The sequence below is a fragment of the Synchiropus splendidus genome, chromosome 15, assembly GCF_027744825.2.
Source record: "Synchiropus splendidus isolate RoL2022-P1 chromosome 15, RoL_Sspl_1.0, whole genome shotgun sequence".
NCBI classification, from domain to species: domain Eukaryota; kingdom Metazoa; phylum Chordata; class Actinopteri; order Syngnathiformes; family Callionymidae; genus Synchiropus; species Synchiropus splendidus.
In genome coordinates this window covers 786,040-856,109 of record NC_071348.1, presented here as the reverse complement: position 1 = coordinate 856,109, position 70,070 = coordinate 786,040, and the positions used below count along the sequence as shown (strand labels likewise).

General features: G+C 47.5%; 4 protein-coding genes across 9 annotated transcripts; 1 reads left to right on the top strand and 3 right to left on the bottom strand.

Moving 5' to 3' along the window:
• Positions 1-15,190: 15,190 nt before the first annotated feature.
• Positions 15,191-21,032, top strand: nrsn1 (neurensin 1). 2 transcript variants are annotated; one of them, XM_053844122.1, is made up of 6 exons: positions 15,191-15,319; positions 16,825-16,943; positions 17,033-17,125; positions 17,199-17,317; positions 18,325-18,512; positions 18,580-21,031. In XM_053844122.1, exons 2-6 carry the CDS (start codon positions 16,845-16,847, stop codon positions 18,675-18,677), a joined length of 597 nt encoding a protein of 198 aa, XP_053700097.1. In that variant the 5' UTR covers positions 15,191-15,319; positions 16,825-16,844; the 3' UTR covers positions 18,678-21,031. The 2 variants fall into 2 exon arrangements, with proteins under 2 accessions (XP_053700097.1, XP_053700098.1); XM_053844123.1 differs by having other exon boundaries at positions 15,236-15,319; positions 16,828-16,943; positions 18,580-21,032.
• LOC128746801 (doublecortin domain-containing protein 2-like) lies at positions 20,991-38,125 on the bottom strand. The gene is made up of 9 exons (XM_053844121.1): positions 37,839-38,125; positions 37,230-37,284; positions 35,872-35,948; positions 35,667-35,801; positions 35,455-35,604; positions 34,737-34,791; positions 34,490-34,667; positions 22,787-22,848; positions 20,991-22,187 (listed from the first exon to the last, which is right to left on the bottom strand). Exons 1-9 carry the CDS (start codon positions 38,123-38,125, stop codon positions 21,645-21,647), a joined length of 1,542 nt encoding a protein of 513 aa, XP_053700096.1. The 3' UTR covers positions 20,991-21,644.
• A 2,459-nt stretch (positions 38,126-40,584) lies between these two features.
• Positions 40,585-50,602, bottom strand: slc6a3 (solute carrier family 6 member 3). Of its 2 annotated transcripts, none has more exons than XM_053887412.1 (17): positions 49,402-50,602; positions 49,174-49,281; positions 48,462-48,577; positions 48,198-48,402; positions 47,526-47,657; positions 45,907-46,123; positions 45,014-45,152; positions 44,795-44,929; positions 44,265-44,368; positions 43,755-43,879; positions 43,564-43,676; positions 42,804-42,932; positions 42,639-42,738; positions 41,886-41,986; positions 41,653-41,820; positions 41,510-41,581; positions 40,585-41,440 (listed from the first exon to the last, which is right to left on the bottom strand). In XM_053887412.1, the coding sequence occupies exons 3-17, from the start codon at positions 48,516-48,518 to the stop codon at positions 41,417-41,419; spliced, it is 1,821 nt and encodes a 606-aa protein (XP_053743387.1). In that variant the 5' UTR covers positions 48,519-48,577; positions 49,174-49,281; positions 49,402-50,602; the 3' UTR covers positions 40,585-41,416. The 2 variants fall into 2 exon arrangements, with proteins under 2 accessions (XP_053743387.1, XP_053743388.1); XM_053887413.1 differs by having other exon boundaries at positions 50,485-50,575.
• A 311-nt stretch (positions 50,603-50,913) lies between these two features.
• LOC128771739 (lysophosphatidylcholine acyltransferase 1) lies at positions 50,914-66,907 on the bottom strand. 4 transcript variants are annotated; one of them, XR_008416674.1, is made up of 16 exons: positions 66,508-66,907; positions 61,188-61,327; positions 60,814-61,028; positions 59,368-59,480; positions 59,215-59,275; positions 58,502-58,560; positions 57,834-57,868; positions 57,548-57,602; positions 57,287-57,369; positions 56,049-56,174; positions 54,962-55,115; positions 54,775-54,873; positions 54,433-54,574; positions 52,805-54,339; positions 51,144-51,241; positions 50,914-51,052 (listed from the first exon to the last, which is right to left on the bottom strand). XR_008416674.1 is itself a non-coding variant. In XM_053887414.1 (14 exons), the coding sequence occupies exons 1-14, from the start codon at positions 66,628-66,630 to the stop codon at positions 54,116-54,118; spliced, it is 1,629 nt and encodes a 542-aa protein (XP_053743389.1). In that variant the 5' UTR covers positions 66,631-66,907; the 3' UTR covers positions 51,273-54,115. The 4 variants fall into 4 exon arrangements, 1 of the variants encoding a protein (XP_053743389.1); XR_008416676.1 differs by having other exon boundaries at positions 53,343-54,339; XR_008416675.1 differs by lacking the exons at positions 50,914-51,052; positions 51,144-51,241 and having other exon boundaries at positions 51,273-52,958; positions 53,343-54,339.
• Positions 66,908-70,070: the final 3,163 nt, after the last annotated feature.

Genomic DNA, 70,070 nt, shown 5'->3' with positions numbered 1-70,070 from the left:
TTGGCCTGACCTCTGAGCTCTTATTTACACCAGACAAAGGTTGTTTGACTGGAACTCCTTGCAACAAACCAATGAAACAAATATCAGGGTGAAGTTCAAGCTTTTTTTTTTTTTTTTTGCTGGACCACTTAGGAGATCATGTGTGGGTCAAGAGAGATCAGGGGCCCCCAGTTCAATCATGGTGATAAGATTATGTTCTGCTGGCCTTAAAGAAGCGGGATCCTTTGGTGGGATCAAGAGAAGTGTAGTACAAGTCGTATGTCGTATAATATGTGCACAGGAATATTGAAGGTGTTTGGTTTTAGGTGCACCTCAAAGTGTAGATTTACAGCGGTAACAAAGACCAGTTGAAACTATTGGCTGATGTACTTCATCCAAAATGCAGTTTGAAGTGGTCAAACGTGTGGGTCAGATGTTGAACAAAACCTCACTTAAGGGCCGGACAACTTGGTGGTCACGTCAGAAAACGAGCAGTCTTTAACCTTTTCACTGACCTGATAGTTGAGGATAGATATGTCAAGATTACATCTTCAGTACAGCTGTTTGATCTCAGAAAGAACAGCCAAATAACCAACTCACATTCCCCGGTCAGCGGTTACCTCTTCATTCACGCTCTACTGTGGATCTGGTCCCGTGTTTTATTTTTTTAAATCTGACTATTGTCCTGCGATGGGGTCTCGGTGCTCTCCGTTTGCGACAGCATAGGAACATACTGCCCCCTTCTGGTGAAACTGGGTATGTCGTTTGTAAGAAACTGGCTCAGTGTCTGTGACATCTGGTTGCAGACAGTACATGTAGCTCAGTCCCCAGAGACTCTCTGCTTTGACTCTCATCTTTGCACTTCTTCTGTCGAACACGCTGCTTCCATTTCCTCCCGTGTTCCACCGCGAGTGTAAGTGAAGCAGCAGGCTTGAGAGGAAGGAGGAGAAAAAGAAGGCGCCCGCACACCGGCGTGCTGAAGTCAGGGCTTCCACTTCGGATCCAAGGACGCCCTTCCAGGTCTTGGCTACTACACCTGATGCAGAACAAGTCCTCCTGGCGGTGGGCGGCGTGTAACGCTCAGTGTGAGCTCCCTAATGGCCGTAATGGAGGACAACTTCATTTGTTATTGCTGGGGAGGGGGGAGCCATGTATACGGCTACAATTAAGGAGAAAAACATCCCGGTGCTTGTAAAGGGCAGTAATGTGACTCGGGGAGTGATGAGTCTCGCAGGCCAGTGGGAGTATCTTATTATCTGGGGCAGGTGGGGATCAGTCATTGAGGTAAATTAAAGAATGGGGAGGGGTGTAATGATGGCAGGGAGGAGGTGGGGGGAGAGAACGAGGATGGAGATGCATTATAGAATTGGAGGGAAATCAGATGAGTGGTTTGCAATAGAGGATCGTGTCAGTGAGGGAAGGGATGGTCATTTATAGTCAGTTATTTCATATCACTCTGGACCCCAAACCCATAAAAACTAAAGCGCCATTTGCCCTCATGACATTTGTTTGCATGAGATATTATGCCAGGCTCTTCATGACAGGCAGTTGAGTCAAACAAATGCTGTGAATCAAACGCTGCTATTCATTTTTTTGTAGTTCATTTCATTTGTTGAATTCTTTTCCTGAGCCTGACCTGTTTTCTGTTTATGTAGAAATCAGTGATTCACTTTTCTTCATATTCAGTGTAGTCATTTTGTTGTGTTTTTGTGATTCAAACACATCATTTTGTTTATTAATATATATAGCATATATAGCAATAGCATGTTTGCCTTTCGTGGTTCTGTACTTGCCAATAACTATCTTCTTCAGTGCCAAATTTCATTTCCTTTCTCCTCCTTCAGTGAACTAGCAGTTGTGTCCCGTTTCCCTGTTTTTGAGGAAACCCAAACTGATCCGGCTCAGCAGAACTCAACAGCAATGCGCCTGGGTTTTTAGCTTTGACTTGCCAATAACTGGCAGCCTCATTCAGAGCTTCCTAGTCAAAGGTGTGGCAGAGTTGTTGTCCTAACCCTCACTAACAGCACAATTCTATCACGACTCTGCATGTTATTGTTGAGTGTTCAGTCTGATGTTCAGCTGCACTGTTTCACAATGTCAGCTGTCTGAGTGGTGAGTCACTGGGTCCAAAAACAGCCAACAAACACTCATGAGAGACATCACCAGATCCACTTAGGATTTGCAGCCGAGCAAATGGAGTTTTCCTCCTTCTGTGACGCAGCGCTACATCACCGCATGACATTTAAAAAGCAACCACGCTGCCATCAAACCTGGTATGTGATGCTCAGACTTGGACATCACATACCTGAGTGAATCTGGGTTGCAGCGGCCGTGTCCACAGCATCTATTGAAGTTCCATGGTCATCTTCTGGTTCCTCCACATGCAGAAATGTATCATTTTCATATCCAAATCCTAACAATATTGCCGGATGTGCAGCACTAAACTGAAACTGCACGTATTGTTTTCATAACCATCCATCTGAATGATTCAATCCAGCAGGGTCTGTCGGAGCTGGTTTCCTCCGGGGACTCTGTTTGGGCAGACGGTCCGGGTGGTCAGCGGAATGCTCATCTCAATTACCCTGACAGGTGATGGGAAAGTGAATAAATATTCATTGTGAGTAGAGAGAAAGGCCAGGTTTCCAACAACCACATGCATCAGTGTCCGGGCGCGTCACGCATGTGTCCCATTCAGAGATGAGCAAACATGCAGCCATCATTCTGGCGCAACAAATGCCAATGATCTTACTAAGAGCACCATTACGCGCTGATAAATGATGGCTGGAGACACGGAGATGTTTGTTTGGGAGCCATTTCTCCTGAGTCAATCTCGTAATTAGCTATGGATGCGACATTTTGAACCCTGATTGATTCAAATGGGACTTTTAGGTCCATGGATCGGTGTTATTTATGTGCCGAGGTGAAGCGATGAGGTGTGTAGATGGAGATGCTGATCAGAGAGTTCTTCCAGTGTGGCTGCTCGCTCATCTCAACTTGCTCATCGGATATGAAATAAATGCTGTCAGACTCGACTGCAGCGCCTCAAACCAGCCTCTGCGTTTTAGTGGACCAAGAAGGCCGAGCTTTTGGGCCGACAGCCGATGATGCAAGCAGTGGAAGTGGGTGAAAATGAATGAATCAATGTGCTGTGATAAATGTGTGTCCCCCTGAGAACCATTGCGATCCTCATCCTGAGCCATTCACACTCGCACATCAGACCTCCAATGCTGCCACACAAAAGCTAAAAACCCAGGCACATTTCTGTCGAGTCCTGCTGACCCGCTTTGGGTTGTTTGGCTGGACCCTCAGTTTGGGTTTCCTCAAAAACAATTCCCTCGGGACACCACTTCCAGTTCACTGAAGCAGGAGAAAGGAAATGAAATCTTCAACAGATGTTTTAAACAGGACGATATATCCACCTATTTCACGTACAGTGCGATGTATTGTGCTTCAGATTTGGTTGGAAGCGGAAGGATTTTTCTCCACAAGGAGTCTGGACTCTTCAGGAGCTTAAAAGTCAAACCTCTGTTGCTCCACATCGGGTGAAGCCATGTGAGGTGGTGTGGATGCTCCCCAGGCAGCTTCCAGGACGCCCTACAGCAGGTCATGCTTATGGTCTCGCAGTTCACCTCCTGTACCTTGAATTCCTCATGCACCATGACTCAACATCACGGTGATCCACTAGCCCATGTCATGCATTCTTAAGTCCAAATCCAGGTTTTCTGAAGGTCATTCAAGTTCAAATCCATTCAAGTATATAAAAACAAGCATAAGAAAAGAGTCAAACCCCTTGACTACAGACCACTTCCAGCACTCAAGGCACCACAAAGCTTTTTGTTGTGAGAAATTAAATACTGACCTTCATGACGTTTTGACACCTGAAGTAAATTATTGAGGAAGTATAAATGCAAGCTGAGTGACAGAAGAAAATGGCTGGCCATTTTGCCATAAGAATACTGAGCGATGGAATGATGATGAAAATGGAGACCACCATCTCTTCTCTGTTGAAGATGGCCTGGTTCCACAGGACGCAGGTCTGGAGGCTGTAATAATTGGAAAGCACCTAATACCACACCCTTATCTGTGTCAGCCGAAATACCCAAACAGAGAATGAAATGTCACCCGCATGCAGCCGTGACATTTTTGCAATACGCAGCGCAAACTTTGTTTATCTGCCTCTGTGTGTTTTGCGCTGGTGTGTTTGCAGATATGCATGTTTGTGGAGTTTTAGCTGCACATCTTGGTGTCACCTCGGTTGTCGACTTTCAAATCCTGCAGGAGCAGACCTTGATTTGCCGCGGCAGACGAACCATTTAAACGCAGAAAAATAGATAATCCCCAGCCTTGTGGTGGATTCACTGCGATAAGAAATGTATTGTCAAATTGATATCATTGTCATCTGCTACAAGCGGGGAGTGAATGGAATGATGAATTTGTGAGAGAAATGGAGAGATAGAGCGAAAAATAAAACACAATTTGTCATGAATTGAGGATAATAAGTCAGTGGATGGAGTGACTGGCGAAAACAGTCGGTCGGCGGGAACATGAGACGGAGAGGCAGATGGCAGACAGTAAGTCAAAATGAAGTAACCATCGTCTTTATCGCAGCCAGATATGCTAATCCAGCCAGCTTCTGCTGATATGTGTTCAGCAGCCGCGTGTGTCGGAGAGCTGCTCTGCTTCCCCAGCAGCAGAAAACACACTAATCTCATTGCAATGGAAAAGAGAGTGTGAATTAGCTCAAAGGCACAAAAGTGGGAGTCAATATAAGTATGAGCATCAAACTGTCTGCTGAACACAGGTAGTGAGTCAAAGAGCTAATGCTAAAACAACGTGAATACTGTCAAGACAGCTTCATGACTGGTCACTTTCAGTCCGCATTCTGAAAAACAATGCAGCGAGCCTCTTTCCTTCACCCATCTGAGGCCAAGTCGCAGGGGCAGCACCCTTCCGCCAGCTCTTCCAGTGAGAGCTACAGCAGAGAACACACATACTGCACTGAGGGCCAAGAAGGTCACAGCTTCAGATGAGAGGAGAAATCCAGGAGTGTTATGATCAGTGGAGAAAGAAGGACCAGCACTGCATTTTTTAGTCATCTCCAGTTATGGATGGTTCACTGGAGTGTCTTTCAACCCAACACAGTGTCAAGGCACGAGACGACTTTTTTTTACGTTTTGAGGAACACGAAAAACAATGAATGAGGCTCCAATTGCGTCTCATTCACATGCTATAACGTATTACTGCTGCAATTTATTTGAGCTTCTCCGACCCCTGTTACAACATTACAGCCACAGGAGTCGCTCATTTCAGTTTGACTTTCATTTTGGTTCAGACATGAGCAGATCACATGGATTCTGTCACTTTATTTCTATACATTACAGGTCTATGCTAACGCTAATCGTCTGTCACTTCACAGTGCTGCTCTTCCCACACACCAGCTTCAGAGCCAAGAAGCTGGTGAAAGGCCTAACTTCGACTTGTTTTTTTACACCTGATGCGCCTCTTACCTGAAGAATGATGGATTGTTAAAACTGTCAGCGCCGCAGAGCTAACGTGACGTCTCCCTTCCAAACTTTGAAACGCGCTCCAAAATGTGAGGAGAGAAAGAATCATTGTAATGAAGGAAGCTGAGGCAAAGAATGTTCGAGACATTGTGATAAAATCCAAACAGCTACTTAAAATAAATCAATCAATGTATTTTGACACACTGCCCTCCCCTTTCTGGAGACGTATTTAAACAAATACATTTTCTGTCCCTACTTTCTGCAAATAACGTGCCAAAATCAGTAGCTTTTCACAGAATGAACAGGGATTTTCCACAGGACTTTTGACTGAGCACAATTGTGGTCATTTTTTCAATGAATGAAGTGTGCGGTGGCTTGAAAAAGGCTGAAGAACACTGCACTGATGACATTTTGCCCCAGGGGAACTGGTGCACAGCAGCAGGCCACCACTGCCTCTAGAGGACACCAGAAGCAGTTGCTAACAGAAGAAGCCTTTTATGTCAAAGCTCCACTTTGCAACACGTTGAGCTTATCTTCCATTCTGGTGGCAAATCCAGTAACACATTTAGATGACAATCTCCCCTGATGTAAAGACATGTGTGAGCGGTGTGAGGAGTGTGACTGATCAGAAGCTGCCTTGCTTTTTTTAGGTGACGCCATGTGATTTTTGCCATTAGCCAGGCGCAGTCCATCATCGTGCCCGTCCAACTCCAGTACGGACCCGTGTCCGTGCCCACATGCTGTGAAATCCCAGACATATCCATGCAGATTCTCGCAGATTCTCTCACTCACACACACACACACACACACACACACACACACACACACACACACACACACACACACACACACACACACACACACACACACACACACACACACACACACACACACACACACACACACACACACACACACACACACACACACACACACACACACACACACACACACACACACACACACACACACACACACACAAGTTCAGAGGCCTTTGCTGGTAAAATGCCTATTTCAGGCCCTGATAGCTAAAGTGAATAAGGCTCCATTAACTTTATCTCTCCATTTTTCTTTCCACTTCAATGTTTATACCGTTCCGAAGGTTTCCCTCTGCCTTTTTTTTTCCCTTTTTCCCGGCCACCGCCTTCTATCCATCTCCTCAGCCCTCTCCTCTAATATCTCCCCTGCAGCCATTTTTGGGGGACTCTACAGGGAGGGAAGCAATCTTAGATTTATTTTACCTCCAATTTCCAATTTGAGACACCCCTGCCGCTGGAGGCGAATCATCCCAGGGCCTGATGTGAGTGGTCCCGTTAAATTAAAGTCTGTAGAAAAATGGCAAATATAGTGTTTTTAAAAAGAGGAACAAGAGCAGAGTCCTGTGCACAGCCATATTCATCACCTGCCGCGGCTTCTGAGGGAACCATTTAGGTGGAACTCTGGCATGCTGAACGCCGTGGTGAGTCTGAATGAGCCGGGAGCTGAAAAGCCATGAAACCCCTCACTCCAATTGCCACTATAACCCAATGACCTCCCAGTGACAAGCAGAATTCATGAAACAGGGATGTTGGCCGAGCAGTTCAGGAAGTGTCGTCTGCCATTTAGGAAGTACTTGAGAAGAGAAGAGGTCCAGCAGAACAAAATACTGCAAACGAAAAAGCGACAACACACTGACAATGTGCTGCACGGTCTGGTGTCTCTTCCAGTGGTTCACCATCTTCTTAAATGGTAACGAAGCTTCACTCCACTATTTTACAATGATTATTTTCAATCATTTTAAATGAGCACATTTTTAAATCAAGCATGTTCGACAACATTTATTGTATTTTGGTCATGTGACCTTGGCTCAGGCTGACTAGGATTTGTGATGTCTTCATCCTGGGTCTGCCCCAGGGCCTCCTCCCACTTCACAAATCATAACAGAAGGTCCTGTAGGCATCCAGGAGGAGATGCCACCTCAACTGACTTCTCACCCTGTGGAGGAGCAGTGGATCTACTCCAAGCGTGGCCCCTCAGCACAGCACGAGGTTGTTCCTGTCTGTCTTCAGTAGTGTTGGATGCCTGGGCTGATACTGTGGTGGTCAGTGTGGAATCCTCAGTGCTAAAGGGTGAAAGGTTTCACCGTCACTGCTTTCTTCACTGAGTGCAGCTCGGGACTGGGTTTCTCTCTCGCTCTTGTGTTACAGCTAATCCGACCCCCTGCAAACCAAAGGACCCCATCGCTCCCCAAAGTGTCCTTTGATTCTCCATTACTGCTCTGAAGAATACACCCTCTCCTGTAGCCTCCATATGTCGCGTCTCCAAGCCGTTTTTTGTTCTGGAGCCTCCAGTAACACAAACTGTGTCCTTCCCACCAAAGCCCACATCTCTCATCCACTTAGCGCCACATACAGGAGACAGTGGGCCGCACTGAGGCTCACGCGCTCCTCTGTTTGCAGTACAAAGCCGGGAGACAGGTGTTGGATTAGCTTTCTGGAAGAAAAGAGCTCAGGCTTCTTTGATAGAAGTTGAGCTGGCCTGGAGAGCAGGTGCAGCATGAGAGGAGAGGCGGGGAGCGAGCGTGTCGGAGGATGCAGCCCAGTCGTCCCAGCTATTGACAGAAGAAGGGAAAAAAAGATTGGGTTTTTGGCAGAGCCGGCTGCTGTAATTGGAGAGCTTGGCTCGGCCAGGAGTGAAGCTTGGGTGGTGGTTGCCACTTGGTGACAGTTGCTCGGCAGCCGACCCGTTTTCAGTCTCCTGATCTAGATTACAGGGCTCGCCATGTAAACGACTGCTATATTCCGAGGCGCGCAAAAGTAGATTTTACTCTCCAGGGAAGGAGAAAAGTCGTCATTTGTTCAATTTTCTTTTTTTCAAAAACACGCATGTACTTTAAAATTCAAGTCCAGTTTCCTCACGGACCAACTTTACTCTATCTGACAAAATAAAATTCAAATCATTTGAGTATTTTTTGAATTGGTCATGACAGTGAAGCGCCAGCTCCAAGCTCCAGTCAGCAGATCTTTATTATCTCATCCAATAAAACAAGAGAAATCATCAAGTCCATTCTACCAGAGCCATTTTTTCCTCCTCAAGGCACAAATTACAGAAAGGCACACACATGATGCCGCCCCGTCTCCATGGCAACAAATAGCTAGGAGGGCGTCTCCCTGAAGCTTTTGTTCATAAGGACGTCCCTCCGAGATTTGACCAGATAAACACACTAACCCGCACGTGGAGTCAAAGCAAGAGTGTGCGCAGCACTAATCCCCTCTGCCACGCATTTTCATTCAAATGACCAATTAGAGAGGGATTGGGAAACATCGAGGCGGAGGGGGGCTGGGGGGCAGGAGGGAGGGGGGACTGGCAGATGGAACTATACTTACAGCAGAAGAGCTGTCTGGACTGCCACAAAGCAGCTGGACCAAACTTTGTTCCACATCCGATGCAGAGCAGGTGGACGTTTGTTTATGACCACACAAAAGATTTAGTCGAACTGAGTCATTGTTGGGGATGACATTACAATACATACAATCGTGGCATACAGTATACGACCGGCGGGACCAAGACCAGCCTTTTATTCTCATTTGAAGCATCAAAAGTACTTTTGTTGCCGTCTTTCATCTACTTCTTATGGTTTTGTAGGTTTTTCTGAATATTCCGAACATGAAATATGACGAAGAGCAGCGACTCACATGATTCAAAATACTGAAAACCTTGAAGAGCCATGACAGCGCTGTGTTAGAAGCGCTAAGTCACCGACACCAAAAACTACTTCCAACTGGAGCCCATGCTCACATCCTTCTCCCACTCGCCCTAATGACTTGCGCGACATCATACGCAGCAGAGCGTGCGTGAGTGAGTGAGTGTGATTAATTGTTGATAAGTGAGTCTCTCATAAGCGATGTTGTGCCTGGAGAGCAAAGCAGCAACCATTACAGCTCAGACCCATTCGTCAGCCTCTTGGACCGCTGACTTACTCCCATGGATTTATCACAGAACCTAAACAAATCTGTGGCACTCGCCCACCTGAAATATGAGCAATGTCCTCCTCTGCACTTTTCATCAAGAGAGAGATCCTAGTTTACCAAGGAAAACACCATCAGCCAGAGGAATGACTGCTTTACTGTCTGAATCACCGTGTTCCTCCATCATGTTAACAAGCTGCCTGGATCACGACAACAACACCGACTTCAGGTTTTCAAAGACACAGCCCAAATACAACTGAACAAACTCTGGCTTGTCTCTTCTTCACCGTCCTTGTCAATTGTCACCAGTCATAAAAGGTCAGACTTCATTTCATTTGTGTTTTGGTCCCATGCAGCACTCCACTGTGCTCAGTCCGTCTTGTCAGTATTGACAGTTTGCTGAGCTCATGTCCGACGGACTCGTCAGTCTGAGCTGGTCTTTCATCAAAACCCTCGCAGTGTTGCGTCACTTGCTACTGAGATCTGTTGAGAACGACTCAGTCTCTTGAATCCGCTTCCTCTGATGAGCTGTAATGAGACGGTTTCCTGGTCACGCTCCAGGCCGTTAAGGTCACTGGGATTGACAGATTTCTATATTTTGCACACAATCAATGAGGTTCTGGAACCACTTGATGGGTTGGAGGCAGTGACAGGGCTCCCTCTGAACGACAGGCGTGGAGCTGCGTTTGTGTGCAGATTGATGTCCAGTTGTGCCATCACCCTCAGTGCAACTGAATCAATGATAGAAATCTGTTGTATCTGCGGGCTGCTGCTGCTGCTGCTGCTGCTGCTTTGCCTTAAGACTGCATGGGTTCATACCAGCAGAGCCGCAACTCTGACAGCTCTGCCCCACGTAGAGCGATCGCTTCCATCCAGGCGACACGTTTTACTCCTCCGGTCAATGACTTATGAAATGCAGCGCGGCCCAAGTGGAAAGTCCCAGCTTCCAGCTCAGATATGGCAGGATGACAAAGGAATCAATAGGATGAAGGATGGAGAACAGCGCTGAGGCCAAGGTTTTCTGAGATGGATAGATCAGACTCTCATTTGTCTTGAGGCAGGAGAGGGTGGAGGCCGGTGTCAGCCGCCCGCCCAAACAGTTTGATCAAGTTCTGGGCTTCCAAGTATAATTGGAAAAAGTTAGGATAAAGTATAGATCCAGTTTTAATTTCAAAGTTTCTCCTCAGTGCAATTCTCCACCGAGCACCGTCGGACGACATGAAAGCACCAAACTGGGAATCACTGAGCCCTTTTTATCTCGATGGAACATTCGTCATCCGAAAGCACAAAACCCGTTTTGTACCAGAGAATCAGAACAAGCTGCAGAACTTCACTCAACTGGGACTTCAACGCGTTCAGAGAATGACAGTTGCAGTACCCGAAAGACCCACGAGAGGTCAGCAGTGTCGGGAAACCAGCGGCTTTTATGAAGACAATAACTCGGTGCTCAGAGCTGATGTTTACAGCGGTACATAAAGAGCAAATTCAGTTGTTTTGCTGGTGTGATTTATCACTTCATCACATTTACTGCCACAATAAAAGGGTGACGAACCATAATATCCATGATCAGAAAACACACCAGGACGAGGAGAAGATACAGAGAAATAAGGACGCCTGCTTTTCAATTTTCTACCATTCATTTCCAGAGAATACCTCCTAAAATACTTTGGCCTGAATGGCAGTTTGAAAAACACAAATTTGCTTTGCCCAAAACTCATTTGAACCTCCTCCAGATGGAATGTGTGACCTTCAGTGGAGTGAATGCACAGCTACATTTTCAACAAGGAGGGAAGGCTGAAAAGAAGCTTTTGTCAGTGGCTGTCGCCATTTCAAACCAACTTTCCAACATGGACAATGGGAGGTTTCGACGCTTGTGTGGGAACACTTGGAAGTTTCTAACCAACTTGGTGGAGTGGCGACAGAACGCTTCCTTTTGATGGATTTATTTGTGCGAGAGACAGACTAAGCAAAAATACTTCAGCCACATTTTTCTATTGTCAGAGTCGCTGACGTATTCAGGGTGAGAGGAGGCCTCTTCTTGTCTGCCAGGTGAGGAGTCTCCAAAGACAATGATGTTTGCTGATGATGTAGTGATTTGTAGTTTATAGGAATACGTTCATTTAACAGAATTTCCTGTCCACCAAGATAAACAAATGAATCAAAAATATACAGAAAAAAATGTGTGACCAAAATATTCACCAGTGAAAAAGATTTTGGTTTTATCATTTTATATTGCAAAACCTCCGATATAACTATATACTGCTATATTATAATATACAACCCAATGATGTGTTTAACTACAAGTTTTTTTTTCCTTCGGTCACAGCAGTCGCGATATCTGTCTTCCCCAAGGACCAGTAGTTGCCCACCCTGGTTTAGCTTCAAGCTGGTTTAGAGAGCTAGAAGTGTGAGTGCGACACACAGTTCAATTCAGTGAACAATAAAGCACAGAAGTGAAAAAAAAAATGCAGTTTGTGAAAAATGCTGAAGTAAAAAGTATAATTTACGTGTTGAAAAGGATGGAAATGTGAGGATGAGCGCATTTAAAAATGTTCTCAATGCAGAAGCTCAGACGTAAATATTGTTCCTGCACAAGGTTCAAAACCCAAAAGTTCCCCCGGTCACCATCTCCTTCCGGCCAGACACCTTTGACCTTTGAGCACGGACCGACTCACTGACCACAACATGTACAGTGAACTCCTAAGAGCCAGAAGGGATCCACCATGAGAGTAAATGTCCCATTGTTTCATTCCTCAGCCACTCATAATCTCTGTCAGAGACACCCGCACCATTCCTCCCCTGCTCTCCCTCGCCGTCTCTAATGAGCTGTGGTCCGTTATCAGTCATTACGGGAAGCCTGATTATTCGACTGGCATTCTGCACACGCTCGCCGAGAACTTCCTGAAGGTGACCTTTCCACGTCGCCATAGAAACCGTCTCTCTTTGCTCCGAGATGCTCATGTTGTACACACGGCGAGGGAGATAAGGAGCGCTCTCTTCCAAACATTAGTATGCTGCGGCGCGACGGCTCAGACGTGTCGCTCTGGAAGTGACAGGCCTGATTATTTCTCCTCTTGAAGGTAGATCTGAACTCGCAGGTGAGTAAAACAGACAACAGACACCTGGATAACAAGACTACCAGATTAACAGCTGCAGATTACGCAGGTTAAGAGGAGAAGAGGGTGTTTATATATATATATATATATATATATATACACACACACACACATACATACATTTATGAGCACAATGTTATGAGCTGTTTTTTTGGAAGCAAAATATCCACATTGACATTCTTTACTGCAACCTATAGCCCACACTGTGTTATTGAAAAGACAATACACGCTGATGCAGCATATTTCATTCTCATATTTTCATGCATCATCGCTCTGCCTTCTTCTTTCCCCGACCAAATTTGTCAAAAGAAACTGAACGATTGGAGAACATTGTCATATTTCCATTGCCTGAATAATGGCACCGAATAATAGGAGTAATTCATAATCAAATACCTGGCAGAATAACACTGATGATAATGCCAACTTATTTGACTACTGAGGGTTTCCCCAGCCCATCACTTGAGGCACCAGACGCGATCCCTGGCATTTGATGAAAACACTTATTGCTCGAGCCCCGTGTCACTTTTCTGACCTCATCCGTCTTCAGCTTCTAGCTTGACCTCTGTATTATACTTGGTGCCAGCTAAGATGTAAACTCTTCATGACGCCTTCAGTGTGATGATAAAAGGGTCGAATGTTCGTCTTTCTGAGAAGAAATCACACCACAAGGAGGAAGTCAGGAAGCTGCTGCGGCGTCGTGAGGATCATATCAAGAGTCTCGCACTGCTGCACAGAGCCAATCCAGGAGGATTCCCAAAGAAGGTGTCCAACTCTATTGCTTCCCAAAATGAAAAAAAAAATCCCAAAGTATTTAGTCCAACAAAGGTGGCAGAAGTAGAGCAACAGCAGCACAAACTACTGAGGAACAATAGCAGCATGAAGATGGGAACTTTAAGCAAAAAGATACATGAATTGTTGCATATTTCTCGACATTTTACACAACAATAAGCTACATTTTGAGTAGGGAATTGAAGCAGAAATAAGAATGAACAAAGACATGAGTGTCCCAGTCAGCGAGGAAGACTTGGAAAATGGTGCGACTGTGCTAGCAAGTGTCACAGTTGAAGATAACCAGCAGCAAAGTCAGGTTGGCTTGGGCCAAAGCTAACAGGATTAACGTGTCACACAAACATGGTCAATCTGAGGCAATGATTGCCAGTACTAATCCAAGTCTTGTTTCTCAAGCCATGTTTTCCTGTTGCGCCACGTACCTAGCTTAGCCGCGCGGCACTCCAGACATCCCCGTCTTCTGATTTCCATTCCACACTTTCCTCCTCCATACTTCAAAAGGCGTTTGCTTCAGTGCCTTAGCGCTGCCACAGTTCAGAGTCAGATTCAGGTTTGGTGATGGTGAACTTTCCTTCTTGGCCACAAGTGGAGCCCTCAGGTGTTCGATTGCAGAAGTGGTGCGTGTGCTTGTCTAGTGACGACAACGGGGCTGGTCACGGCATGTGCTAAAAATAGACAGCCCTGGAATGTGACGGGAATCCTGAAAGAAAATGTCAGTGGCTGTGGATGACTCAGGCCTCCGTGTATTGTTCCCTCCACTGGTGCCGCATGCTCCAGGGAGGGAACCCGACAGCACTCGATCAATCCCTCTCTTCATCTGTCTGTCTGGACTGGGGGAGTTTGGCCCCTTTGTCTGATGTTTAGCTTTTATCTTGGTTTCAGAGTGTCTTCCTGTGTTCGCCCCTCCCTGACTCTGAGCTTCACAGCACACCTGGAACTCATCAGCTGTCTGGCTTCAGCTGAGGCTCATTATTTTCTTTCTATTTTCTCTGTAGATTACTATCCATGAGCTCATTCTCTCTGCCACATGCTTTGGGTCTCTCGCGCTGTTCAGCCGTGTGTGAGCGGGACCTTATTGTCTGTTTGGTTTATCGTGTTCATGTCCTGTCCGAGTCTCTCTGAGCTCCAGGGATCCACTTGCCTGGTTCCTCACACTGTGGAGGTCTATGATGTTGGCTATACAGTCTAATAAAGATGGGTCTTCAAAGGCGGTCATCAAGGTCATGCTCTGAGGTTCCCTGAGCTCCGGAACTCAAAATGGCTTCTGTCAAGTTTCAGCTTTGTTGGCCAATTGAAGTGGGTTAGAGAAAAGTGAGTGAGTGAGCAGTGGCAGGAGTGCTCTTTCTTCAGAACCTTTCAGCCCGCAGGTGACGCTGAGACAGCCGGTGATGAATGGCTCGCAAAGACAGCAGAAAAGAAAACAAAATAATAATAATAAAAAACAAAACAATTTTGGAGTTGAGTTGTGACCCAACTTTCTGCCGTACTGCAGTACCGGCCATTAAACTTGTTCGAGAAGCCCATTCTGAGTATACAAGACTCAATTCCAATTCCAAAATGGTCCGAATGAACCCTTGAAGAACAGTGAAAATCACGTTCCATTGTGTTTAATATAAATCCTAAATATGCTACTTCGTTCGTCGTGTTCCAGTTCTGTCCTGTGTTCATACGTTCGTGAATCCAAACAGCAAAACAGCAGAAACAACAGACGCCCCTGAAACGATACTCCCAAGGAAACCTGTCCTGTGAGTGTTGTGGCTGCAATCATCCATCATCATCATCATGTGTGAGGAAGCTTGAATGAACGTCTCCAGCGATACAAACCTCTCTGGTGGTTATTTATATTCGCCTCTGACTCCTATTGTCATGGGTGCGGCGCATGCGCCGCGCAGAGCGAGGCTGGAGCGGAGCGAGAGAGCGGAGAGTGATGGAACCGGCTGCAGGATCGGCAGCGAGCCTTGACTCTCCGAGCTGCTGAGGACAGGTAAACCCAGAGTCTGGGCTTCATTCCATCCTCGGGGGCACCGGCGACACTCTAGCGCCTGGTTCCGATGCTTCGCGTCACCTCGCACATCTGGAGGCAGCTCTCGCGCGCCCTGATCAGAATGTAACTTTCTCTCCTCCGAGTCGACGCTATCTGCCGGGTTTGGTCCGTTTTCCTCATCGGGCTCTCGGTCCCGATGCTGCTCTGATTCATCGTCTCATTGTTGGGGGTGAAATGGAAATGGAGTTTGGCGTCTATTTATGTCGGGTGGGGGCTGGGAGGACGCGCTTGGACGCTGTGTTTTCAGCTCAGCGTCAGTTATGACGTCTCTCTGTGTGTGTGTGCGTGTGTGTTTTCCTTCTGGGGGCCTGGAGGTCGCAATGGCGCTCCGCAACCATGGACAGCTCCTGCTCTCACTAGAGGTCTGCGCTCCATGTCTTGGTCTCCTCCTCCTCAGAAGGAGCTCCGTTTTGGGCTCATCTTGCCGTGTGTGCTGAGAGCATTGATCGGAGGGAGTTAACACTTGCTGGATTGTTTAAAGGTGGAACTCGGTCGTGCTTTGTATAAATGACCCAGACAAGGTCATCTGAGAGGTGCTGCGTATATATCCCTCAGTTGTCTGTCAGAAACTGGGTTGTAGAGAGGGTTTTTTTTTTTACCCGTCTGATTTAAAAATAAATAAATACAGGTGAGCATGTTTTCTCTGAAAAATTCTAAGTGATTTTCAATGAATGATTGCCAGTGACTGCTCTCAGGAGAAACACCTGTTTCAGCAGAAGCACTATCTCAGGGGTTTTGAATGACTAGAACTAGCTAACAATAAAATGAATAATGCTTTGAATCCAATATATATTTGTATAAGATATTACACACTTTGTAATCAACGCATGAAGATGAATAAACTGCCATAGTTTCATGGCTCCTCTGCAGAAGCCCTCTGTTCCTCACCATTTCCAACAATCCAGAGTTTACAGCTCCACGATGGACATAATCAACTGGAGGAGCTTTAACTAGAGCCGGGGATGTTCCTGCCCAACTGGTGGCCTGCGTTGGTTCCTCTAAATTGCCTCTAATTGTTCAGCTGCAACTGGAGCGTTGTTTGTCTGAGGTGGAGTCAAGCCCGTGACTCACTGCCGGTCTGGGCAGGGTTCTTCAGCACCCAGTGGAGAATCTGATGTGAAGAAACATGTTGCTAAGAGGTGCATCTTTAACATCCATATTTTCTCGTAAGAGTCAGTGTTGAGGAAGAGGAATATTTTGAGAGGTTTATTGCTCAGCAGCTGTGCACTATATCTGAACACTGTATTAACACAGTTCATGTCAGTACGGAATGGAAGCAGCCGAGCAGAGACGAGGAAGGCCCGGTTATTCTAATCCACTAAGACAAGCCAGCCTCTGCTGGGTTATATAACCACTCCAGCAAGCGTGTGCCGGGAGGAGATCTCAAGGTCGTCTGAGACGGTGGGGGCGTTCTATTAAAGCGCGTGTGTCTGTCTGACCTCAAGCAGGTAGACGGATGTGAAGGATGACTTCTTGCGCAGAGATTTGTGGCTCGGAGTACAGCGAGCAAGCACAAGCCGGGAGGAACTGCCAGCAGTATGGCGTCCGCTCCTACTTACACCAGGTAGAGCGAGCACACACTCACACACGCAGACACTGGTGGGAGAGGGAAGGGGTCCAGATCAACCTCCACATCATGCTTTCCAACCCTAGTTTTACGAGGAGTGCACCGCTTCCATCTGGGAGCGAGATGAAGACTTTCAGATTCAGAGATCGCCGAGTCGGTGGAGCTCTTTTCTCTGGAAGGTAAATGGAAATGGTCACCACAGTCTGTTGAAATGTCAGCGCCGTGACTGAGAGCAACTTTGCTGTATTTCAGGTCTGTCTCGCCTTCGGCACCCTGATCTTGTTCGCTGGCTTCATTGTCTTTCTGGTCGGTTACACGACTCCTACCAGGACCGAGGCGTTCGGTGAAGCAGATCTCCTTTTTGTCGACAGGTAGCTGAAGAAAAGCGTCTGAGTCGAACCGCACAAAACAGAAACAACGCAACACGGGGTCTTTAGTGTGTCTTGCTTCACCTACTGCAGCTTTATTGTCAGCATAGAGCAGCCCCTCTTTTTCCTCCTCAAATGAAGAATCCTCACCTTCATGACTTAACTCAACTCACACGCCACTGTCTCTGACCTTGGTCCAGACTTATCTGAAGCAAACCCGACAGATCAAGAGTGAGATCATCTACCCAGTCACTGACTTCCATGACCCCCATGTTAACATCCTTCTGCCGTGTGAAAACCCACAACATCCGCTCGTATCTGCAACTTTGTGCTTACTAGCTCAAAAAGCACTGACGGTATGAAAGGGAAGGGATCTAGGTCCATGATTCAATGATGCCAAGGCTTCAGATGCTGTCCAGACTCCCGGGGACTGGATCTCCTCCACAGAAGGCAGAACCTCTTTCCCAACCTGAAGTGGGCCATCGAACCTTTTGGGACTGAGAACCACACTCTCAAATCCGAATGCACTGATCCTCAACCCGACTGCTTGGAACGTGAAAGTCCTTCCAACCACGGTCTGCTCAAACTTCCCTGACCATGTCCCCTCCTAAACTGGCTCCATCGCCACAATCTATTACAAAGACCTCATCCACTCAATTATCCTTCCTTCTCGCCCCAACTCGCCACATTGGCTTCCATTCCTGCGTTTCTACATCCAACATAACTTCTGTCTCTCCACATTCACCAGCAGAGCCTGGCTCTGCAAAAAAAAAAAAAAAAAAAAGTCAATGTACTTGAGTTTGAGTCAATCCAAGACTCTTATCTTGGTTAACAGCAAAGGTCCAAGGATGGTCTCCTGTGCCACCCCACTACTGATTTCCCTCTTACAAAGCCCCCCAGGAACAGGCCCCTCCCAACTAGTCTGGGCATGTGTAGAAGGTCCAAGGGTGGCACCTTGAGGCACGCCATTTTGGGAAGTTTTGATTGACAGGAATGTCCTTCTTTGACAGTCACGCTGTAAGCTTCAACCAAGCCTTGGACGTGTGCAAGTTGACCGGTGCTGTGCTCTTCTGTGTGGGGGGGACCTCCATGGCGGTGGGTCTCCTGATGTCCGCCTTTGCCAAAAGCTACTCCAAAGAAGAGCTGTACCTGCAGCAGAAGTTTAAGGAGCGGTTGGCCGACCTGCACGCGACAGTCGGTGAGTCCACTGGCTCGGCAAATTATCGGCGCCTGCTGAGCACATGTGAATAACAGCTCTGTCGCAGGTACCCCCATCATGAGAGCACCCACACCCGGGGAGGGGAAGGTGCCGGTCACTCTATCCAAACTCCAGAACATCCAGCCAGCGAAGTCCGAGACTTGACACCAGCCTGATCCATGAAGCCAAGCGTGTTTGAGTGTGTGTGTGTGTGTGTGTGTGCAGAAGGGTGAACCAATACGCAAGTGTTTCTCCGCCTCTGAAGGTCAGCTTACATAAGTGATTGTTGGCGTCGCGTCGCTTGCTGTGTTGAATTACTGAGCTCGTGCGGCTGAAGATTCAGTTCAACAAAGCACACTAAGACAAGAATCACACAGACCACAGCCACCAAACAACGTTTTCACAGATCATTTTCCCCGGCGGCGCGTCCCAGGGACGACCGCTGCAGGGTGCAGAGGCGCGTTGTCATTCGTTGTTAGTGATGAGAAGCTTCCATTTCCGGCCCGGATCTAAGCGCCGAACACAACAGCCATTATCTTCGCTCACATGCAAGGAAGCTGCATCCTGACAACATAGAAACAACTGCCACTTTGAGTGACCTGCACCATTCACGGCCTCATCGTCTCCCGTCTCGGCTGCATTCTTTGGTCTTGCTTGGGCCGGCGGCACCGACCGGCGAGAGCAGACAGATCGAATGGTTCCAAAGTCTTGTAACACTTGTGGTGCTGCTCCAGTCAGGAGAGCGTGGCTGTGTTCGATATCTATTCTGCATTTGCTTCAGTCTGACATGCCAGAACTTTCCCACAGTCACACTAATAAGGTGAAGTGCGGTTCAATCTTCAACCAAAACATGTGTACATGCAGACATTTTTATGACACATCAATTCATGTGAGAGCCCATTAGAGTTTCACTGAGGCTGGAGTGTATTGCTGCTGTCTTCACGAAGCAACTCACGTGACTTCACAAGCCAAGAACTGTCCAATTTACTCCGAAAAATAGAGGTTTCTAAGTGTAAAATCATGTCATTTTCACAAACCTGTTTGGTATCTATTCTGTAACTTCAGCGCTGAAGTCACTGCAACCCAAATCAATGCGATACATTGCAATCGTACTGCGTATTGTTTTATAATAAGAACTGACCATGGAGTTTCCTCACTTGAGCTCTTCCGTCTGGAGGCGCGTCTGTGGTCGGAGTAGCTAACTGTTCTGAGTTGTAGTTTCATGCCGTGACCCCATCACTGGCCAGAGGTGTGTTGTGACATCAATAAAACCTTTCTCCCAGGTTCGACCTCTTCACTTATTCACACCCTTCTCACACTGTTGGACCTCAACCTTTGTGTGCATTGTGTGGCAAGAGGTTTCTCGCCACACCTGCATCACGAAGCTGGTTTGCACTTAACATTTCAACCATTCAGAACACGTCTTGCTTCAAATTCAGGCTTTAACAAAGAAAAGGAACAATACAACAAAGGTGAAAACACTGCCACCTAGTGGAAGGATGCCATTGTTATGCAGGTCACCTTATGGTTGATCAATTTTTGCTTCATATGAAGATTGAATCCACATATTTGTTTCAGGATAAAGGAGGGAAAAGAGAACAGTTTCAACACAGTATGTTCTGCACAGTTCTGCACAGTATGTTTGGCATCAGTAGCTTATGTGCTCCAACTGAGCAGCGAAGACTGGTGTTTTTAGGTCAAACTCTGCATCACAGGGCTCTTTACATGGCTGTTATAAATATCCATAGAAGCTCGGAGTGGTTTTAAACATATGAAGAGTCTGAATCCGTTACTGTTCTGTCCTTGCTCATTGAGGCTTCCAACATTCACCAGTTTGCCAGCGATACAGTGGAGGCTTTAACTGCCATCAGTCAGGAGGGCTGTTCATGAAGCAGCGGCACAGGAGGATATCGTGCCACTCAGACCCTCACCAACACGCCCACGACACACACACACACACACCTGAAGGGTCCGCTGGAGGAGATGAAAGAGAATTAATGGCAAGTCCAGAAATAGCTGTGAAAAGGACCATCGCCTCAACCAGTCAGCGACGGTGACTCATCGCTCGTCCCCGCCCCTGATCACGCATCACACGCTGCTTCTCATTCACCTCCTCGCCACCATGTCGTCACCTTCCTCAGGATCTGAGTGCCATTGCGAAAGAAAAGAGGACATTCATTGTAGCACGCTTACGAGGAGTAGTGCGGTTAGGGAAGGAAACGCCATCCGTGTTGAGGTCAGGAAGGGGAATAATCGGCGCTTTCTTCTCTCTGACCCCGGTGCCCTTCAATGTTTTAGGACCCTCATCTTACAGTGTGACTCTTTCTTAGCCCCATTGTGAGCAGCTCAGCCATCCAGGAGAGACTGACATTAGAGCTCTAGATGTTGATGCTGTTGAGACAGTGCCTGTCCGGGAGGAGGCCCTGGGGCCGACCCAGAGCAGGCTGTCTTTGTTTTGCAATTCAGTAAGACAGGGAGAAAGGCGGAGGAAAAATCATCAGAGGGTTGGCAGTTCCAATCCCACAGCCTTGGGGAAGCGTCTGTAGGAATGGTGGTCGCACACACTGGCTTCTGTCTGGTGTGAATGTGGAGGCAGTGAGCAACGGTTTCGTCGGTGCAAACGACAATGGGGAGGTTTGTACGCTGGTGTGGAGAGTGCAGAGAATCCAACACACTGGCGACCAACAGGAGAGTTAGCTGGGCAGTGAGGACGCTCTGGATGTTTAGTAACAGAAGTCCTTTATTAGGGAATTTAAACAATCACGTTTCACTGGCGTTTCGGCCTCAGGCGCGGCCTCTCTCTCTCGCTGACTCACGAGGCACGTTCACGAAGCGTCTCGCGGCTGCTGTTTCTGACATTAGCAAACACCTGGTTCTTCATTTGGACAGCGTACAGAAGGCTGCCCTGTCACTCCAGGGTGGTTTGGTGCATTGCTTGCTCCATCACCACAGCGGCTGCTTTGGTTACGCCCGGGACTATTCACCCTCACCTTCAAAGACCTTGATACAAAAACAAAGACGGCAATAGAAAACAATGGGAAAGCACATGATGGCTCTGCTACTGAAAATATCGGGACCAAGAATAAATATCTGCTAAAAAGACTCCTAAAATCTTTTGGTTTTGCTGACTGGTCATTCTTCTTCCCTCTCTGCCTCCGTGGCGGGCCCCCTCTCCTGGGCTTCACTCTCCTCTCTGCTGACCTCTCCCCTCTCTGGCCTCTCCTCTTGTGTTTCGCCCTCCTCCTGGATGCGACTGTCGCCGTCCTCATTAGCCGAGAGCATCTTCTCCGGCTGGTTTCCTCTCTCTTCCTCCCCCGTGTCTACATCATTAACTTTGGCGCCGCTCTCGCCGTCTAACGCTTGCTTTTCTTGCGCGGCACTTTTGTCTTGATCATCCTTTTCCAGCTCTGAGGATTCATGTGTCCCGTCATCCTCCTTCCCCTCGTCGCTAACCTCCTCCTTCACGTCTTCTTTCACCTCCTCCTTCTCTTCAAGCACAGCTGCTTCTTCTTCTTCTTCCTTTTCATTATTTAGCTGCTCCTCTTCCTCCTTTGCTGCTTCTTCTGTTTCATTTTGTGTCTCGCTCTCCTTTCTGCCCTCTGAAGTGTCGCCTCCTGGGGTGTTCTCAGCCGTGGCCTCCTCTTCCTCCGAGGGATCGCTGCCAGATGCAGGTTTCTGTTGCACAACAAGAGGACAGACTGCAGATCAGAGCAGCAGAGCTTCATGTTTCTCTGTGAAAGCCATTGCCTCCTCTCTGATGTACAGCTTCAGATTACGTTTGACCAAAGAACTTTGAGGTTGGGCATGTCTAATTTCAGACTCTGAAGGATTCACCACCAGATTCTGTCAGGAACAGGAGGACCAAACTGTGAACTGGTGTGGAGCCCTGGCTTGATGGCACTGAGGGCTGACGATGAAGTGACTACAGCCTGTGGCTTTGAGATGCCCCTGACTTGGACTCACTTGCAGTGACCACTCCTCATAAGTCACGATATCAACATGCTCTGACTTGAATTGTTCGCTAAGCCTCTAGAACCAATGTGGTTTTCTGTTCCAGATGCCTTGTAAAGACCAGACCTGGAGAGTCTCGGAGGCACCAGAGAGCGAGACCAACAGTCTGCAGTCCTGACTCCGCCACAAGTCAAAGGCAGAACTCCAGCAGTACACACTGTTTCAAATTACTAATGCTCCAAAGTTGCATCATCCATCACGGAAACATTTGGGTAAAGACAAATGAGTCGTACGTGTGTGTCATTCAGGACCGATCCAAATACCTCGTCTTCCGGGGAGGACTTTTCCTGGGTCTTCTCCTCCTCAACTTTCAGAGGAGGGTCGTCTGAAGAAGACAGAGAGAAAACTGCTCAGCAAACATGTGCGTCAACCATGATGCTTCAAGAGAAGTGCAGAAAGAAGGGTTCGACTCTGGAGTCTTTTCAGGCAAGGCGTTCAAAGCAGCAACCTCCAACTGAACAGAGTCAAGATTTCAAAACAGGCTCTTTGAAAAGACGCTTCGAATGGCTGAGTTGCTGGCTTGGATCCAAGGGGAGACGGTTTTGTTCCTCCTCTCCTCCAGCCAGCGACGTGTCCTTGAGCAAGGCTTAATGGCTCTTGGCGCGTCACATGGCAGCCGCCACCCATTTGGGCCTTGTTAAACTGTAGATTTCCGACACTCTTATTCCCATCGCACAAGTTTAATGACCTCATATTGTTTTAAAATGCAAATAACCTACGACAGAATCCCCCAAACACAGAGGGTTTAAACGCGTTAAATGTTGTGTTCATCCCTCACTAGTTGTTCGCGGCGTGTGTAGGAAGGTGGGGAGACACACACGGCGGAAGACTGACACCTGCTGGTGAAGAACAGGCAAGACCGTTTTTTCTTCAAGCTAAGTGGTAAAATAATGTCGCAAAACAGATGAAGCACTTCAGAAGTTTGCCAAAACAAAACGGCCATTCTGCATGGAGACACTTTGAAAAGGCTTTTGATCCTTGATGAGTCACCACCCACATGAGCGCTTTTTCATCTTAGGTCGCTGCTCGACGACAAGGTCAAGACTGCATTGATGTGACGACCCGAGTGCTCGCACCATCAAACAAAAGTGCGCTGGATTCAAAGGCAACGTTTCCTCCACACAGTCTTGATTCTCTTGATGGAGGAGAAACACGAGAGAGTGCCGGCACAAACAACATTCCAAACAACTCTGGAGAGCTTCTTAAAGCATCAGCACAGGGAGTTTGAGAGGACGCAGACAAGCCTTTGTCACCTGGAGATGGTTCCTTCATCTGCTACAAATCACAATCTCTTTGCAATAAAGCAACTGTAGCAGCAGTAGGTGTCTTTCTCTTCGGAATCATGATCTGTGAAACCCAAGGTCCAGCTGAGCACGAGGGCGGAGCCAGGCTGGTGCGGAGCATTTATGAACCAGCGACGCACATGTACAGCATCCGGTCATCACATCTGTCAATGACCCACTCAAAACCCCAACATGCTGATGTCAATTTCAGTTATGCTTGAGCTCAACTGCTCAAGCGTCGTGACTTGCGGTTTCTTGTTTCAGTTTACTGCCAGTTTCCGACTCAAAAAATGTCATGAAAACCAGTTCCAGCTGCACAACCGATGCACGGCTCCGATCTAGGTGCTCATAGTTTGAATGGAAGACCAGCAGTCTGCAGCCCTGACCCCGCCGCCAAATCCCTCCACACATTTTCTCACCTCCAACACAGGCCGTCTTCATCTTAACTGGCAACACGGAGAAGAGTTTGTTTGTTCTTCCTGAGCTTTCACAACATCCTCTGCACACTCAGGTTTCCTCCCTCAGCCCCAAAACATGGGTGCATTGATGACTCATGTTTGTCTGGGGCCGTGCTGTATGTGCTGTGTCTGAAAGGTGACCTGTCCTGGGTGTTCCTGGCCTTTCACCCTCACTAGCTGGGACAATAAAGGAAAAATATATTGACAAAGAACATTTTCATGAACATGTCATGTTTGGTTAAAGCTTCATAGCTCTTGAAGCCAAGTGAAAATGTTGACAACGGTGTGGCAAACGCTCCGAGGGAGGACGCGCGGCAGTCGGCTCCTCTCCGAAGGTTTGTCAGAGAGCAGCGTGAATGAGGGATTTTCACTCTTCCACGTGTGCATCAAAGGCCTCGGCGCAATTAACCCTAAACATCATAAGAGGAATTCCACACGCTCCGATAAACAACATAATTACACACTTGTTTGAGAACACTGGCTCACAGTGAAGTTTCCAATCAGAAGTGAGCGGCAAAAACTGAGCGAATAGAAAACACAACAGTCTAATTGATGTCTTTAATAGCAGCTTCCTCCACACTCGGAGAGAGAAATGACGGGGCAGAGATTAGAAGAGTTTAGGGAGACAGTTAATGCATTTCAAATGCAAAACTGATTGAAGTTTAGCTGTGGTGGAAGATGAAGCGCTATGGTAATAATTGTGGCGCTCTTTAAGAATATTTTATGGAAATGTGCTGCATTCATTAGGAGCCCTGAGCACGGAGCCTCAGCGCAGCAAGCAGTGGCTGAGCCCCAAACAACTCCTGGAAATCCTCAATCCAACCAAGAGACTGTTCAGAATCTCCTCTTCACTACTGATCTGGTTTTGTGTGTGGATGCCTGTACGTCAGTGGCTTCCTTCGGAATGGGCCGTGATCGGAGGAACGGGAGAATCTCATCCGTCAGGACAGATGGAGCAGGAAGTGGCGCAGTATTGGGTGAGGCTTCGGGTCCCTCTCTGGCTCACACAGAAAATCTTTCACGTGAAAATGTTCAAAAACATGTCTTATTTTCTGGTCATCGGTCCTGTCCCAGACATTCATATTGACTTTCTGAGACAAGTCTTCTGCACAGGTATATCACTCATATGACATAGAAAGGATTTTCCTGTATGTACAATAAACAAATAACAACTATGAACGCAGTTTTCAAAATGCTACTATATTGAGGGCAGGGCAGTATATGGATCCCCATACTCAACAATAACTGCTTCCATCAATGAGGCAGGGAGCTTGAGGTGTGTGTGTGTACTGCAACTCCGAACACATGCGAACCTCATCACCAATGGGAGACGGAGGGCCATGAGCGGGACTTGCTGCTCTCAGATAAACATTGTCCTGTTAGCTCCAAACATAAGCCAGAAACAAGCACCTTAAACCCTGAAAATCCCCTGCAAACGTCAGGATGACAGCAGCGTTGTTGTGGCGTCTCTTTGAAGAAGAGGGTGCAGGCGGGGTGGAGACGGCTGTCAGAGTAGCAGCTTTACAGGACACTGGTGGTCCCTAGTCATGATGTGAGTTCAGGGACTCAGGAGTCAGAGTCAGAGTCAGAGACGAAGATGCCACGGTTGTTATTGAGGGACACATGGAGAAGTCTGGGGACAAAGTGAGGACAGGTGGTCTGTGGAGAGGAGCCACAGAGTTGGAGCAAGAAGGTTGGAGGTGACGGAGACACAATGTGGTTCATGATGTCAGAGGGGGAAAGAAAGGTAAGATGGAGGAGATGCTGCTAAACTTGTCAGGCTCAATCGTTTGTCACTCCACAAACACACATCATGCCGGTGGACCACCATCTCCACCGACCTGCTCATCCACTCCAGACTCACATGGTGAACACATCTGGTGTTGTTCACCAGCTGTAGTCGGACGACACAAACGCAGTCTGTTAACACCGTGAAACACTCGGTGATTCCAGCTCCCTTCTTCTGACACCATTCACTCTATGGTTTCACGCAAGGGAGGTCGCGACCCCAAAGCCGCGGCCATGTGAGGCCGCCGCGTTGATCACTCTCCAGCCTCTTTACTGTTACGAGACGGCTTCCAATCAGAGCTCTGCTTCATAATGAAGGAGCCAGATGCGCCGAGCGATATTAAAAAGGTCACGGCTTCATGTTTGAATTATTCACAGGGTTGTTGAGTGAGCCGCCAACACGGAAGCGAAGGGGCCGACACAGGCAAAGGAGAGGGAGCCAGTCTGGAAGATGCTCTTTGTCATGGTGAGCAGGAGCACGCCAGCTCTGTGCCCTCCGCGCCGCAACGCCGTGACACTCTTCGGCAATTTTCCCTGCGAGTCAAGAGGTTTTTTGTTTTCATGAAAATTTGGGGTGGGATTCAATTCGATTCGATTCGAAGTTGATCTGGTTAATGAGAATTTGAAGAAGAATTTGTGATGAATTCATCTCAATGAATTGCAGTTTAATGGTATCAGAATATTTGCCACAAGAAGCCACAATTTACCACATTTTTCTATGTGAATGAATGTGGTATATTATTGAGTCCAATGATGGAGCCATGCCTACAATTAAACAAGTAAATATTGTTTATTTGGCCTCAGTTTAACAATAAATCACCATGGTGACTATATTCAAGTTTTTACATCACTTTATTGAAACTAAAGCTCTTTCAATGGCTTGAAAATATTTGTATCAGAACTTCAATTTTGTAAGAATCTCAAGTCCATTCAGTGTGGTGGAAACCCTGGACATTGTGGAGTGAAAAACCTCCCTGAAAAAAAACAAACAGCTGCTTTTGTTTGCTTTGGTTCAGGGAGGATTCCTCCATGTTTGTTGTTGTTGTTCTCATCCTCGCTGCTACGTGTCTGGTGCATCAGTGGGATCAGTGGAGCAGGAACTCCTGCACTGACAAAGGTTCCTGTTGTCTGGAGAGCACACTGTTCCATTCACCTTCACCTTCTTCTACCGCTTATCCGGGGTCAGGTCGCGGATTCTGTCCATAAACGTGATGAACAGAACCGGTGACAAAGGGCAGCCCTGGCGGAGGCCAACATGCACCGGGAACAGGTCTGATTTACTGCTGGCAATGCGAACCCTGCTCCTGCTCCGGTCATACAGGGACCGGACAGCCCCTAGCAGAAGGCCCCGTGCGGAGCACCCCCCACAGGACATCGCGAGGGACACGGTCGAACGCCTTCTCCAACTCCACAAAGCACATGTGGACTGGTAGGGCGAACTCCCATGAACCCTCGAGCACCCGATGGAGGGTATAGAGCTGGTCCAGTGTTCCACGACCGGGACGAAAACCACACTGTTCCTCCTGGATCTGAGGTTCGACTATTGGCCGAAGTCTCCTCTCTAGTACCCTGGAATAGACCTTTCCAGGGAGGCTGAGGAGTGTGATCCCCCTGTAGTTGGAACACACCCTCCGGTCCCCCTTCTTAAACAGGGGGACCACCACCCCGGTCTGCCAATCCAGAGGCACTGTCCTCGACTGCCACGCCATGTTGCAGAGACGTGTCAGCCACGACAGCCCTACAACATCCAGGGATTTCAGATACTCAGGACGGATCTCGTCCACCTCCTGTTACATTCAATTAAATTAAATTAAATTAAATTTTTGCAGTAATTAATTAATCATAATAATGTTGTAATTCATGAATCGTAAAACACAAGGCCTTGAACGTCTCACGTGAGGTGGCCAGCAAAAGTGCCAGCTGGGTTCTAATGAATGAGGTTACACATCCCTCTCCTGTTGGCTCCACATGAGACACATGAGACACAGCGTCTGGCCAGGTCGCTTGTCATGTCTCACCTCTGCTGCTCAGGTTGCCAGCCAAGAGCCCTTCCGCAGCTCACAGGAGCCTCACAGGAGCCTCACAGGAGCCACAGACAGGTCCAGGTGGCCCTGCCTTTGTGACGTGCCGTGGAAGGCCGGTGAAAGCATCAGCACAGCGGCATGCTCACACCTCTGACCTCAACCCACCCACTCAGTTCTGGACCAGCTGTGGTTCCCTTGAGTGGCCCCTGCTCTGAGATCCCCTCTGCCGTCCAGATAACACTCTCTCAGGTGCGTTCTCGTTGCCAGCCGCCTCCTTATAGCAGGTTGAGGGCTCGGAATGGGCTGATTCCTGTCAGCGCGCCGCCTCTGGTGTCATTGAAATGCTGCCTGTGGGAATTAGCCGTGTTAGCATGTGTATCTGCAACGGCTGTCACGGGCTTTGAAATGGCGTTGGAGGGCAGGAGACATGTGCACAAAGAAGAAGAGCTCAGACACGTCTCTTCCTGGAGACATCCTGTTCCTGTTTGGGCTGGTGAGCCACATTTCTGGCGCCGCAGTCTTCCTCACCAATCTGTCACTGGCTCTCTAATCACTCTTCTTCACTGCTGCATTCAAAGGAAAGATCCTCATGACCCTTTGATGCAGGCTTACTGGATTAAAGAGCAGCGTTGCCATGCTAATCTGCCACATTAATCTGTTAACAAGTGTTTCGGCTGTGACACACACACACAGTGTGGGTTAGTCTGACACCTTCTCAGAAATGTCAGACCCTCATAATCTGCCCTGCTTTTTAGTTCTGCTTTTGGGTGAAGTGCTTCTGCCTGTGCGTGATCGGAAACCTACTGGGTTTGGAAGCTTCACATGCCTTTTAAAGATCGGGAGGTGAAGAAGAGAGTGCAGGCAGGGTGGAAGAGTTCGACGACAGAGAGCTCATCATAGGAAGTGACTGGAGGTGAGTCGATCAGAGGGACAGTTTGGAGGTCAGATGGTTTGGACACGTGGAGAGGAGAGTTGGACAAAGAAGATGAAGGAGATGAGGAAGAGGGCACAGTGACCCACTGCACCTTAAGGTTGTATTCATAAATCCGAAGTAGAACTGCTGACCCACTGCAACCAAGCCAGGAGGAGGAGGGGGGGTGGGGGGGTGGGGGGGTGGGGGATGAGGATGATGATGATGGTGATGGTGATGATGGTGATGGTGATGGTGATGATGATGATGGTGATGACTGTTGCGTTCAGGGAGCGGATGACAAATGGCTTCACTTGAAAATGTGTATTTTGTTGAGTGACTGGCCATCATTTGGTGGAGTTCAAGGCAACAACAAACTGAGCGTGTGCCAGCAGGGCAGCGAGCCAGAGCCGGCTCACCACTGCTAAAACGTCCACTATTGAAGATGTTTTCATCAGCATTAATCGTCTTCAGCCGGGAAGCCAACCACCTTTACGCAGACAATAAACTAAACAGACAAAACGTGACCCAGCACGCTGCTGAAAGCTCGATACAAGCGCATGAAAGGAAGCGGCCGACCATTCAGCGGAGAAAAGAACGGCCTTGAAGTCTTAAAGCTCGGCTTTGTGTTTGAAAATCCCCAACAATATTTGAAAACAAATCTGCAGAAACATTCCATGAGCGATGGACGGAGGGTGAAAAGGTGGCGAGGACACAATACTCCAGAGAGACCAACATATCAGCCGTCCATGAGAGCCAGAACATGCGTGTGGGAGGTTGACAGTCTGCTGACTGGTGTTGGGAGCCACGTCCGGTCCACTCACTCATCCTCAAGTGTGGTGCGAGCGCCGACCATCAGCCACCACAGAAGGACTCGCACCCTTCTCCTCCGCACCTGCCTGTCTCTCCAGCCCAGCTCTTTTGTTGATTTGTAGAGCAGCAATTTGGTCTCAGCAAGGGCCAAGGCAAGTCACTTCTGCTGTGATGACTCTAAATGGAGAGATTATCCAAATGAAAGGCAATTATCCCAACCTTGCTTCTACCCTTCAGTACCGCCGCGCATTCCATTTAATCCTTTCAAAACTGCCTTCGCCATCTCAGGCTATTTGTCAGTGTCTGGCGTTTGATTCCGGGGATGTTTTTCTCCCCTCACGTCTGGGTGCATACCGCTTCTTTAACCTTTCGGTGAATGTCTTTAACTTGCCCTTTTATAAGCTGCCGTTCCTCGCATGCTGCGCCGCTGGACTGTCTTTAATTACTGCACCCAACTATTAATGCTGACACCAAATAGAGTCTGAGTTGATCCTGATCATGTTTGAGAGGTTTTCTCGCAAACTTCCTTTTGTCCCGGTTCCACACTGCAACCTTGTTTCAGAGAAACCTTCAGAACCGAACGTGAAAAAGATGAAAAGCCGGGTTGGTCTCAGCCACATGAGGGAGCAGAGAGAGTTTTGGTTCTGGCTGTTTGGTATCCACCATAAAAGGCTCCTGGGTGTTCCACTGTGAGAGAGCAGAAGGAGGCTTGCACACGACGGGGTCAAGGTCAAGGTCAGCTTTGCTTGGGCAGGTGGATCTAGTGGACGTCAGAAGCGCAGAAGGGCTGGGAGATTTAGATGTGGGACGCCGTGTCAACAGGGCTGAACAGGCGACTCAACAGTGCGACACCATCAGCATCCAGAAGAGGTTTCTGTAGGAGTGAAAAGTGCAGCGACAGGTGTCGCGGGGTTCTTGTCCACACTCCAAAAAAATAAATAAAAAATGATGGTGTAGTCAAAAAAAATTCTGAAAAGGTGCAGTTTATTGCGGTCTTCTCCCAAAAGTGCAGTGACCTCAGTGGCCATTTACAAAAATTGGAAAAATGCAGCAAATAGTCTATTTACAAAAGGTGCATGGAAAAACAACCAGGTCAGCTTGCCCCGTCCCCTGGACAAATCACAGGCCAAATCAAATTCCATTCCAATCTTTTCATTGAAGTTTGAAGCATACTATTTCCATGTATTTATTTTTATGAGGAAAGAAGGACGGACACCTCTCAGACACCAGAGCTCTGTTGTGTGTTGTGTGGAGCAGGTTTCTGGCTCAGTATGTAGGGTGTGGGGCCTGAGCAGACGTGTCTTTGGGTTTTGCACACGAGTGAGGGAAGGATGGCGCTAGAGAGAGAGCAACCAACAAATCAGACTTCAGTTCTAGACCGCAGCTGTCCTGCTGGTCTCAGAAGCAATAGGCACTGAAGTCATGCACTAGCACGATCCTGGCTTCAGTGTCTCAAACCATTGGCTGTGAGAATCAAGAACAAGAGTGAAATGTCCGTTTTGGACTCCGATTAAATGGATGTCCAAATTGACTTCCTCAAGCCTTCGTTGAAGAGGTTTTCACAGAGCCATCATGACTTCTTCCTCCGTCCTCGAAGGAAGATCAAAGTTGAGAGGATTTTCACCGCCTACTTGAAAGTCACATTATTTGCCTGGGTAACTTTGTTTAGAAAAGTCAAACGGACACTGCGCGGGAGAGTTCTGCGTCTCTGATAATGCCTTGCTGGTTTTAATGAGCGATCTCGGAAGCATCGTCTTCATTCACTGACTTTCCTTGGAGAACTTTCGACATGAGACACCTGCAGGAGAGTGAATTAAAGAGCACTAGGAGACCCTGAGCCACAGAGTCGGCCGCCGGTTCATCCACCTCTGGGCTGTAAATGGCTATAAGTACGGTTGGTATTTCACTAATGTGGGCTGAGTGACACGCAGGGACCCGCTCAGGTCCCAAACCCAACACTGGCATTTTGCATGGTGTAAAGATAAAGCCCGGTGAGTCTCATTGGTTAAAGCCGGACGTCTTTGTTATGTTGCAAGTTCAATTTCACTCCGTGACCTTTGCCGCATGAGTCGTCGCACCACCTCCCGCCCGCCTCGGCTGTCACTCAGCGCCGCGCTGCTTCTAATGAAGCAGAAAACTCTGTAATACGCCAGGCAGATTCATGTCGCCGCTCGCTGATGGACGACGAGTTTCGGGGTCCGACACACTGAGGACTGAGCCCTCCGTCACACCAGCAAGACGATCTCAGGGCCACTCACTTGTCCTATCCCTCATGTCTCCGTCATGCCTTCATCTGCATCGACACCATTGCTTCGCTGCCATCTTTGTTTCCCTTCCAGTGAGCCAGCGCAGCGCACGTCTCCTGCTGCCACAGCCACTGCCAGTTTGACAACTTTCTGGCGCCGCTCCTTCTGGCTCCACACTGAGGAGTGTTTACTTCTCGCACAGCCAAGGCAGGATTTCACCAAACACCAAAGCCTCTCGCTGAGACTGAACGCTATGTTCCTGCCGCCACGGACAAAAGCCATCACGACGCGCGCAGCTTTATTGGAAGCACTTATTTGTCTTTTGAAACGTGGAGTGAAGATAACACATCAAATGTTGAGGGCTGCCTGGAGGATAAAAGATGCTATTAATCCTGCGGATCATGAATTTTGGTCCTCTTTTGCTCACTCCTTGCGAAAGATCAGTTAGCTTCGATGAGATCTTCATTTCCTCGTTAAATAAAAATAAAGAAGTCTGCTCTAGTGGCAGACACCAGGGCGGGTCACAAGAGGCCGAGCGGAATCTTTATGCAGGTTATTTTCAGTCAAATTCAGCCCCCAGAACTCGTCTGGCCCATGTACATCCAGTGTTCGGGGAGAGTGTGATTTCAGCACCAGGGACAGCGACAGGAGCCTCAAACCTTGACGTCTGTGCGAGGACCATTGTAACCCATTTACATGGCGGCGTCTGCTGCCACATTCTGTTTCCTCCGAGCTGCTGTTCATCTGATCTGTGGTGGATGTCACCCAGGGGAGCCGTGAGGATGCAGCCGGGTCTCCGGCGCCTCCTTCGTGAGCGACAGTGGGGTGACTCACAAACTCTCCTCGCTCATATCTGCTCAGAAATGCCACTTCTCCTGAACCAAAGACACCATTCTCCACACTGCTCTGGGCTCCGGCTGCTGCAGGAAAACAAGCCACATCCGTCTCCGATGACGTAACCCGCCTGGCTCTGGAGCTGGAGTCTGCGTTACCTTCACCGAGACAGTCTCAGTTCAACATGAGCCACTTGCAGCCGATGAGCTGCTCAACTACCCCAAAGGAAAAAGGGATTCAGACCCTATTTTCCATCAATGAAGGATCACTGAAGGGCACCAGAAGGGGCTGGCAGTGAGTCTAAAGGATGACGTCATGTGTTTCTAGTAAAAATGGGTAATGTCATCATTCCATTCCAGACCTCGCCGTTACTGAAGAGCAACAGCGCCACTCTGTGGTTGGTCTGCGAATAGCGGCTTACGTAAGTTTACAAGGAGACTGTATTACGTCATTACCTGAGTGTGAAACCTGAGTGTTTCTGTCGCCAGTCTTTCTGCGATGATCGGGGGGGAGACATCTTCCTACATCACACGATGGATCAAGAGGTTTTTACTGACATGAAACCTTTCGTTTACCTTTATTTACCAGCTGGAACATTCTTCCTCAGGCAGTCTAGAATAACATCTCTTCCTCTCAGCAAGTCCTCCAACTTCACCTGTCTCTTCCATCCTCCAGTCACATCTTCATCATGACCCTCAATGTCGCCCTTCATCTTCTCCATCTCTGACACCCTTGCTCCAACCCTGTCTCTCCTCTCCACCGTCTGTCCTTCCTACCTCTGCATGTCATGTCATCATATCACTGAGGACCTCAAATGGGAGCCGACCATCAGGTCCCTCATCAGGAAGGCCCAGCAGAGAATGTTCTTCCTGAGGCAGCTACGAAAACCACGACTGCCGACGAAGTTGCTGGTGGAGTTCTACACGGCCATCATCCAGTCCATCCTCACCTCCTCTATCACTGTCTGGTACAACAGCGCCACCTCCAGGGACAAGAGCAGACTGCAGCGCAGCGTACGTTCTGCTGAGAAGGTGATGGGTTGCAGCCTGCCACCTCTTCAGGACCTGTATGTCTCCAGGAGCCAGAGACGTGCAGGTGGGATCAGAGGTGACCCTTCTCACCCTGGACATGGACTGTTTGTTCATCCTGGCCAGAACCTCCCGTCACAGGAACAGCTTCTTCCCCTCAGCCGTCAGACTGTTGAATTCGTGAACAGCCTTGTTGTTATTTTATTTTATTTATTTATTTACTTTATTATTATTGTTTTTTTAATTTTACTTTATTTTATTATTTATTTATTTTATGACTGCACGTTATTCCAGAACACTTTCCTAGTTAGTGGGCTCCCCACTGACCATGGCAATAAATTTGATTCTGATTCTGATGTCCCTCTGATGGGCCCATCTCTGACCGTGTCCTTAGTCACACACCCAGCCTGAGCACAGTCTCCATCACAGACATGAAAAACCTCTTTGTCTGCCCAGGTTTGTATCCAGCATGTTGCTGTTCATAGTACCATTTTCAGTAGGAGGGGTGGAAGTAATAGCCCCGGGGCCACACCTGCGCAGCTGAGCCCTGGCGCAGCAGGACGACTGTGGGGAGTGTGTTACCGTTGGCAGGGACGCCCAGACTCATGCTCGGCCCGCTCCTCTTCCTCCGGAGCGACAGGAGCCGGGCCTGGGAGATCTCGCGCACGATGGACGACAGGTGCTCCTTGCTGCTGTGACTCGGCGGACACACTTTCAACTCCTCCTCTCCACTGTGGCCGCTGCGCACCGTCGACTTGGACTGGGGAACAGACAAACATACAACAGTGGACGGGACGAACGATGAGAGGCGGACGGATGGCGCTCTTACGTTTCCGTTCTGCCGGGTGAATCTGTAGATGGGAGGGAGAGACGACGTCTTTATCCTGGAGAGACAGGATGAGAAAGGTCACACCTCGGTTCTGGCTGTGGAGCCGGGAGAGCTGAGGCAGTGTCGCCCCAGAGGAGCCATTAGAAAACACACAAAGTGCCCAGGTAGTCATGGTGTACTTGGTGTTGCCACAGCTTCATCACAACAGCAGGGGAGACACAGACTTCCGTCAGCGTCCAGGCATTTCAACAGCGACAGAGTTATTGGTTTGAGGATGAGCTCAGGGGTTTTTGATGCATTAAGAGCAAACTTCACTTTTAAAAAAACCCTCAAAACTTTGAGACAGAAATATCCACTCACTACACCAGATGATGAGAACATGGTCAAACTAGAACAGGTGTCCAGGTCCCCGGATGCGCCACACACGTGTGAAACAGCGTCATCTAGAGGCACGTTTGGAGATTACTAAGGATAAATTTACTGGAATTTCAATGGAGCAGTATTGAGAGGTCAGTGACTCCAGCAGTGCGTGCCTCAGGGGCTTCAGATGACCTAGTTCATTCCTTAAGCTCCGTGATCTCCACCCGCTGTGGAGCTTCTCTGGACCAGAATCAAGGAGCGACCGAAACCGCAGACAGAAAAAAAAAAAACGCTCTCACTCTACTGCCCCTGGTGGTGACCCTGGATATTGCATGTCTGTCAGCTGTGAGGCGCTCACCCGTTGACCCGGCGGGTCCCTCTGGGTTTAGTGAAGAGCAGGTCGCTGTAGGGCAGCTTCTTGAATCGCTCCCTCCCGACGGCGACGTAGAGCTGACCGCTCTCCAGCTGGTTCCCGTCGCTCACCTGGTGGCCTTCGTAGGTGTACAGGCTGGAGGACAGAGCACAGCTCTTCATCTCCGTCCCAGAGTCGTGGAGATCCTCCAAGCTTACCTCCTCACGCCCCCCAGCACCCTCAGACCCATCTTCTCCGTGATCATCTCCAGGATCCGCTCAAACTGTCCCAGCATCCTCTGGTGGATCAGCAGCCTCATGGCGGGGGTCAGAAGGTCACCGTTGGCCACCACACTGCGACAGCAGTCACACAGTCAGACCCGAGCCCAGACAGGAGGGGAACGCTGCCGTCGGACAAACCTACAATATGGGACAGGGCTCCTTGATGGGCTTCAGGAAGCGGGCCGACACCATGATCCGGTTGTGCGGCAGCGGCTTGGCCTGGTGAAGAACAAGCCCAGACTGAAGACGGGGCCACAACATAATACGTGAAGTGACTCGACACACCACAGATTCTGTGTATATGCATCCCAGTTATCAGGGAAATGCACGGTTAGCTTCTGAGTATTCAAATAAAGACACAAGAATGAATAAGGAAACAGACAGACAGATAAATGAAATGAGAATTGAGAGAGAGGAACCAAAGTCCTGAGACAAAACGAATTCACTTTTCCCATCGTGCTCTCCTCAAGCTCAAACACCACCTGGTGCAGCTCCTGCTGTGACCACTGAGCCCCGAGACACAGACCAGCAGGGGGCAGAAGACAGTTTGGAAAGTCTTCTGGGGTCTCAAAATCACCGCAGCAACGCCAGCATGGAGATGAAAACACAGAGCAGGATGTGTCTCCGGGGAGCTGTGTAATACGCAGGAGGGTGCCGCAACCAGCACTTTTCAAACGATGTTCCACATTTCATTGACTGGATGTTTGGGACGGGTTTGTTGAGAGCGTCCACCTCCACCCTCATCCTCATCATCATCTCCAGTGTTCCTCTGCCTCTCCTCTCCACCAGTCCCTCTGAGGTCTTCTCTGCATGTCCCCCTGACAGACTCACTCCTGTTGTTTCCAGTCTCCCCCAGTGACACTGCACCTGTTCCACCCAGCCTGCACCCTCATCTTCACCCCCCGTCCATCACTCTGTCCAGTTCTCATCAAATCTGAGAGCTGTTTTCTCTCTCATTCAGATATGTTTTCTCCTGCATGGACCTCCTCTAAAAATCAGGCCCGAGTGTGAGAGCAGCACTTGAGACTGACTCTGTTCATGTAATCACAACAGGAGCAGGAGCCGCAGGCTGATCTGTGATGAAGAGCAAATCTTGATGCCCTCCTCGTCTGACGAGGTCAAAGAGATGAGAGGTGAAAAGTAGTCATTCTGCGACGTAGCACCCCGGAGCAGAAGAGTTGTTTGGTCTGCAACACTACTGGTGATTAAAGATGCATTGAAATGAGGGACGATTATGATCTTAACATCTATAATTCATGGTCACTGAGACCACAGCCAAGTGATTCTGGCGGCTGGCGGCGATGCTCAACACAACACCTTGCGCTGAAGGAATCATTTGAATCGTTCTCTAAATCTATCTTACATCCGCTGATCCGGTCCTCGACACCTGAACTGAACACGTGGGCTGCTGCAGCCACATCACACAAGTGAAATGAGTTTGGAAAGTCCTCATGAAACATTTGAGATCCTGAGGGATTAAATATTAACGGATTATGTCACCTGCATCGGTGGAGTCTGCATCATCCTCTTCTTTCTGGAGCCAATCTGCAGGTAACTGCAGAGACGAGAGGAGTGGACTAAGATCAGTCGCTCATTTTCTTCATGTTCATATTATTATTTATTTACTTTGAAATGAAAATTTCCCAACTGATTGTAGGATTCTTTTTTTTATGTCTTGGAAAAAAATTAAGCAATAACTTTAAATATAAAACAAATATAACAAAACAAAAAATTCAGTCAACAGTTTTAACATATTTCGATAAACTCTATGACTTCCCTAATTGTTTCGCAATAACAATAATAATAATATACGAACTATTCATCAAGATGGTAATGAGTATTTTGAGTAAGTCAAAGTAATGAGGTCGTTATTTGAACTAAAAAGGACATTAAGGAAATAACGGTGAACTATGGCGCGAACTCGTGATGCAGTCGAGTGAAGTCGGACTCAGGATCGCAGTTCTCACCGGAGATAGCGACGCACGAGCGCGCACAGCTCGACTCTCGAAACGAGACTAAGTGACTCTGAACGACCTCCCGTTATCTGCTGCGCTCCTCGTGTTTTCAACCTTCTCGGTGACTCGGCGGGTTTCAGTGCGGTTGACTTACTCCATCTTCTTGAACCTCTCTCTCCCGGCGGCGACGTAGCGCTCCCCGCTGCGGAGAGCCTCCAGGCACTCCACCCGGTGGCCTCCTGTCGGGGTGTAGATGTTGCGCACCGCTCCGAAGGGCGCCTGGATCCCGCCGGTCACGTCCCTCAGCAGGGTCTCGAAGGTGCACACCCTCCTCTGGTTGATGACGATCCTGCGAGCCTCGTAGTAGGGGTCGCCGTTCCGGAACATGAAGACGCTCTTCACCACCGGCTGGGACAGAAAGTTGGGCTTGTCCGAGCTCATGGTGCCGCGTCGAAGCTGCGCGTCTAAACTTGGTCAAGCGACGGAGCCCAGCGCTGATCGGCCACCATCATGACGTGAAGTCCATCTGATCTGAACTGAACCGATCTGATCTGACCTGATGAGTCTCGTCCCGCAGCCTCACGTGGAGGGAGAAGAACCTGCGTGATCCAGCAGCGCTCCTCACGGGCGGGCCATCATGGGATCTGTTAGGAGGTCTCCATGGAAACTCCCTGATGACCAGCTCTTAATCATTGATCCAGAGAGCTGCAGTGGTCAGGAGGAGGTGGAGGGGGAGAATACGCTGCTTGCCTGCAGATTAAAAGCAGAGTTGAGGAGTGAGCAGCAGCAGCAGCAGCAGCAGCAGCAGCAGCAGCAGAACCCGGCTGAGAGCTTTAATTGGGCATCAGGAGACCAGAAACCTGGGTTGCCAAGGACCAAAACAACATGTTTGTCAGGGGAACTGCAGTTGTGTGAAGCTTCTGCACCGGAGGATTTGTTCGCCGTGTTCTGTACAAGATGTTTCCGTCGCAGGAGTTCAGAACTTTAGACAAGTGAGAGACAAACCAGGACCAGAAGCAAATTGGTCACAGGATGGTATTCACTCCACTGCATGACAAGAGTCAAACTCAAGAGTCAGGGGCCAAATCTGGGCCCCCAAGTCATTGCTGACGAGGTTTGCTTCAAGTCCAAACTTAAGCTCAGGTGGACAACGGGCCACCTCACAGAAAGAAGAGCTGAGCACCATGTGGTGCACATGCACACACATGCGCGCGCGCACACACACACACACACACACACACACACACACACACACACACACACACACACACACACACACACACACACACACACCGTTTCACTCCTGAAGGACACCAGTCATCGTGTACGCTCTTGCTTTTTTTGGTGACGTCGCACGTGGTCGCAGCCTCTCCACCCGGGACAGGCAGCTCCAGTTCCTGAATTTTATCACTGAAACATTTCAAAATGAGGGCGAAAAGTCATTAGGATACAACATTAATTGGATTTTAACTATGAGAACTAGGAAGGAATAAATATACACACACATATATATTTCTATTATTATTATGATGATTATTTCCATATCCAATAGGGAAATAGGGGGGAAAACGATAAGAAAGATATGATGAATTATATTAACATTTCAATAGTAATGAATGACGAGGGCCGTAGGTGGCCCCTGGGCCCCCGTACTTCACCCATCTGAGCTCTGAACTGACACTGTTTTAAAACCCAGTCGAAGCGTGTCAAAGCTCGAAGGGAAATGACCAGCCAGTTGCTGTAACTCCTGTGCGCCCTCAGCCCTCTGTGGTGCAACACAAACTCCTTCTAGCTCCGCTGCGGGTCTTGACCCCGGAACCGGATGAAATATTCCACGGAAACCGACTGACCGAGAGAATGGCCTGACAGCATGGGGCTGTAGTGCGGCCTTACAGCCACAAGGTGGCAGTGTAGTTCAGACTCAACGGCGGATCATCAGGACGCGTTTAACGTCGCACTGAGGCTTGGCATCTACGCTCTAAATATTCTTTAACCAAATGTCGGGACTTTTGAACACAAACGAGGTCAGAAAGAGACAAGGCAAAATATTGAAACAGATAAATGAATAGACAAAGAAATGCAATGAATATTGCTCGAACCAACCACAGCGGAGTGTTGAATGAAGAGCCAGCAGGGGGCAGCAGAGTGGCCCCGGGACATTCGACGATGGGGCACAACAAGACACGCACACGCGTCTGTTCCTGTTGTTTCCTCTGTGCACAGCAAAGGAGGTCATCCCCGCGCCTATGTTTAGGGCCTAACACCTACACTCTCGGCAGGACGGTCACAGCTGGCTGCGCTGGAGGGTGGAAGGTGACTTCCAGGACACCCTCAGATCCGTGCTGCAGAAGCGGGCTCCACCTGTTGTCGCTCAGCGTAAGTGACCGCGCGGATTCAGGGTCACGCAGAGCGCTCGATGGAGATATTGACTCCTGCCTGCCTCCATGAAACATCAACAGAGTCGAGTGACGGACAATCAATCGACATTGGCGTCCGAACACACACCGTTTATTTGGGAGGCCACATTTGTCACTTCAGCGGAAGGCAGCAGGCTGCAGAAATGGTTGGTGCTGCATCGTCAGAGCAAGAAGGTCGGAGATTGGACTCCAATCTCAGGGAAACTGCGAGAACTTTCTGACCTTCTCATGAATCGGTCGGCCCCCCGTCCAGGGTGCTGCCCGCCTCTCACCTTGAGGAGCTGGGACGCTGACTTGTGTCCGGCAGCTGGTGACTCGCCTGCTGTTAGAGGACAACAATCAACGCCCGCACTGGACAAAAACGCTAAATCGAAGGAGGATGGTGATTTACCTTCCAGGCGCCCCTGGTGGACAGCAAAGTCACAACATAGCGTGGCATGCGAGTCATGTGCCAAAGACAGGGACGAAAGCAGCTACCTGGTGGGTCTTTATTCGACGGTACAAAAACAAGGTTGTACAAACACCACGAGTCACAGGACAGCAAACACTTGGGACAAGAAGGAGCAATGACCTCACCACAAACTGTCACGTAGTCGGCTACGGATCAGTTTGGTTCATTCGATCTTACAGTGCGGTACAACACAAGCCCTCTACGGAACTGTTACACAGATAGAGATTTATATAGATCACACTACATCCATGTCTCAAAAAGCAGCGCTTCCCCAGAACTGTCTGTCGATGGTCAAGCTTTATGGTTTTATGGTTTTATGGTTAATGACAGCCTTCAGAATGGAGAACTGGGGCGGGTGAAGGTGGTGCAGCGAGTCTTTGGTTGCTGATACGGTGCGAAGGGAGTCCAACAAAATCTGGCTGATTCAAAGGTAAGAAAGCTGTTTTGCTAGTTGCCTTACATATACATTATTTTTCAGAGCCTTTCTGTGTTCTGACCGGTCTGAACACAGGTTTTCATAACAGTCAAGAAAGACAGCAGGGAATCATGATATCAAGAATCCATTTCAAATTATTCTCCATGCTATTCACTAAAGAACAATACTGAGCTTTCTTTCACATATTTTGAAAGTCTTCTCCTTACAGCATTTTTCACGACTAGTAGTTGCAGTTTGACGGTGCAGGGACTCACACGGACGCACCATCGTAAAGGAAAAGACACAACAATTCTACATGTGTTTTTGTCGGCACTTTTACACGACGTCCGCTGTCACCACTGGTATGAACTGAAATGGCTATGAATCTTTGCGGTTCTGCTTCTCACGCTCAAGAACCCAGCCTAGTTTTTTTCCCACCCGAGTTGCACTCAGACCACCAGCCAGTGATGCAGCTGTGAAGAGAGAAGGAGGTGTTGCAGTGACACGCTGGAGACCGGTGACGGGATGGGGAGAGCACTCACGGTAAACTGCCGGACTTCGCCGTTGTCCACCAGATGATGCTCCGTCTCCGGGGTGATGGCGTAGGCCAGTCTCTGTGGGAGTCAAACAGAGGTTAACTGGACTGACTAATGGCGGCCTGTGCGGAGGTGTGTGTCGGACTCACATCGCAGAACTTCCCGGGCAGCGAACACAGTTTGTAGATGGCGTAAAGAGGCACCATGGTCATTGAGGAAATGGCCAGGCACCATCCTACCATGTTGGCCCACGGAGGGAACTGGTACATGCCGTAATTGGGGGGGTTGAAGGTGGCAAAGCTAACCACCACCATGAACTGCAAGAGGCACGTGAGTTCAGCAATGAAGCGCTAACAACAGAGCCAGCAGCAGCCGGACTCACCAGGAGGAAGCAGGGACTGACAAACTTCCAGCACAGCCTCCAGTAGCAGCCGGGGCGGTGGCCGATCATCTCCTCGATGTCGTCGCTGAAGCGGTCCACTCCTGCGAAACACCAGCCAGTAAGTCGATCGGAAACAAGCCGCAGATTTTATTTTCAGTCCTGCTTCATCAGACCCACATGTTGGGAGGCAGAACGAAGGAGCTCTGTGACCCTGGGTCAGAGGCTTCTGTCAGCACTCATGAGGACGAGAAGGAAGCGCAGCTTTGATTTATCTGGCCTGCCAAGGTTAGGTCCCACCCAAGTGGGCCAATCCGCCGACCCCGTTGCCTCAGGCCCGGTTAGCGTTTGCCTTGTGTGGCTCCTTCTCTCTTTAGCAAGCGGACGTCTCAACCAGAAACTCAAGAGACAGAAGTTCACATCCCTGACCTTCAGATTGTTTTCCATTACATCTTGTGCCTGCAGGTGTTTTTCCGCGGCCGTCCACTGACGCAGAGGAGGGCACAAAGAGAGCCGTGCGACTCTGTGGCTCAGACTCCTTTCATCCCAGATCCGTTTTTATGGATCCAACCTGGACTGAAGTGGCAAAAGCCATTATCGGGAATCATCCTCCCTGCGCGGCACCCGGGTCTCTAATGGAGGAGCGACGGGCGGCGGCACATCTGCGCGCTCAGATTTCTCATCACACCCTAATGCGGCTTCCACATTGCTCTCCATGAAGACGTGCCTCAGACTGAAGGGCTCGACTTCTCTCACCGTAAAACCAAGCGATGCCGATGGCTTCAATCAGCACTCCGAAGAGAATGGAGGTCCCGGCCGCGTAGTGGTCCAGCAGCGTGAACACGTACATCCCGCCCTGAAGACACAGGGCTGCAGGCGGTCACAGGCTCTGGAGCCACACAAGCAACGTTTGCTACCTACGTTTGTGACACAGAACAGCGATATGAGGAAGGTGGAGCAGACGATGAAGAGGGTGAACACCTCCCGGTGCTTGTGGAGGAACTTGAACTCGTCGATCAGGCCCGTGATGACGGACTCCATCCCGCCCATCTGGGGTGAAACACAAGACATTTTGGGGCAGAGTTCAGGAGCAGTTTGATAGGGTTTTGTGAAAGGATGTGAAAACCTGTTCCAACTCAGTTTGAACTGGTTTGGCATCAACACGCTGTGTTCTGCAGCACCGGCATCTTCCATCAGTTTTGCTTTTTGACAAGCAGAATTCTTTATTCATTTGATGGCTCAAAGTGATGAAAAGAATTCCCACAATATTATTTACTCAACTCTTTGGAAAATGCCAGTCACAAGAGAAAAATCCATAAAAAGAAATGGGATTTTTCAATATTACTCTGATTTTATTTTTCATATTGAATTATAAATAATCATGTAGGATGTAAAGTAACAGGTTTATAATGTTGCAGGATCGAAATAAACATTCATTCATATTTTTCGCACAAAGTTTCACATAAGAACATCACATTATTCATTTGTAAAAAAACAAAACATACAAGAAAACCATTTTGACAGAACTATGTGATGAAAAAAGGAAAAAAAGAAATCTCAGTGAAAAGAAAACCATGTTATGATATTATTATTATTATTTACGTATTTATTTTGGAAGTAATGAAAAGCAGTTGTAATGTTTCCGATGGAGAAGACATGCAGAGAGTGCGCTTGTACTCACAGCACTGTCGATTCCCAGCGTTAGCAGCATGATGAAGAAAATCACGGCCCACACAGACGATCCGGGCAACGTCGCAATGGCTTCTGGGTAAATGACGAAAACCAGGCCGGCACCTGAGGAGGAGTTTTCTGGGCGTCAGTGCAGTGAAGACATGCATGTGGAGGATTTAGACCAGCAGCCGAAGGCCCGACCGTCTCTGGCGACCTTGTCCAGCTCCACGTTGTGCTTGTGGGACATGTACCCGAGGAAGGAGAAGACCACAAACCCAGAGAAGAAGCTGGTGAGGGAGTTGATGGAGCTGGTGATGATGGCGTCCCTGGAGCCACCGTTGGAGAAAGAAAAACAAACATGGAGGTTCATCTGGTCCGAGTCTTGTTCAGCGTCCTTCTATGCTCAAAGAGAGAGTGCGATGGTGGCAGTGAGCGAGCGGGAGGGGCCCAGAGAAGGATGTGTGTGTCTTGTTTATCTATACATGTGGCGACCTTTTCCAGGACCCCCACAAGGTTAAGCCTTGAAGTTGATAATAATAACAAGTTTTCAGTTTGGTTGAGAGTCCTGGTTCAGGTTAGCCATGTGCTTGCCACCATGGATGGTTAGGTCATGGGGAGAGGCTGGGGAAAGGTCATGAGAGGTCCTCACAAGGGCAGAGACATGTCACGAGCGCGTCGTCGTTTCCCCTCCTCGGCGCGGCGCCAGCTCACCTGTAGCAGTTGTTGCTGAACTTGTTGTAGCTGGAGAAGGCGATGAGCACACCGAAGCCCACTCCCAGCGAGAAGCAGATCTGCGTGGCTGCCTCGATCCAGACCTGCGGAGCAACAGAGCAACACTTGTGTGAAGCGGCCAACCAAAGGCAGGAGAGAGGAAAAAGGCCACTATTAGGGATAATTGCAGGAAACTCATTGAAGGGCAGCAGATGAAAGACGCCCGTGAATACGGGGGGTAATTTTGCAAATTACGGCTGCATGCATCTATTTAATCTAGTTCTCCAACTGCCTTTCACATTTCTGGATCTCTCCCCTCCTGGCTGGCGCTCATCCTTCATCGCTGAGCCGTTCAGTGCCCGGATTTACTCGACCCACTCTCTAATAATAACATGGTGGTGAGCGCTGAAGGTCGAGGGGGCGGAGCTAATGTGGTGAGTCGTACGGAAGGCAGTTCACAAAGAAGCGCGAAATATTCATCACGTGATCAACAACAGCTGGACGTCCTCTTCTCTGGACTCGCCTCTCACCTGCGCCTCACAGAGTCTCCGGAAGTCCACGGAGAGGTAAGCCTTAATGCCATCCATGGCTCCGGGCAGAGTGACTCCCCGCAGGAGCAGCACAGTCAAGACCACGTAGGGCATGGTGGCGGTGATCCACACAACCTGCGGGGGTCGCACAAGTGAACGGCACACCAACACAGATTGAATTCAACCGATCTGGTCAAGGGAGCAAGGGCGCCGTCCCACCTTTCCCGACGTCTTGACTCCTTTCCACAGGCTGAAATAGAGGAGGACAATGACCACAGCCAAGCAGGAGGTCAGCTGCCAGCGAGGGCGACCCAGATTATCGATCCCCTGGCTGTCCTGGATGTGGAGAACCCCTCGTCTGCAGAGAGAGGGGAGCGTGAGTTACTTCAGACTCCTGACTGAAAATTCATTTTCGGTTCAGCAGCCGCCCCCCCGGGACTCCGCCCGCCTCTGCCTCTGCTCAAGTGCGTGGACACCTGTCCACGACGCCGCGTCCGCACCTGAGGAGGTGAGTCAGGCCTGTGTTGATCTGGGCTGAAAGTGCCTGTGAAATGACATGTCATTACCCTGCAGTGGGGGGCTTCAGCTGAGACCACAACACCCAGGCGCCGGCTTTTGCTACACTTTAGGACGTTTCTCATGCATCTCAAACCTTTCATGTGCTATGAGAAAGAATCATCTTGAAACCAGGAATGTGCTGAAATATTTCTCTACATTACAGACACTTGGTGGAACATTCATCTTCTAGTTAGAATGGGCAGCTACTGAACTGAAGTTCATTTGGCTCATGGTCTAAATACTGAAGAGAAAAACAGCATTTAATAGGAAGGACAATTATAGCAGTGTGGCGATTGGTCAAGACACTATTTTACCCTCTCATCTGTGTAGATGACACCAACAACAGACAGTAATGACACCGTTATTACAATAAGAAAAGGGACTCCGAGTCAATCACAACACAAAAAAACTGTCCCACAAAATAACTATACAAATGAAAATGCTTTTTAAAAACTGGCTCCAGCATCAAATCGAGTACTTTTCTGAAGTAATACATGCAATATTGAAGGCAATGGCAGCAGGTTCAGTAGCCTGTAGATGCCGCCATGACTTACTCAAAGTACTCCTGAGCCGGCGTGGACTTGTACATGTCGCTGATGGAGCTGTTGTCCGCCCAGTCCGAGCAGTTTGGGCTGTTCCAGGTGTTGTTGCAGTGCACCCAGGGAAGCTGACTGGTGAAGGAGGAGAAGAGATAGTAGAGCGCCCAGGAGATGATCACGTTGTAGTAGAAGCCCACGTAGAGGGAGATGAGGATCACGGTGAAGCCCACACCTGCGGGGGGGGGGGAAACCAGGAGGGTGAACTTATCCAGCTTCTCTGCCTGGATTCTCAGGCCAAAGCTCCATCCGACTCATGGCATTTCACACACACTTTTATTCGAAAACCCACTTCCCACACGGAAAGGTTCCCTGATTATCTCCTCATCTGCTCTCTCTGGCCATCATCTGCGGCGTCTGCGCGACTCTCCAGACGGTAAGTGAAATTGTTGACCTTTGCCAACAGGCATGACCGCGACGCTGCCATATTGATTCCTTTCATAAGGTGGACGTGATATTTGTTGGAGGGCGACGCCTCTAATTGGGGCGGCGAGCATCCGTGCTCTCTCCATCCCGCCCGCTGCTTCTCCGCCAGCATTGATCCTGAGAGGAAACCAGCTTGTTGATCGGAATAATGGCCGTCGATAGGAGCATGTGTGCGTGTGTATGGGCATAATTACAGTTATCCCCGCAGCAGAGACGGCAGCAGACTGAGGCGTGTGATTAGAACGTCAGGGCTCTCAGTGGCCACCTGACAGGCCACTGGCTGGCACTGTGGGGAACTTTCAGAGGACCTCATGAGAGCATGTGAGGAGGAACTGTGGAACAGATGGTCTCCTCATGCATGCTATTGTGATGGGCCGTCGCCGAATCAAAGCTTCCTAGCATGAATACTGACGTTGGCTCTCTTCAACACCAAGGATACCACATGACATCACTCTCGAGTGTCCTGGTGCATTGTACCAGCGTGGCTGGGTTTATGACCTCCACAAGCAACATCATATGATTGTCAGAGTTCATCTGTGGACAAATACATGAACCCCAAAATGGGATTCAATGACATGTTCCAGAAATGTTGCCAATGGGAGGCAGAACAGATGAATCTCCATGAAAAGAGTCACCCCTCTCAGAGGTGAGCTATCGCTCGCACCCTGCTGTGTCTGTTGTGCAAGCGAGGTTTGGAGTGCTACTGCCACCTGGTTTGCCATTGAGCTGGCCCAATTGCTGCGTCTGGACTGGCCTGCGATCGGCACAAGGAGCTTAATGGTTGGTCAAGGGGAAACCGTGAGGATTGAAAAGTGAAGAAGAAAGTGCAGGTAGGGTGGAATATAAAGTTGACAGTAACCAAGTCACAGCAGCTTCATAACATTTGGACAAGACGACTGAAGATATTATGGGTAAAATGGAAGGCAGTGACTGGCATTAGTACACCTCAAATATGAATCAGTTAGTGGAGCTCAGTTAGTGTGTGATGAAGTGCTTTCTTGATGTTCTCTGAAGACACATCATGCCTGTCGCTGGCACAACAGAAACACAGAGACAGGGAGACAAAAGCGGACAGGGACGTGGGCAGGCGCATCACCCACCAGAGTCCAACTGGGAAAACAGGCAGACAAAGAGCCACTTTGAGATCCTACCTTTGAAAATGGGGCAGATCTTCCAGACCCCTGCTGCTCCCTCTCTGTTGTACTGACCCAGGGCCAGCTCCATGTAGAAGAGGGGCATGCCGGCGATGACCATGAAGAAGAGGTACGGCACCAGGAAGGCACCTGAGGGCACGGCACAAGATGACATCAGCATGTCTTTTCACCTTAGAAGGAAGAAAGGTTTAACACCAAAGCTTGGATTCACCCAAAAAATAACTGACTAGAGCAAGAGAGACTTCTCTGCCATCATTGATGTGATGTGACTGTTGAGTCATGGAAACCGCTCCACAGCAGGAAGGACTTGACACATAAGGTTTTCTCATCATAGTGGCTGCCATCTTTGTTAGGCTGCAGGAGCAGTTGGGCAGGGCTCCCCGCACTATTGATGAGGATCCATCTTCACCGCGACTCACTCTTCATTGTTGATATCAAACGTGACATGAACCGCTGGCTCAGTTTGGGCTCCGCCGCGTCCGTCAGTAGCTCTGATGGCTGTTATTTAGCGCCGCCACTCCAGCGCTATGCTAAACAGCTGTAATTAGCGATTGTTGTCGATAATCTATTCGGAGCAGCTGTGCTGGTTTTCTCTTAGTTTTGATCTCGGACAGCTTGAAACGAGGACGAACGCGCCTGCGCACATTTCAATCATAAGGTGTGGCCTACCTCCTCCGTTCTTGTAGCAGAGGTAGGGGAACCTCCAGACGTTGGCCAGGTCGACGGCAAAGCCGATGACGGACAGCAGGAAGTCGATTTTCTTCCCCCACGTCTCACGCTCTTCTTCTCCGTGGAGGGTGGTGTGTGGAGGGACCACCAGGGTGCTGGAGGTGAACTGAACCCCGTTCTGCTCCTTCACGAGGACCAGCTCCACCTGAGGAGCACAGGCCATGATCCACCAGGTTGAAGTTGAACTCAAGAATCTCCCTTTACCTCTTTGGGGCCCATGGGGCCAGAGGTGGGCTTTTCCGGGGCTCCAACAAAGGACATGAGGCTGACAGCGGCGTGTGCAGGGAAACGGTTGTGGGGCAGGAGGAAGACAGCCGCAGCTGGAAGGTGAAATTTGAGCAATAAAATAAATGATGGAATCATGCTCAGGAAAATGAGAAACAACCGACAGACCATAATCGTTTTTCCACCCCCACATATTATTCATCCAATTTAAAGAGCCATTCGATGAAAAATGATTACAATAAAATTTATAGTTTTTAAAAATGAAATATTTGTAATAAATTCATGGGGATACAATGAAATCATTTCCTTGTTTTAAACATGGAAAAAGAAAATGTGTTGGCAGGTTTGGGAAGAATAAGTGTCTTCAAATTAAACTGTATGTAAGAAACAATAAAAGCTTTGGTTAAAGAAATAGAACTCAATTACAGCACGGATATGTGAATTTAGAGATGGATTATGCAAGGAAGGAAACGGTTCAAAAGAAAATGAAAAAGAATGATCTGAATTCTATAAAATCATCATTATTTGGCTTCATTGCTTATTGAACTGTTCACTTATTTAAAATGATTTGTTATTTCTATTGTAAATCATAAGTCAAAGTCATGATCAGGCTTTAAAATCAATATCATCTTTCAGTCTGGATAAAAACCCCAAAATGATCACGGAAGAGGGAAGGAAGGACAGGACTCACCTCTGCAGACGGACGGGTGAGAAGGCTGGGGTCCTGTCTAAAGCCGGCTGTGTCCTTCGGTCACACTGAGCATCCTCCCTCTGCCAAGTTGGACCTTTGACAGAAAGACTGGCAGCAGGGGGAGAAACAGTCAAAATAAAGCAGCAGGTGAGTGGAGAGGAAGTGGTCGCAGAGCAGCCTCGCACCCCACTGGGCTGAAGTGACACACACGCACTCACACACACATACACACGGAGCAGAGGAGCCGGTGGTCTGCTGAGATCTGTCACTGGGACCAGCCTTGAAATATGGGCGATGATAAACTCCCACGCCGCCCCGGCACTCCTCTCTCCTCCCTCCTTCTCTTCAGTTCCTCCTCCCTTTTCTCTCCATCCAGCCCCCGTGACCACAGGACAGCCATGTTTGGAGAAATAAACCGCACACAGTGATGTTTTTTTCCTGCTTTATATAGTATTTTCCCTCCTAGTCATAATTTTCTTTTACATGCAACTGTGGTGCACTTTCAGTCTTTCAAATAAGAAAACTAAACATACTATTTATACTTCAGTTAGAATAATAATCTATTGAAATTAACTTATTCATTTCCTCAATCATTCTTTATATAAACCTGTTGTGAAAATATATTTTGTATTAAACATGTAACATTCGAATAACTAATAATAATGGCATTAATCATTATTATTAGTTATTAATATTATATAATATCAATTATTTCCTCAAGTACATTTATCTTAATAAGCTAAATTGTACTACGTATGTATATTCAACAGTTTAATTGAGGAAGAATATGAGCGCTTATTTACTGTAAAAAAAAACAACAAATGTCTCCATGTTTGACTAGAAGCTCAAACCTGATGACACAAGTGTGACGCAGAAGCTGCTGCCTGCAGAGCCAGGCGGCAAGAAACGCAGCCAGAAAGCATCCCAAGTCGACACGCAGCAAAGACATTCATCACCTCTGTATCCTGACTGACAGCTCGACAGCCAATCGCAGTGATCAATGGTGGCTCCGAACACACGAGTGAGGGCCACTTATCCAGCCATCGATGTTGGACGGAGAACACCATCAAGTGCAATGTTTTGAGGGAGCAACAGCTGAGGCCCAGAGGAGAGCAAAGCCCGCTCTGGTCCCACACCAGACTCAGACCTTCACTCTCACTCAAACCATTCAGCTATTGGGGTTTTTTTTTGTGTGTGTCAGGATGGAAAACAACATCTTCACTTCCACTCGTCTTCCCCCATCAGCAGTGACAGAAAGGACAAATACATTTGTGCACTGGAACATGAACACTTATTCCACACAATTACAACCTGGCGCCAAATGAACCGGCGAGAAAAGACTTTGTTGTGAAGGCGCCTGGTTCAGAAGACACACGCAAGCTTTGAAGGGAGTCGGCGGTCATCACTCACACAGCAGGGTCAGGTGATGGCAGAGATGACCTGAAACCAAAATGGCCACCCTCAGACGGGTTGCTGTGGTTAGCGACCCGGACAACAGTAACAGGTTTGAGGCACAACAAACCTCACAAAAACATGAGGACGTGGCAAAGGCTCAAGTGTTTAGTATGACATGAGGTTCAAAGACCTCAATATAAAGCAATGATTAAACACAAATATACCAAAGCTCTGGCTCATGAGCGGCTAGACGGCGCTCAGATTAAGGCAGGCTGAGGCCCCCCTGTGGCCTTTCCGCAGAACAGCAACTGGCTCATCTGCAAGTAAAAAGTGACCGAGTACTTGCCGCATGGTAACTTGACGGGCTGGGTCTGGGCTCAGTCCAAAGCTGTGAAGGTATCAAACTTGGGTTCAACTCTGATGCGTTGAGAAGCACATGGCGCAGCTGCGGCAGCTCAGCCTGGGCCTCAGCTTTCTGTTGCACCTGTTAGCAAGGTCAGACGAAGGGCACAGAGCCATGACAATACACACAACAGGAAGTAGCGATTGGTCAGTTTGTGAGAAGGGCGGCTCACTTCAGCTGCAGGTGGACTCACAATGTGACGGTGAAACTGCCACCCTTCCTCCATCTAAGCCTAACCTGACCCGTCGGTACGAGGCGACAGACTCACACCTGCACGGGAGGAGACAGAAAACCACTTCTTACTCAACAGAGACCTTGTCAGCATTTGTTTTTTAATGAAACCCAAGAGTCACAACAAGTTATAGCATTGCAGAGTCCTAAACAGACGAATCCAAACCGTGTTGCCGTGACGACTCTTCACCCAAATGCAACATTAAAATCACCCGGTATAGAAAAGGAGCTCCAGAGGTTGGAGCCCGAGCGAGGCGAGCCATCAGAGAAGCCATAGGTGGCGCTAGAGAGCCGCACGAGTCTCTCGTCTTCAGCTCGCCAACAGACAACTGTAGTCAGCAGGCAGCAGGAGCATAAATACAGTTTATATTGGCAGATTACACCAAAATATAGCACCTCCATCGAGGCATCTGAGAAGCAGTGACACGTCTAAAAAAATCTTTAATGTAAATGTCAACGAAGAAACAAAGAACATGGCGAAAGTCTGAATAAATAACAGCCCACTCTTCGATAAACACAGCTCCACATTTATGTACGAAGCAGAGTGGTTTCCCTCATCGGCCATCAAAAATAGAGGAGATGCTTGGTCTCAACAATCTTGAGACGTATGTGTCTTTAAGATGTGTTTGTTGAAGAGAGGAGGGGAAGCTTCATCCTACAGTCCTGACCAGTGGTTTAGGAAGTGGATGCAGATGTTTCTGGGTGGCTGGGAGAACAGCTGGGAAACCGTCCTGAAGTCTGACTGCAAAGAACCTGTGATGGGAGCAAGAAGCCTTTGACGTGTCTGAACCTCCATCGATAGGTGATTTAATGAAATCAAAAAGGAACTCTTCAAGTGTCTTCCGTTGGGCTTGTGTGAAGTGGACTTTGGCGAGAGAGGAGGCAGGTTTTGGTTGGATTATCAGAGCAGAGATGCCTGTTACGGATGTCATGCTGTCTATGACTGCATGATCCCCTCACAGCGCAGCTTTGGAATATACCTCAGGACACCAGGAAATAAACGGTGACTTTAAGCTAGAGTGATGAGTTGCGCTAACACAATGGGGGAGAATAAAACACTCTGGTGGTCCTGATTTCATAGAAACACAAGTCGACATTGGTCTGCAAAGATTCGTCCCACATGCGCATGAAACTCTCCTCAACCTTTGGTCAAGACTGTACGTCGGCTTTCCCCAAACGACGCACCAGACCCACCGACATAAGCATCACTGCCACTGACACGGAAAGAAACAAGCGCGAAAGCAGAACAAGGAGGAAGAGTGCAGGTGGCCTGTCATTAGGGGGCGCCAATCCCCTCCTCGAGGCTCCGAACACACAATCACACAAAGAAAAAGACAGATCAGAGGAGTAACTCCGATCGCGACAGGATTGTCTTTACATTCTCTTTTCAGCATAAAAGTCATTGACGATAAGAAATCTGCATTTTCGTTTCCGAGCAGTCAACTCAGCTGGAATAAGGAGAAATGACCCAAGAACAATGGAAAACTGGCCGTTAGGTGTGAGCAGAGGCGAGAGAGCGCGACATCGTCCTGGCAGTGAAAGCAAAAGGTCATGTATATTCAAAATTCACAGAATGTCCCGCATTCGGAATCTTCAACATACATCTGCTCAAGGTCGTCGACGCAGACACAGCCTCGCCGAGCGCTTCATAACGGAATGGTCACAAAGGTTGTCGACCGATCCAGTACCTTGACGGCTTCCCCTTCCATCAGCTCAAAAGAGTCTGGATTTCAGGATGATTGGAATGTTACGCGCTCTTGGGAAGGAAAAAGGAAAGAGAATAAACTGAATTCGTCGCGATTTGTGTTCATGCTATTCACATTGGATCGTGGAAACATAAAACGCCTTCATTTCAACGTACATTCTCAAGGAAAGTCAGAATAAAATTTCTCTGTTAAAACAAAGCAAAAAAAAAAAAAAACAACCCACTGTTTTAAAGCTGTAAGTTCACATGTCCTCAATCGTGGCTCACCCACGACGTCACTGAACCTGTGTCGCTGCATTTCACGCTTTAAAAAAATGGAAGGCCAAGCCTCCGACTGGGCGCAGGAGGAGGGGCTTCCTCTGAACCAGCAGCCAAGTGAGGCTGGTTGCATCCTCAAACGATTGTTGTTGCAAAACATCTCGACTCAGCACTTACTGATCAACGGCGACAGCTGAAAGTTGCCGAATCATGGTTTACAATGCGGGTCCCAACTGGAATGTTGGCGACACCCATCCTGCATTTTTTTGGTCCACTGTTCGTCCCTTTTTGACAGAAAAAGCCTGGAAGTAGTGAAGTAGTATTACTGATGGAAAGAAACACCAGCAAGCGTCAACATGACATCATTAAGTTTGGATTTTTGCCACTGAACCCTGAGCTAAATCAAGAATATCATTGAAATGTTCAGCCCCGAAAGAGAGTTTCACCTCGAATGTAGAAAAACCTGCACTCAAACATTTGTCACTGGTGAACTCCCTCCAACACACTGCACAAAATACGCTCGGCTGCTCCGCTCTGCACTGTACATACAAAAAGCAGCTACTTCTGAGCTGAAGAAAACAACAACAAAACAGAAGTATATTTATCAGAGTGAAAAAGCGGTCCTTGTTTCTTCCCTCTTTATCGACGTGGGGGAATAAAGACGCAACAGATGTTTCCCTTGAGACGCCGAACAGGTGCTTGCCCTTCAAGTATTTCACAAGCTGCTGGGGCCGCTGCTTGGCCTTTTGGTGACGGTGGTTTTGATGAAAAAAGTGGAATTTATAACAAAATAAGCCAGTTTCCAGGCGGCAGAAAATAACCTCTGAAAGATTTTATGCACAGAATACTAATAAAAAAGGTAAACGTTTCATTTTCATGTCGGTTACTAAGATACAGTCCGGTGCCCTTTGCGTGCATCCCTCTCGCCAGGAGAGCCCTCGGCGCTCGGCTCACTTGTGTTTCTTAAGGAGTCCATCTATGGTGTCGTTGGGGCTGAAGTCGGGGCAGATACCGTTCGTGGCTCTGCTGATTTTGGTGTGGTGGCGGTCCAGAGCTCTTGGGCTGCGCTTCTCTAGGTAGCAGTGACAGGGACCGTTGTTGACGCCCGTGTTCTCAGTGTGGAGGAACTCTTCAGCAAAGTCCATGTGATGCTCCACGAAATTTCTGAAGCTCTCTGAAAGATGGCCACAAGAGGGCGCCAAAGACAAGCAGAATCGTAAGACGACACAATGAATGGAATTTCTGAGGTGCTTGATCTGCAGCTCACCGAATGTGATCTTCCCCGTGTCTTCTGCATCGATGGCAGAAAACAGACGCGACACACTGATGTGACTCACTCCCAGAGCTGTTTTCAGAATCACTGACAGCTCCCTCTCTGTGATAGCCCCGTCCTCTTCTGCCTCAAACATCTGGATTTGATAAAGCAGCGTGAATACATGCAATACACTGGCACAAGAAAGTGAAAACAAGTGAACAGCCATTAGGACCGTGACAATGGGCCTAAGACAACATCAGAAGCTCATCAGTGGAAACAAGCATGTGGTATTTACGAGTGACTAAAATGTCACACAGATCTGTATCACCACATGGCGAGTGAAACCAAACAAACCTTGAAGGCCAATTTCATTGTCTCCAGAGTTTTGGCAGGTCTGCACACCACTGATAAGGCGATCACGTACTCTCGGATGTCCATGCAGTTGTCTTCGTGCTAGGGAGAAAAGGGAACAAAACAGAGTTTAAAACATGCGCTGATCATTTTCAGCGACCTGTTCAAAGGAATGCAAGGTGCCTCGCACCTCGTCGAAAAGAGCAAACATGTCCCGCAGCATGTCTGAAACTGGCACGTCCAGGAACTGAGCAAAGTCGTTCAGGCTGAGTTTCTGTCCCTCCAGCTTCCGGGCCCTGTTCCCGTAGTCCTGCAGCGACTTCTCTGTGTTTTGGGGCTTCAGCCTAGAACAATACACACATCCAGTTAAGGCCCTTCACAAACAAACACACGCCCTTCTTCACACAGAAGCGTGTGAGGCATCACATCAGTAGGTCCTGGACTGGATGGACTTTTAATACACACTATATGTGACGAGGGCTGCAACGATTACATGACCGCATTGATAACGTTGACAACAAAAATTTGTGATGATTTGAAATTCTTCTCAAGGACCAATAAAGAGCTCCGTTTTAAAGAGCCGCAGCTCTCTGTCCACTGTTTGATGCTTCACAGGGTTCATACATGTTCCTGGATTATGAGTCATTCGTTCACTATACTTAATAATGTATGGTGTCGCAGTATCACAGTGAGACGATTCAAGCAACTTTAAGTGAAACAGAAATTCAAAATGGTCGACTAATCAAAAAAATAATGAATAGATTAAAGATTAAAATAATTGTTGCAAAAACAGGAAGTCGTCATCAACATTCTGAAGTGGGTAATAACTGTATCCCAGCAAAGCAAGAACCATACGGGTCTGAACATGAAGAGGTTTGCTGAACAACAGACAGACTTGCTGAGTCCAGCCCCTGCAGCAGATGTTTTCTGCACCTCACTGCACATGGAGCAGCACACAGTGACTCAAACTTAAAGAATTGTCCGTACACAATAGCTGACCACAACCGGGATGGGATTGGCCAACCAGTTCAAACGCACCACGAGCGAGACAAGAGGCATCTGAGCTGCCAAACTACTCCGATCTTTATGATCACACTCCACAGGCAGCTTCCTTGAGCAACCACCAGATGTCAGTAGTGCAAAGAGAGGCGTTTCCCAGACACATGCGCCGCATGCTCGGTTCAGCAGACGTAAAATCCCTTGGGTCATATGGCAATGGATCTGCTGGCCACTTCCTCCGTCCAAGAAAGGTGCTTTGAAAGGCTGCAGTGACTCACCCGAGTCTCCTGACTAGCTTGGCAAACTCCAGCAGACAGGTGTCCACTGGCAGCTTCAACTGGCCCTCTGCCATGGCCAGCTGGCAGTCCTCAAATGAATAATCCGTGATGGGCACCCCGAGAGCTCTGAGCACAGGGAAGACAATCGGCAAGCATTAGCGTGGATGAAATACATCAACACAATGGTCAGAGGTTCAGAGGGGAATAGAGGAAGGCGATACCAAAATATCAATTAATTATCAAGGCCTGTCACTGCATGATCTGGTCCACCTGCCTGTTGTGGTCCGGCAGAAATTCCGCGGCTGGAACCGGAAGTTAGTTACACTTGTTGTATTGTGTAAGTAAGCAATTTTTTTATTATGATTAAAATAGTCATTTGACATTGCAATCTGGAAATTTGTATGTTATTTTATCTGATATTCTAGTTGTTTTAACCCAGCATTGTTGAATCGTATCTCTCCTTACATTTGGTTCACAACAATTCAAAATGAGCATGAGAGAGTACTTCTGCCCCTTTTTTACACTTCTGCTGAACAAAGTGTATGCAGCAACGGCCAGATCAGGCAACAGATTCGACTGTGATACCGTGACAACATCTTTATGCGATAAACACTTGCGTGTACAAGACGTCACAGTGAATACTCACACATGTGCGTAGTTATCTTTGGGTCTGCATCACGTTCAGTCTAGGTTAAGAAGTACATGGACAAGTACTTACCAATAAACATCAGTTGGTAGAACTCGCGCAATGCACATTACTAACTTCCTGTTCCAACACCGGAATTTCTGGACCACATCAGGCAGGCGGACCAGATCAGGCAGTGACAAGGCCTTAACAGCAGCAACTGTTGTCAGGCAATGTCATCAGAATTACTAACCAACAGCGGAGCATCTGATGCAACAGATGAGAAACAGCTAAACCCTGCTGCCCAACAGACGGAAAAACTTTGTGACGAAATAAAATAATGAGAGAGCGATTGCACCAATGGCAAAGGTCATGTTGAATCAACAAATTCTACAGTTAGTTCCAATAACCGTGTTATTATTAGCATTTTTGTGCGCTCTACAGAGCATCATGCTCATCATTCTAACATGATCATAAGACTTTTTTTTGTCAAACCAGAACTGAAAACCAATCAGCTCGAACGCTACCTGATGAATGCAACTGATAACGCAGCCTACTGCCTTGTATGAGGACGACATATGTTGGCGTTCATGGCAGATGAAGGATCACTCACTTGGCCATGACTCTTCTGACGTTGATGGCAAAGAGAGCTGGGTTCTTTTTCTCCTCCTCCGATGGAGTGTAGATGGGAAGGAACTACAGAGGAGCATGGTGAACAGAACATTACAAACACGTCTGAAACAACTGCAAAAATAAAACATTTCTGAATCGTATCAGAGGACTAGAAACCACTCTGACAAGATCAAATCAGCTGCACAGAAAGTGATAAATGACGAAGCACCATTTCAAAATGATGAGCACAGAGGGCACTCACCTCAACGACAAACTCATTATGCAGCTGACAAAGTGTGAGCCACAGGATTTCAAACCTGGATGGAACAGACAGAAAAGAAACACGTAAATCACACCGCAGTCTCACCACACTCACACAGGTGGGGCCGCACTATTCACACGTGTCATGTTTCCCCTCAGGTCATGTGTCCCTCAGTGTTGTGGGAAAAGTGTTCCCACACAGATGGATGAGCAAAACAAATATTTGTGTGCTTCTGTCTCCACTTCCCTAAAAAGGCGAACACAAAACTTGAACAGTGAAAACTTACGCTCCAGGTCCTTGCCACGTCCATGTAATGGTGTCCTACACAAACACAAAAAGAAAACAAATAGTACCACAACAGGCTCATGTTACAGTTGACTCAACATGCAAATACAGTCACACATGTGTAACCCCTCCACCCCCGAAGCAGTGAGTAACTTGTTGGAGCATCAACCTCATTAGTACTGGGACTATTTACTTTTAGGAACAAACTAAAGCGCGTATTTTGTAAACTGCAGTTTATCATCTCGTAACTCATTACTGATTCACTATTATTATACTATTATTTAAATGTTTCACTGGGAAGGACATTAAAGTGGGGTCACCAGCCACTTTGGTCACACTGACAAATCAGCGATTGTGTTGGCATAAAAGCACCCAAATATCTTCGTCCTATTTTTGTTCAGAGCGCTCATTAAATCAGACCATTGTTCATCTGCTGAGGGACGTTTTGAAGGTGCCAAGCGCACGCAGTATGTCCCACACAAATATCTTTGGCAGCTTTAAATAGAAGCCTCGTCTACGGGGAAGCTCGAGAGACAGCGGGAATTAAGAGTTCCGACTTCACAGCACGGAATAAGAATCTGATCCGCAGTTAGGAAAGTGAGGAAATCAAACTCATTAAAAATAGTTGAATCAATGTGTCAGCGAGTCGATGTTTAACTAGGAACTTACTAGCTTATTAGGGTAACGAATCACCACGGGCTGCACTGGAACTGCTGGGATGAAAGCACCTATGAGAAAGAAAACTCTTCAGTTAATATGCAGTTAAATGGTGTTGAAAAAATGAGTGACACGCATGAACTCTATTTACTCAAGCGCTCACTTCCTGTTCCTGAAGTGGAGTGTTTAACAAGAAAACAAAGCAGCTCATCTATAAAGTGTGTTTTTCTTCTTCTTGTACTAATAAACCTGCAGTTTCTGTTTAGTTCCAAAAAGACCACAAACCGTGCCGCGCCTGGAAGAAGCTAAAACAGACGTGGAGACAAACTATAGATGGAAGCAGGCATTGTTAAAGGCAGAGAAGACAGACAGACCGAAACATTTAAATTATTGAAGCTTCATTCAAATGTTCGTCATTTATTTGTCGATCGCTCAACATGGTCCATAACCGATGTATTGCCATCTACGCTTTGGTGATACGGAAGCGTCACACATTTGTCTCTGCTGTGTCAGCAAAGTGCACCTCTTTTGCATCTAATTTCTCACTGAACTAACCACAGAGGTCGTCTTGAGTAGCTCAAGACTCTTAGCTGTCTCTACTTTCACCACACCCTGACTGCTTCTTCGTCTCACAAGCGCCTCACTTCTCAGATCAAATCCTTATTAAACATGACATGGAAATCATGATTAAATCATGTAAAACATGTTGCCATCTCAACAGTTACCTGGTTTGAATGTGATCAGGCACGATCTATTGGTGCACGTTCCCTCAGGAAAAATCATGATCTGCAATGAGAAAATGTTGTTACATCCGTTGATCAAAACCACCAGCCACTATCCATCAGGACAGTGATTTGATGTTTCCCTCCTCTGCTCACCTGCGGCCACTCGCCACCTGAATGGGCTCTGCGTTTGATCTCTTCCACCGTTTTCTTTCTGGAGTTCTGGTCTGAGCGCGACACAAATACTGGCCGGATGTACTTGATCAAAGCTGAAGTGAGAGGGGCAAGAACAGTGATTAAAGCCCGTCACAGTCAGTTTTAGAGATTCTGCAAGACGCCAGTGACAACACAAAGAAGAAATGAATTCCAGCCGAGCGCTGCCTGCTGACGGGACAGATTAGGACTCAGGTCACACACACTTTGTGGAATCCACCTGCTTGACTGGATCCAATAGGTCACTATTTTTCATCTCCCACAGAGATGCTTTGCGAGCACAGACCCATGAGAACGGCCAATAAACCCCATATGCCTCCTTCCAAAGATCATCACTAAAACTGCACAGCTACGGAACCTATTACACACAGGAATTGCAGTCGGAATGTGCGACCTTCTACACAACCGTATCCAGAAACGTGGGCTGTTCAACCTGCATTAATGTTAAGTTTGATGACTTTCCCACTCACGGCCGAGCTACAGTTCATTTCACCTGCAGGAACCAGCGGTCACTGGCAGACACTCGCCAGTCTGAGCGTGACATTCAGAGTGCCAAGTATATTGCCCAAGAAATATTCATTTCACCAAGCCAGACGACCAGCCTTTCTCGGGTATTGCTTTAAGACGGAATCAACCGAATCCGTTGCCATTTTTTGTGTGTCAGATGCAGCGTTCTTTGGTCACCTGACTCTGAAACTTTAGCAACCGTCCAGAGTGGGAACTTTCATAAAAGAGTTTGAAGACTTCCGCTGCGTCCGGTGAGTGCTCTCCTCGTCTCTCGGAGAATCCCTCGTTTTTCCAGTCTCAAAAACGTCATGCTGACAACAATATTGCCCTCATCCCCACATCAAAGCGTTGACATTGCAGGCATTTTATTAACCTTTAAAGCGCGTGTCCGCAGCTCTGCCAACAGAGACAATCTACTGGAGTGTCAAAACTGCGCTTTTTGAACACTTTAAATGTAAATAAGATGTGAGGAGTTCATGATTCAAGTTCAGAACATTGCTAGATGATCACTCGAAGTGGCCCACATGCATTTTCTGCGGCGCAGACAGCACCAGTGCACCCGCGGCTTATAGACCGATGCGGCTTATGTACGAAAAAGATCCATTGTCCTTCTTAAGTGTTATGGGTGCGGCTAATATTCCGGTGCGCTCTATAGTCCGGAAAATATGATAACCACTTTCACTTTATTAAATGCTGATCAGAGACTGATGTTGAATATAACTAATAATAAAGGCAGAACTTTCACAGAGAGCTGGATACAATTTTCCTCATAGTACACACTCCAAGTTCCCAAGCACTGCATTTTAGACTTGCTTCCAAACCAAGTGTGTCATCCACTCAATGTGTCATACCACAACAATATCTGGGGTGTTGGTTACTTACTTCCCCATAGGGGTATATCCTTGCTCTCCGCTTTCATCACAATAGATGCCATCGTCATGGTGACGGGGATGGCGTCAAAGTAAGAAGAGTGAGGCGCGACAGTCAGGATTGGTGCTTCGGCAGGCAGTGCTCTTCGCCCCTTCACTGTCATCCAGTGGAAACCACCCGCAAACCACATGACCCGCATGATGATCTTCAGAATGATGTCAACCAGTCTGTGAAAAATGAGACGACACAGAACGAGGGATCAATCGCTAGAAATATCTTATGTAACAAACATATAAATTCATCGTGTTGCAGTACGAGCCAGCAAGCGTTCCACTTTTACATTCTGTAGTGTCAGACCCGAATATATCACACAGCAGGACACTCACCTCCTCCAGAGGCACTGGGGTTCAACAGTCGTCTCCGATCGTCCAACTGAGGCCACAAAGGCAAAAGGCCAAGCCAGCAGCATCATGAACGCTGCGATGAGTAGACGGATGGGGAACAGAGTGACCGTCATGAATGCTAGCTGTAACATAGCAAAAATAAAATAAATTCAGTTTTTGTGTCACCATAGTGTGACCTGAGACACTGAATAATCAGAGTGCATGCACATTAGAGGAGAGAAGGTGTTCAACACAAAAAGGTTATTTGCAGACTCTCATTGCCACTAGACAGCTGGGCTTATCTTGTATAAATATTTGCCCTGATAAGAAGCACTTCTGCTGGAGGTGGATCAGCACGCTTATCTAAAGGGGCAACACAGTGGCACGTGATAAAACGCAGAGATGCTGTTCTCTAGTTTGGATGGTTTTGTTTGTACAATATCATCCATTTCATTTGACTAAATCACCGTTCTACTAAAATGAATACACACATCAAGCGTACACGGAACATTAAGAATGCATGTCATCATGTGCAGTCATCACCCCGCCTCGAACATGCTGCAAGAGCAGGAATTGTCTACATGTGTATCGCTTAAACAAAGTGTACATGTCAAATTGGAAGACACAGCAGCAATTCTACCACAGGAGACAGAAGTGTCTTTTGAAGTGCGCTGAAGGAATGCAATGGTTTATTTATGACCTCGGTGCATAAGAATACATAAATGTCAGTCAGAATTAACTCAGAATTTCAATAATGTGACCTGAGATAGACTTAACAGAGGAACCTGACCTCATGTCACGTAAACTCAAGATAACTGGTGGGGACTATAAAATACAGTGCTAAAACCAATTTGATGTCTAATCTGGATTCCAAATGGCGGTAAATGGAAACAGGTTTAACTGGGACAAATAGTTTGTGAACGATTTATATTCTGTGTGCGAAATATGTCTTCAAATTATGTTCTTCTAAACACTAAAATAGATCTAAGGGTGAGTGGTGACTTCATCAACTTTCCTGGACAAGAAATACCAACAATATGTCTAGTTTTTATTAGAATGGATTATAGTATGATTATTATTTAAGATAAGATAAGAAATCCTTGCTTTGTTTATTTGAACATATTGGCCATAATACACTAAACTAATCAAGTCAGTCAGCAGGGAAGTCAGGACCAAAGAACAGAAACTGTCACATGGAAGAAACTCCCTAGATGAGAAGTGAGAGTATTTCTGTGGTGTTACCTCATAATGTTTCTCTAAAATGCCTCGGTCCTAGACACAGAGAGAGGGCTCAGACGGCCTTCAATCTGGTGCATCAATAACTTGATGATGATATGATGGGACCCAGGGAGGTGATCTAAAATTCCTGAATCAGTTCAACCTGTTCGTCTATAGCGCTGAGAGCAGTTCTGCTATAAAACCAGGCGGTTGAAACCACTCGGACCACGGCAGGAAATTAAGACACCAACTACCCCTTCCAACAAAGATGACCGTCTTCCATCTCAATTGTCTCCAATCCACTTTGTTTCACCACTAATCTCAAGGTCCCGCGCTTGTAGCGGCTTGAGCTACAAGGATTGCACGAAAATGACTCCATCTGACGGCCTGAACCCAAGGACCAGGTGGGACCAGCAATGGACACCATCTACCTCCATGGATGTACCACATTTCATCCTTGTTGAGAATCTTTACTCGAGATTTTTAGACATATTGGTGAAAAATGATCAGCTGACAAAAAGTCCAGCATGATCTAAGCCTCATCAAAAGTTTACTAAATAATCCCCTCAGATTAAAAGCAGCAAGTGATTACGCTGGTTTAATCATAAGGTATTGACTGACAGCTGTCAGGTTCGAATCACAGTTAGTTCCAGACTAAATCACACACAGCGATGTAAATAAGGCTTTGAACGGAAAGCAAGGATTAAAACCACTTCAAAGATGGCTACACAACCTTTGAACATCACTTGGCCACAAAGGAGACTACTTTTTGCTGAAGCAGGTGAATTGTACACCAAAACTCAGGCTTAAACTGGGAGTTACTTGTAGTTGACTCATTCATTAGTCGTGAGCTACATGGACCAGTAAACATGCATCAATATGTGGATTACAATGTCAGGTTGGTGAATGACTAATGAGGACCATGAGCAGATGAAAGGGTTCATTGATGTAACACTGGGTTTGGGGAGCTAATGCATGTCCAGTTTAGATAATATCAAATACATTTATTTTCAGCACTACTGTGCTTCCTAGGAAAATAAACAAGTTATTACATGAAAAAAAAGCCAAACCATGTGTCTACATCATTTCCCTTATTGCACAAAATAAATGTTACTCTTCATGCACATTCAGTCCTCTGACAGCTAAATAATCACTTTCTGGTCCGCTGCTATTCACCAAAAGTCCTCAGCACAGCCTGTCCATTCCAATAACTCAAGAACTAGCAGCTTCCTTCCTCGCCCCACAGTTAAGGGAAGCCATAGACAGAATGAGAAGATTACACACTTCTCTTTTGCCTTCTGTTTTCTTATCAGTTACATCCATGAAACGGCAAGGATTTTCATTTTTAAAAGACAGCCCTCAGTGATATGCTTTCTTCTTCAGCCAACAGGAAACAACACTCTTCTTGTGAAGTGCCTTCAGTAATAACTGCCAAATATTACTTTTGACTTTTGACAATCTAGAGCTCCGCCATGATGCAGGAGAATAACTACACTTCAAAGAAGATAATGCACTGTGTATATTCAGCTGGTACATTATGGTTCACAACACACCATCTCAAGTACAGTGACCATCCGGGAACCCGTCTCCTTCTCTGATACAGGTGAGATAAGACAGGCTTCAGATAAGACAGGCTTTTGTTACATAGAATAAGATGCACCATGGCAGCCAACAAGCTACTCCAACACAGCAGGTGGAGGTTCATGGAGATCAGAAGGGGTAAGAGCTGAGCTCTAATAAACGGTGCTGTAGCTTCTGGAAACTGGAAGCAGTCATTATGAATCTGAACTAGATTGCAGTAATTAAGAGCAGATGTGTCCAAGATAGTTCATGGGTCAGATTGGATTTCCTACTCAATGAGGGGTCACAGCGCTCCACAGCTAATCACTGCGCTTTAATTAGAGCACAGGTGCTTAACATAAAAGGAAAGAAGGAAGAGTCGAGTGTGGAAGCAGCGCATCAGAAGAAATCTCAAACAACACACTGACAAACTTGAATTTTGATCATATATGATTGGAGCATGACCCTGGCTTGAGAAACTATTTTGTCTACAGAGAAAAAGAGAGAAAGATGATGGTCAAAAACAGCCAGCCCCAGCCTTGTGTTGACACAATAGAGAGGAATCACACAATATTGCTTAGGTGAAGGATTGGGGGCGACACTCGCATCAAACCAAGCGAGTTCAGAAAAGACCATTCTGATGTGGAAAAATAACACGAGCATGACAGACAATACATACAGCTGGTACTGCAATGTTGTCGATAACATTATGACTGATCTTATTCAGTTACCTGCACATGAAAGCAAGAACAAACATACATAAATGCAGGATGTATTTCCTGTTATGTACATCATTCAAATCAGCAGTCCAAAGACAGGAGCTTAAACGGAAATTAAAATTCAGAGCAAGACATTTGACTAAGCAAAGTAGCTCTGATGGTTTTTGTAACACCTTCTACAACAAAGTTTATCCTGCGTCATGACACATTTTGTCGATTAAAAAATAAATTAATAAATAAATCAGTCAATGCATATTAAAGCAATAACAATGTCCTTCATGAGCGTGAGGCACTCACTAAGCTCAACAAAAATATTCATGAGGTGAACTCTACATACAAACATTTTAAATCAGATTTTTATGGAGGACAGAGGAAAAAAAGAATAACAAGCTGCTATTATACTTGGCAAAAACGGCATTTTCTAAAGTTACAGCAGGAAAACGTGCCAGAGAATATGACCCTGCAGGAATGTTTTCAGTAAACCTCCCAAGATCACCAGTCTCATTTGAAACAGGATACTTTCACACAGTGTTTCCCATTGAAGAGAACTAACAAAAACTCCACCATTTGTTCTACTCAAAAGCAGCAAACCATCCGTATTCCAATGCTAACTTACAGTCATTAACTTCGGTCATCATCTAACGTATTCAGAAGAAGAAGCAATCTTAAGTGGCTGCACAAAAAGGTTATGAAAAACTTTCCATGTGAGTCTATAGTCAGATCGAGTGATAATAGCTCAGTAATTGCAATACACTTAATAGACTTCACCACATCTCAACACACAATCATATGATCTGATGAAACTATTTCACACTAATAAAACTGTGCGACTACACAACAACAAGTTGCTCACTTATGATGTATTGGCTGTGAACTGCCAACAGAATCATTTTTTTTCCTATTTTCACATGAAATCTGGAGCAGTCAAAAGTCTGAGGACTTCAGAGAACTCACAAGTTTGATTGTAGTTAGTCCACACTGGTGAGCATTCCTGTGCAGCAAAAGAATGTTGGCATAAAATAAAACATCTAAGTTTTAGATAAAACGTAACTTTCAAACTGTTGCTTTTCAGTCAGAAGCACTTCAAGTGCAAGAGAAATGAGGGCCAAAGGCAGGACAGGTGGAAGAAGATCCAAATAATGAGAATCTTTTATATTCAAAATAACTTCCAGATACTGCGTATTTAGAAGACAGTCATTATTTCCAGCGCTTCAGTGGCCATTGTTTTGGTTGTGGGACAGCAACAAAGGCATCATCATACAGGCTCTGTCAACCGTCCACCCCGACATCCACACACGTGTCTGAAGAGAGGGACACGCTGATATCAAATAAATCATGTCAAAGGGCAGGCTGACAGAAGCGATGGCGATAATAATAATGAGGGTGAAACAAAGATGAAACGAGGTGTGGACTCGAACAAGGCATCATCGAGTAGCAACAAGCTAGGCCCACCTTCGGAGAGCAGCCCGGCTCGTATAACGGTACCTCAGGTGATCTACAACACACGTCTGCTGTGAGCACGGAGCCCGCGATGTGGAGACCACGTTCGGCTGAATCGCTTTTGTTAACGACACGTTTCCAAACGACCAATCCTCGCGTTAAAGACTGCGGTTCCAAATCTGTGAGGTGAGAGAAGCAACGGAATGTATAGCGCTAACGTGGGCTAGCAGCTAACAGTAGCTCAGCTGACCATCCCAGCAGCTCCACAACTTCGACGATAACTCACACGGAACTCCAACCGTGTCGGCAGTCGGAACAAACGCTGGGAGGATGCTCGGACTCCAGGCACATTAGAAGCCGAGCCTGCAACCTGTATCTGTCTTTACCTTTGCTTTTTCCAGAGGAGTGAATTTCAAAATGTGTACAAAAGGGTTCCGGAATGGTGGCGCTTGGTCCATCTTCTTGCCGTCTCCCTCCATCATACAGAGTCTGTTGCTGGGCAGCCTCATTCCCACCAGTCGATGTTTCAGCAGCTAGCCAGAGGAAACCAGGAGGCGGACTGTCCGAGGTGGAGACTCCTCGACACCGCGGCGGCTAATTTTGGAGGGGCTCTTATCGTTATCTTCCTTCCCCGGGCCGCATGGAGGGATAATGGTTAGCTCAGGGATTAGCTGGGGTTATTTCAAGTCGCCGAGGTCTGGAGTGTCTCCTCTGCGCAGGGCTTCTTCTTGCTCCACACCTTGGTTCCTAGAAGCCATCCACTAGCTCGTGTTGCTAACAGCGCAGTGTTCCTCCTCTTTGCGAAGGCGCATGCGCGGGACCCTCCTCGGGCTCCGTATGTGGTGACATGGATGAAAGGATCATCAGTTGATCTTTCGGAAAATAAACAGAGACCATCTCTAAATTAAGGTAAAGGGAGATTTAATGAGTGGCAAAACTATTACCATGTTACATGCTCTTTTTTATTTATTTCACATTTTAACATAATCTGAGCGATACTTCACTCATCAAGCTACTCAAACATCCCACGCAAACTACATTTCCTCCTCAGATCGGAAGGGGATCTAAAAGGTACTGTTTACGATGCATCGAGTGGCTCCAGCCGAGACTTGGCGTGCGGTGTAAATTTGGATTAGATGATACAGGCTTGCGTGAACAATTTAGAGGGTCACACGGAAGTTATTTAATAAGCAAATCTAAAATACATGTCTTGTTCACGGTCATGAAAAAAAGCAGTGTTGCAGAGCTCTTTCTTGGTCACTCCACAACAGAAACGCTGGCGTCAGCCCCACTGCACCTCTAAAACAGTCCCCCGACACAAGAGCGAGTGGAAACGTTCCACATCTGACATGTTTAACCCCCAAAACCGAAAAGAAATCAACAGGACATAACATCAGCAGTCTGACATATGTTGCTCTCTTCTTCTGCCATCCTAAATGTGACAGGCTTGCATTGGTGCTGTGGAACACAGATTCCCTGCGTAGCGGATAATATTCCGTGTGCCATACTCATTTAATAGCTTCCCAGTTTACTTGAGATGGACTCAAGAGCAACATGTAAACTAGTACTGTAGAGTTTTTGTACATGGAACGAACCACATTTTATGGCCGGGACGAACGTTGTTTTAAGTAAATCGTCAACATAAAAGTTCTTTCGTGGTCCAGGACCTGTAGATGGAAGCGGTAGGCGAGGACATAAACGCTGTTTCGCCATCCACCCGTGTCCCGCACTTCCTGTTTAAATGGACTTGTTAGTGTGGCAGCAGTGACAGCTGATGCAGACCGCTGTCCAGCTGAAAAGGCATATGGAAGTGTTGCTGTTCGGTCCTGTGTCACTAGGATGGCGTTTTTAAAGAGTGCAAAAGACATTTAAAAAAGAGCTTTGTCTTCAGCTGAGTGGCGTGTGCGAGCCTCACACGCATGTTGAGTAATCCGTTTGGCGTTTTCACTTGTAAGCCATTGTTTCAGCTCCAGCTTCCACACACACGCACACGCACACGCAATCCTCTGATGACCTCTGCTGGCCAGAATACGGTAGTACGTCATGACGGAATGAACTAGAAGTGTGTGAGTGAGTAGCTCCCCCGTGTGGTGATTGTCAACAACGCAAGCATAGCTGTGTCAGTCCGAAGCGGAGGATTTGAGATCAACATTTTGACACTATGAAGGGCGAATCTGTCAATATTCTGTATGTAGTGTCAAAACCATAACAATGTTTTCAATGCTCTTTCATTCATTCTCAGGTGGAGTGGGGCCCCTGAGGTCGTAGGACCATTGTGTGAATGGCATCCACCTCTGGGATGGGAGGAAATCCAAAGTGCCCTTATGCTGTATTCAAACCTGCAGCACAAACCGATGATCCACGGTGATGCGGTCCAACAGAGCAGCTGCCAGAACAGACCGGTGACAGGTACTGACCACTGCTGACATGGAGCACCTCACAACAGCCACACTGCAGTCGACGCGTCGATCCATCAGTTTACAATTTCATTTGTGTCCGTTCGGAGCGGTCAAGGTTTCTCTGGCAAGGACCGAACGCGATTGTGACATTTGCATTTGACAGGAATCACATCAGACATGGCTAATGCTACAGAGGACGGAGTGAATACAAAACATGTGGAAACGCCGCCCCCCCCCCACTTGCTCACACACATCCCTCACATCTCCCTGCTTCTCCCTCAATCCCACAGCCGGCCTGCTTAAATTAAAAAGGAAGAAATGCAATTTAAAGACACGAGGTAAACAATCACAAAACACTTGTTTCTGGGGGAGACACAATTTCCTGGTGCCTTGTCCAATTTCTTATGGCCTGGAGGGCCGCCGCCGCATTTTAACACCTGGTTCTACACCACTGATTAAAATTGTAATGTCACCGTTGAATCAATCCGCATGACATTTTGGAAACACACGGCTATCAGGAGCTTGTACACATGCAGCATATTTCCCTGGTTGTTTTAATTTGGAAAGCTGCAAGCTGGTTATTCAGACAATGTCACTGCCGTGCCTCCTAACTGTTTGACAGGGGAAAAGTTTCAATATCCCACACAAGTGGAAACGACCAAACAACTGGAGGTGTGCAGCAAGTAACACAGTGACTGTGTGTATTCATCATCTGTGGTTCTGCTTTGATTGGTTAGACACCTAGCAGCAGCTGTTTTGAATTGGTGGCAAAGAGGAAACCCAACTCCTCCGATCATTAAGCATGCAAGCATCATTATGTGGCGCCTGAATCCTTTTGTTGAGCCTTGCAACTGTACCGGGACTTGCCCTCCAGATAGATCACAGAGATTGATGGTCGAAATGTAATGTGACCTCTGAACTTTGCGAGAGACCCTAAACTTTCACTCGTGAAAACTGTGTGTCAATAGTTTTCCTACATAGAGACTTGTTTGGAGTATTAGTGTTCCTTGGTGTGTCCAGCTGAGTGTGTGCTGCACACTGGCCTGACATCCCTGCCACACACCATACTGGGGGCATGGTCATTGCCTTAGTAAATAAATAATAAAAAGTCTGTCTAAAAAATAGCTCATAAAAATATGAGGAAGAGCTGTTCATCTAAAATCATTTATGAACTTTCAAAAACAGAAGAAATATTTCATTTGGCAGAATAGTATGACTGCATATACAGTATGTGATGTTTCAACTGACAAGTGACCCAGGAGTAGGATGTAGGTCAAAGAGAAACACAAAAGTATGAAAAACACACCAAACAAATGGATCTACCTTTTATATATATATATATATATATATATATATATATATATATATATTTGAAAGCAGGCAATTTGAAAGAATTTGAAAGACTCGTAAAACACAGCGTTGTGGGAAGTACAAGGTCAAGGTGAAAAAAACAAAGTCGTGTGTGGGGAAATGTCACTGTCCAGTTTTTGTGGCTTTAATTTACCATTTCCTCGCCTCAGGCCAAACATCAGAAGCTGAGTGACACAGAG

Excerpts from the sequence above, each read along its gene's own strand:
- nrsn1 (XM_053844123.1), top strand. The coding sequence starts at position 16,845 with ATGACTTCTTGCGCAGAGATTTGTGGCTCGGAGTACAGCGAGCAAGCA. Across the intron at positions 17,126-17,198 it reads GGAGCTCTTTTCTCTGGAAG|GTCTGTCTCGCCTTCGGCAC; the intron begins GTAAATGGAAAT and ends GCTGTATTTCAG. Across the intron at positions 17,318-18,324 it reads GATCTCCTTTTTGTCGACAG|TCACGCTGTAAGCTTCAACC; the intron begins GTAGCTGAAGAA and ends CTTCTTTGACAG.
- LOC128746801 (XM_053844121.1), bottom strand. The coding sequence starts at position 38,125 with ATGAGCTCGGACAAGCCCAACTTTCTGTCCCAGCCGGTGGTGAAGAGC. Across the intron at positions 35,949-37,229 it reads TGCAGACTCCACCGATGCAG|GCCAAGCCGCTGCCGCACAA; the intron begins GTGACATAATCC and ends GTTCTTCACCAG. Across the intron at positions 35,802-35,871 it reads AAGGAGCCCTGTCCCATATT|TGTGGTGGCCAACGGTGACC; the intron begins GTAGGTTTGTCC and ends CTGCTGTCGCAG.
- slc6a3 (XM_053887412.1), bottom strand. The coding sequence starts at position 48,518 with ATGTCCTTTGTTGGAGCCCCGGAAAAGCCCACCTCTGGCCCCATGGGC. Across the intron at positions 47,658-48,197 it reads CTGCTACAAGAACGGAGGAG|GTGCCTTCCTGGTGCCGTAC; the intron begins GTAGGCCACACC and ends CCGTGCCCTCAG. Across the intron at positions 41,441-41,509 it reads GCGAAGTCCGGCAGTTTACC|CTGCATCACTGGCTGGTGGT; the intron begins GTGAGTGCTCTC and ends CTCTCTTCACAG.
- LOC128771739 (XM_053887414.1), bottom strand. The coding sequence starts at position 66,630 with ATGAGGCTGCCCAGCAACAGACTCTGTATGATGGAGGGAGACGGCAAG. Across the intron at positions 61,029-61,187 it reads CCCCAGTGCCTCTGGAGGAG|ACTGGTTGACATCATTCTGA; the intron begins GTGAGTGTCCTG and ends CATTTTTCACAG. Across the intron at positions 54,575-54,774 it reads CAATGAAATTGGCCTTCAAG|ATGTTTGAGGCAGAAGAGGA; the intron begins GTTTGTTTGGTT and ends TATCAAATCCAG.